Below are 60948 nucleotides of genomic sequence, written 5' to 3' on the forward strand. Positions count from 1 at the left end.
TTTTTGGTCAACTTATCGATACCCTTCTCGAATTTATCGGCAACCTTGCCGAAGAAACTGAAAACACCTTTTTGCTCCTTAACCGGGGGAGTGGGCGGTTCTTGTTCCAGTTTCTGTTCCGGTTTCTGTTCTTGTTGCGCCTGCGGCTGCGGCAATGTCAGCTTTTCCTCTTTGTCCTTTTCAAAGTCTTCTATTCTGTACAACTTGGGATCCACCTCCTCGTGGACAGGCAGATCGGCAACCTCGTCCGGCGTTTTCACGATATCTCGTTGCACAGCCTGGCGGATGTCGAACACGTGGACGTCAGGCTTGGTGGTTACCGTGAGAGGTACAATTCGCGAAGCGGCAACAGCCACCTCTTCCTCCTTAACCTTCGGTATCACGTCTTTCTCTTTCACTTCCTCGATGATGTGTTTCTCGTCGATGTCTTCTTTTATCTCATCGAGCGGTATACGCTCGTCCTCGGGAAGCGTCGGTGCTGTGGTCGTGGCGCCTGATTCCAACGTCGAAATCCTTTCTTGCGATTCCTCCAATTTTTCGGGGATCTGTTCCTTCTGGTCAACCTCAGGCTTCAAGTCGGTATCGGTAGTTTTCTTCTCGGACGAGTCTAATTTGTCCGGGCTCAAACTGGACGGTTCCTTCGTGACATCCTCGCTGTCCTTCTTCCCGGAATCGTCCTTCTCCTCGGGCTTCTGCTGTATCGTTTCCGCCGCGGTAGCTATTATATCCTTCACCTCCTCCTCCAACTGCTCTCTCCGATCAGGCGACAGATCGATAGGCTCCGCTCCCTCCTCCTCAATCTTCAACGTTACCTTCTCCTCCTCCTCTTCTTTCTCCCGCTTCTCCACCACCACGCTCTCGTCCCTCTCCTTCTCCTCGACCTCCTCCTCCTCCCCCTTCTCCTTCACCTGTTCCATATCCTTCAACATCTTCGCCTTCTCCGATTCAGCCTCGTCCAAGATATGTTTCTGCTCGCCCTCCCCGCTCTGGGTAGAGTCCTCGATGTAATCCTCCTCCTTCTCGACGATCAGATATTCGTCGATCATCTCCCTCTTCAGTGCTTCCTCCATGTCGGGCTCGATTATGTCGTCATCCGTGATATCCTCCTCCTTCTTGTCGGTAAGCTCGGCGGTGATTTCATCGTCACCCTCGGAACGATCGTCTTTCCTCGTCTCCTCGATGCGTTCCGCCTTCTGGAGGACGGCCTCGATCTCCTCGACGACCTCCCGTTCCTCTTTCAGGTCGGCCAACACCTTGCTCTCGATCGAGTCCAACGAGATGTCCTCCGATTGTTCCATCAAACTCTTCTCGGCCAGTCTGCCACCCGCCTCGGCCTCGATCCCCGACGGCGTGGACACCGTGGACGAGTCGGCGGTCCCCTTCTCCCCCTTCGCCCTGCGGGCAACGACACCGTCCTTGTCGGATTTGACGGAAGTCGTTGGCGTGCTTCGAGTCGATTTCGCTGGGCTGCCGAACAGCCGCACCTTGCTCGGGCTGACAGGCTTCCTTCGGCCTATCGGCTTTCTGTCCATCGGTTTCGGTTTCGCCGTCACTTTCACCGCTGCGGTTACACCAGTCTCCTTTATCGCCGACTTCTTCTGCTCGACCACCTTCCTGTTGTTCGCGTCCTTCGTGCTCTTGGCCGGGGGCGCGACCTCGATCTTGTGCACGGGCGGCATCTTTTTGACCGCCTTCGATATCTCCGTTTTCGTCGCCACCCCGTTCATGGTCTTCTTGGGGGTGGTCGGTGACGATTTGATCACGGTCTCCTTCTTCTCGACCGGGGATTGTTTCGCCTTCTTCGATTCCGTGATCTTCGATTTCGCGTCTATTTTCCCCGGCTTCGCGCTTTTCGCCTCTTTCTTCCTAGGTTTCGCTTCCTTCGCTGGGGGCGCGATTATCTTCTCACCCTCCTGCCTAGTCGCGGGAGGAGCCTCGATAGGCTTCCTCGGTTCTTCCTCCCGTTTCTCATCCTTCTCCATCCTCCCAATCTCCTTCTTTATGATCTCCTTCTTCGCCTCCTTCTGCTCCTTCCTCTCTTTCACGTCCTTTATCTCCACCTCTATCTTCTTGTTCTCCAACGCCTTTTTAACCTTCGCCTCGGGTTTGCCAACCGGTTGCGGTTGTTTAGTGGGTATGATAGTGGGTGTGCCCTGGGGCGCTACGCGTGCCGGCAAATCGTCCCCGCCTTTAATCACTTTCATCTCCGGCGACTCCTTCTTCTCCTTCTTCGCGTCCCCTATCTTCTTGGCCGGCTCTTTGTCGGTTATGAGGCTGAACTTCTGCTTGGCAGGTTTGTCGCGCAAGGTGGCCAACGAGGCGGACGGGGAGAGACTTTTCGCCGAGCATACGGGATGCTTGAGGAACTCGAGATGCTTCAATCGTTCGAAACCTTCGAAAATCTTGGGCTGGGGTGTACTGCCGGGGAACAGGATTCTCGTGATAGTGTCCTCGGGATTGGCAGGCTGCCAGACGAGCATGGCGCATATCGAGACGAGATTCTGAATCGGGAACGTTAAATTGTTCGAGTCCTTTTTGTGGGAGCCGGAGAACAATTTCGAGTCCGAGGTGTGCCATTTAGCAAGGAATTCCCTAACCTCGCGGCTGTCCTTGCTCGGGCTCAGCACGTACATGTCCAACGTGCCGTGGCCCACTTTGTGGTAGAGATTGATCGGGTCCGGATCCCTGTAGCAAGGATGCGCCCGCAAGTTGATGTGCCGTAGATTAACTACCATCTCTTGGCCAATGTCGGTGAGATTCAGGATCAGAGGATCGATATCTTTGTTCCCATCCGGTGAATTGGATTGTCTTCTCTCCTGTTACGTGAGCCAATGCAACATCAACAGTTTAGAAATAATAATAATAATAGTTATATAATAATTTAATAACGAATAATCGATCTCTATTTCTCAATCTTATACTGTCACTATAACCTGAAACTATCGATTTAGATTACGAAAAGAGAAATCGATTAAGAAATTTTCGTAATCTTTCTGCATCAAAATTTAATATATTTTTCGTCAAGTGTTGTATAGATTATCGAGATAAAGAAAAAAAAAAAAAAGGAATTACTTACGACTAGATTACAGAAAAAGTGTCCGATCTGAGGATAAACGTGCATCTCCTTCTTTTTGCGAAGAACGCTCGACATGCCGCCGACATTGCTATTATTTATTCTAGTAACTAAGACCGCGTCGAGGCGGTCGAGATGCCTGGTAAAGTCCCAAAAGCAGGCTTTCCTTGCGAAACCGCCGTCGACCAGCATGTTAAAACCGTTTATGCCAAAGAGGGCGGCATCACCTTGGCCACCGGGGAAGACGTATAATGTTGGATGGCTGAATCTTATGTTGCCCACAACATCGGACGGTTCCATCAATTGGTCCAACGTTTGGGCAACGAGATATTGTCCAACGTAATTTGTAAAACTGGTGATTGCTGACAGGCCAGCGGTAAGAACGTCATCGGGATTTACTCGGACTCTGCACGCTCTATGGATGATCGCGAAAATTTTATTAAAAAAAAAACCGATTATCCATTTATCTCTGCTTGAAATTCAAAATCCAAAGAATAAGGGGAGACGTAGAGGAGTTGTACAAACCTGGTGCAAGCCTCTTTGGACAATCTGTTCGTCGTCCAATCGCCAACGCTCGCGCAATGAATGTCTACCGTGACGCTGTTCTCGTACGCTCGAAGAACTCTTTGCACTTCGTGTTCGCTGAAGGCGTCCAGGAAATCGGCGAGGCTAAAGGTTCCATCCTGGATTGAACATCGTTAATTTTCATTCAGGAAAAATGGGAAAGCATAAAGTTCTATCTCAATAATGAAATCATCAATTAGAATTAGACACGAATAATTTTCCACTTGTGATTTCCACGATTCGAATTCTTATACATGCATATAATCGAGAGACGTACTTGCAGTATCCAGGAACCATTTCCACCGAACGTGTAGCCAGCGTGTATGATATGCCGGTGTTTCGTGAAACTTGCGAGAAGATTGCGAATACATTGCAATAATGTGTTCGTTTGCGGGTGAATCAAAACCTCGGTGACGAGGTTTTCTGTAGCGTATTGAATCAGTCGTTCGCCTGAAAATTAAATTTTTTGGCCGATTTTCGAAAATTTTTTTTCTATATTTTCCATTAACGAAATAGAAAAATAGATTCCAGAGGGAATTAATTCAAATACCATTTCTAGCTTCTTCTCCCTCGGGAGCTTGTGCCACCAACGCCAGTAATTCTTTTTCTAAATCTACATGACAGCTATCCTTATCCCATGACAGGAAACCTGAAACGGAAAAATTAGAAGGGAACGGTTTATTAATCGATATTTATGGGTTCCCTTCTAAAGCTGATTCAAGCAACTTTCAGGAGAAGGGAGAAATAACGTTGTCAAAGATTCAATCAACGCCTCCTAATCATCGTTAATGTTGATCAATATATTTTTCTCGTTATTATTATTATTACAAATAATATAATGTTTAATCGTATTTTGATCGTATTCATCACAACCTAAAAGGTAAATGATCGAAATACTACGATTACAATGTGACACATAACTACCTAAGAGTCTCCGGCATTGGTTTGGCTTCGTAAAGTGAGGATAGTTCAGGGCTGAATTCACGTAAGGTGAAGGTTAAGAAATCAAGAAAATCATCATCTATTCGTACCCATAAATTTTAATCATACGAATATCAATAGTAATAAAATCGTAATCGTCCAGTTCGATCTATTGCATCGATAATAAAAATTTTCTTTTTCACATGTTCCTATATATATATATATATGTCGGTGCATAAGCGAAATCGGCGATAAGATTCTCCGTTTCACCTTTTTCCGCCCACGAATTCTATATTTCACGTTCAAAGAATAGAACCTGGAGATTGATCTATGAAATGGGATTAAACGAATCAAGCGTTCATTGAATGATCGTTTTTAAAGAAAAAAAGAAAAAAATACTAATATGTCGATACCACGAATAAAACAGAAGTTCCATGACGTCACGAATACCGCACCCCGTCACGTGGTCCGGCGGTAGCCGGCAATCGATCGCACATCCTGCACCCACTCTCTATTGCCATCTCCGTTACTGTTATTTTATCTTTTCTACGTGAAAAGCCTCTTCCAACTACCAGCTGCTTCGAAAGCAGACATACAGACCTATGTACGTATATAAATAATAATAAATAGATAATCATCGAATGTATAAATAATACATAAACGTCTATCCCATATTATATGTATATATATGTATATATGTACAAATCTATGTCAGAAATTGAAATATAACCTAACTTTTAATGACAACATTTTTTCCTAATATCGTAAATCGTTCGTCTGTGCTTTATGTGTATTACATAATATTGCGATATATCTATACCTGCTATTTGTAACAATATACTTTTATAAATTAAACTTATGAATATATTATTTCAAGAATTTAAAATTTTTTCACGTGTATGTGTGCGTGTGCTAATAATTTATACTCGAATATGAAGTGGAAAGAAAAATAATAAATCATTCTCCAAGTGTTTATAACTTTTTTTTTAAATCGAAAGATTACACTTGATTCAGTTGATTCAGTTTTTCAATTAATTCGATTATTTTATCGAATGATAATTCAAAATTGTTTAATCCAATTATAATATGAATAACATATATGATATGAATTCATTATATTTCATTTTATAATAAAATATAACGATCATTAATTATAAAATTAAGAGAATGTTAAAAATGAAAGAATCGATGATTTCATTGCGTGTATAAAATCATAAAAGATGGTAAAACAATTGATAAATGATAAATGATCGATTCATTCGCAATACGAATATAGTGAACACCATAATGTACACCATAATGATTAATTTATATGAATTTGAAAGTTGTTTGAAACGTGTGATAAAAGTGCAGAAATATACGAAACTATATATCGTGTGGAATAATCGTAACGAATTAATTTAATAATTTTTTTTCGATAAATGATTGCCAACAACAAAACTAGAACACATACAAAGTTGAATTATAAACACGAGTATTGACAAACAGTTGTTCGCTCGATTTAAAACGGTGCATTTAACATTTAAAAGAGAGAGACAGAGAGAGAAAAAAGTAAATTTAAACAAACGAAGTAAAACGAGCAGATTGAAAATTCGAGAATTCGTAGAATTAAAAAATTATTCGCGAGAAGATAATACTTTTCATGTTGCAAGGATAGAAAAAAATTTATACCAAGAATAATTAAAATTAATCCTTAAATCCAATTATGCATGTGATAACCATATAACTATAATTCTTTCGAATCGCTTAACTTGTCAAGTTGAACCACAGAACCAGCAAATTCTCTATGTCAAATTGATCGGAAGCCCTGACGATGATACAAGAGAAGCCGTGCGTCGGGGGTCGTGTCTTCTAATGCGTGACGAACTATGCACATTTTTTTTTTTTTTTTTTTTAGTTTAGTATATAAGTGTATACGAGCATACATCAGTCTATTTAATCATTATAATTATTATGAATTGTTTATTATATACTTATTTGTTTATAACATTCACATCCCATATCATCCGCGGAAACATAAACAGATGTGAATAAAATTAAACGAAACTTTAATCTCAATCAATTAATATCAATTTCTAATAAACGCAATTGCAATTAATTAAGTAAATATATGTTTTTTGAATTTTTTTAATATTTGAGTAAGTCCAATCAAAGATTTTCTTCAAGAAAGGGTCACTTGTGATGAAATTGTGCCCTACGTTGATGCTTTGTAGGCATGTTCTACTTAAAAACGGCAGTCGAAAATACAGTTAAATATAGATAGAATCATGGCTTTCTTCGTTCGAGCATTTACCCCTCGTGCGGTATCTTAGAATCTTAGACATTCCTTTCTATCGCCTTTCTCGATTTGCATTCATTTCCTCCCTTATCTTTCGGCAAATTTTTCAATTATTTTTATACACTTTATTCAAACTTTTCTTTTTCTTTCTCCCTTCTTTTCTTCTCGAGATTTTGCGTGAATGTTAAAAAATGAATCCTAATTACGTTTGTTCACTGGTTACTCTTCTCTCGACATAAGCTTTATAATCTTTGATAATTTGTAATCCATGACAAGTCACATTTTTCGCGATTAATTAAACATAATAAATTACATATTCGATACATGGGTATATTTCGATGAAATACAAGTATGAATGAAGAATGGAATTTTTTATGAGCATGTAAACGTGTACAAAAGCTTTTGTTGTTTAACAGGGTCAAACAGTTTCTTCGAAAATTGCTGACATCATTCCTGATTGATCTCACAAAGAGAGAACGAACGAGGTCGATAGGAAGCTGTTGTTCTAACCTGTTTCAATCATAAGTGTCAATTATTGCCGTTTCTTTGATCAAATATATATGCATTTTCTATCGTATTTATGTGGGAAAAAAAATTTTATAACAATATATGCATTTCACAAATTCATTATTACAATTTATAAGAATTTAAAAAAAAAATCGGATATGGATAATAATAAAACTAGTGACCATTATATGAACATATACGAAGTTGATAGAATAGCACACACAGATCGACTTAGCTCGTCCGTGGCTATTTATATTTTTAAGAGAAGGGCGAAGACCTGATCCAAGGATTTGTTAAAGACGAGACAAAGATTTAATTTTCACGTTTCATGATAATTCCATATATTGGAAAATATATGCAATCATCTTTTTCTTCAATTAAAAAAAATATCTCTTACATAAAATAATTTTCAAATTCTAAAACATTAGATACATGTGAACTTTTGTCCATATAAAATATAGATAATTTTTAATTAAAATCATTATAACAATATTAATTAACTGCATATGTGTATATTAAATCGATATAAATTTGTAAATAGGTATAAAGCATAGTTAAAACATGGATATTTTAAATACACGATATAAATAAATAAATGATACAATGATATAGGTAAAGAGAAGAGAATTATGCTCGAAAAATTCTCGAAACGAGACAGAGTTATATCTTCGATGACAATAAGAAACGATAAGAAACGAAGAAAAAAAAGAAAGGGAAAAGATAAAAGAGAAATTATGAAGAAAACACAAGAAGATCGGAAAATCTTTCTTGCGTTATAACTTGATGAGTATCAATGCTAACTGTAAGTATGTTATTTGGTGTAAGGGTCAGGTTCAAGAACAAGGTAACCGAGAAACAGAGTTTCACGATTCGAAGAGCACGTTGCACGAGAGAGCAAATCACTGGCGAATGCCGCGATAAAATTAGACACACTATATTCAGTTGGCGGTACGACGAAATTGTGAAGGGTCGTTCTGTATAATTTACTAAATATCTCTGTTCTTTTCATTTTTACGTCAAATTTTCTCCAAAGAAAATAATGCTCGATAATAGTTTTAGCCAAACTTTCTTTTTTTCTCTTAGAGTCTCTGTCTGAAGAAAATTATTTATCACCGATCATTAACTATGGAAAAAATATTTTATTTCTGTTTAAGAAAAAACACATGTTGAAGAAAGAACAATTAAATATTAAAATATCTATTTTTTTCTAAAAAAAGAAAAAGTATAATTGTTATTTACTTAATGATTAATTAAAATACACACATTAATTAATTGCATTTAATTTCGCACGCGTATACGATATATATATACATATACATAGAGATGCACACATATATACGTACAAGTACACGCGCAAAATTAAATTAGTGCACGCATCGTCTCCCGTAATTGAATAAACCAGTATAGCTCGATAAAGCATATAACGTAAATTTTTTTCTCATTCGATTCGATAGAACTCTTGACGAGTAAGTTCTTCCGGATATTACAAGCATCGAATAACTTCAACTTTCGCGATGCTCCCCACGTCCTCAATCATGATTCATACCGACAAGTATGCCTTCCTATCTTATGTATGTGTGATTACTCGTACAATATCTATATAAATGCATACCCATACATGTATCTGCATACGCATTATCATATTAACCTTTTATAACCATTATTACTGTATATTAATTCACGTAAATATTTGCGCACATCGATTTATCCTAAATGATATAAAATTACCAATTTAATAAATCAATATAACAAAATATACATCTTTGTTATTAATATTTCAATACTACATTTTGATTGATATTCTTTCTCGTACATTTTTTTTTTCTTGATAAAAATCTTACTTAACATCTTTAAGAGTTTATACATACTATGTTTTATCCACTTTCTTATTTGCATTTTATTCATAACACGTATGAGTATACTGAAGGAAAAGATACAATATAATGAACAAGTCAAAATTGAAGGTACCTTAAAATAAGGTACACAAATGAATTCACGTCTCGCCTTCTTTCCGCTCTACCAATCCTTCCTGTGATGTGTCTACACGGGCAACCCATGAGTCACATAAAACTTGCTAACGTTTCCATACCTATCGCATGCAAATGACCCAGATGAACGAACTGAGTATACGTGGAAGATGCAACGATTTCTATTGTACCAATGAATGAATTAATTAGTAAAAAAAATAGTTCAAAGTTACTTAATGTAATCCATTAAATTCAATAGAATCATATGTTAAATGAGATACCCTTTTTTTTTTTTTTTTACATTGTAATTCTTCAAGAATTATGTAAATTTTTAATATTTTTAAATATTCGAAATCTCTCTACTTAGTATTCAGATTTCATATGCACTTTACTATCTAAATAACGTAGGTTTCTTTTTTTTATATTATAGGCTTTTTTCACGTCGAAAACAAAGTAATAAATAATGATTTTTAACTAAAGATCGAGCAACTACGGTATTCGCAACGTTTTTAATCTGTCCCTCTTATCCTAACTCATCTCCTAATTCATCTCTCCTCCTACCTTTTTGATCCCGCATGCACGCTTTGCGCGCTTATATTTGGTTCAATTTATTTCCTTCTATGCATGTTGCAACGTAAATAGAAATGCAACCATTGTTTATTTAATTATGCTATAAAATAATAATATGAAATTCTCATTATATACATATATATATAAAATATATATACATATATATATATAGCAACGATTTTCGTTACATACAGTCTAGATGGATTATTGATCGAAGTTCTGGTGACTGCGGGGATGTGGCCGTAGGCCGGTCTAACATGCGCATACCGCATCAAACTCACAAGTGCAGATTTTTCCTTTTTATTCGTTATTTTTTTTTTTTTTTTTTTTTTTTACACCATTCATCTCTTTCCATTTTATTCTCTATAATAATAAAAATTCTCGTTTAATACAACATAAAAAATTTTTATATCACGTGTTAACATATCACTAACATTTTTCGCTGTTCACTTCTTATTTTGCATAAATTTTTTTTTTTTAGGACAATTGAATTAAATTGTTAAATAAATCCTTTCATTAAAAAAGTAATCAACGACACAATGTATCCTATTCATAATTCTGTTTCTAAAATAAAAAAAAAAAAAATATTTGTAGAATAAATAAATTTCTTCGCATTATAAATTTTTTTGAATAATTTCTTTTCATGTTTTTTATAACAACGCTATTTGCTTTATATTCGCGATTCGATTAATAATTAATTTAAAATTTATTATCATAGGATTAATCATTTTAATATTTATTTATTTTCTCGACAAGAAAATCATTTTTTTTGTTCAAATTGTTTTATTGTCTTATTAAAATATATACTTGATCTTTGAAAGCGAAATTTATTCGAGTAATAAAAAGATTCTAAGTAATTAACTTAGTGGGACGAGTTTGAGCGTCAAGCGAATCACAATGCTTCTTAAAAATTGACAACTAACGATTAATGACGAATCGAGGTACCACTCGATTTCCTTACTAACCAACGTCCGCTCGAACTCCGCCTAGCAACAAGGGGGACCTGTATAAAGTTGTTGGGTAAGCTCGTCCGATAAATCGGAAGGAAAACGCACAGCGAAAGAGAACCGTTAGTGCTTGGAATCATGTGCGGAACTAACACGACGAAATATGTGAAATCATAATAACTTAATTTTAATTGTAAACGTTAAATGCACCAAAATAATAAAATTCATAAAATACATTTTATCAATTTGTTGCTACTATCATTTATTGACGACATTTTAAAAAAAATGTTCAAATGTTATATTATCGTAATACAAATTCTTAGCGTATTAGCGGGGGGAGGGAGAAGTCTAAAGTATAAGAACAATTAATTTTTTGAACATTGTGCGTTAATTAATTTTGAAATTTCTATCAAGAGAACTTCTTAAAATTTTTCAGAAAAAAAAATTCTAATTTTTCTAATCCTTTCTCCAAATTTTTTGTTTTAATAAAAAAATTATTATGATATATTGTCTTCTTTCTTCGAATTGCGAAAAATTAAAATATATTTCGATATTCCATTTCTATTCCTAGAAAGTTGGACTTACCTTTCGCTAGACGATTTAAGATGAGATCTTTATGCTGCGCAGTATGAGGCTCTGGAAGCACAACGAGAAGGTAACAACCGCTTAGTGGTGACGGTGGTGGATGCTGTTGTTGAGAGCCTGGTTGCACCGCACTACCGGTCACCGGTATAACCGGAGATATATTTTGTTCAACGTTTGTTGGTGATATTGTACTCGTCACCCCTCCCCCTCCTCCCTCTCCAGTAGGATCCGTGGTACTCATTGCTAAAACAAAGTGCAAAAAATAATCCAATTATTCATTCGCCGTTGATAACAAACATATTTTATTTCTATAACTATCCATAATTATCCAGTGAAATTTGTAAAGTTGTAAATTTGTAAATGGATCCCTGTTACAAGGCATTTATTATTTGTCACTTAGTTTCTCCTCAAAGGAAAATTTGCCGTTTAAATGTGTCATTCGGATCAAATTTCTTGACGATAGCCGATAGTCTAACCACAATCCACTGATTGCCACTTTTCACTAACACTTTTTTGGATATCATGTCCTATATGGTATAACATCATACTTTCATCAGCATTCTCATATCCCACCTTATTCGTTATTAGAATGGATACACTACTTTCACATTTTATATATCACTATATTTATGCAAATATAATATAATTTGTGACAAAAAAATTTAAACCATATGATGATCATTCGTTTAACACCATACTTGTATTCCATATATATATATATATATATATATATATATATATATATATATATATATATTATATACATATAGTATATATAGTATATACTATCTACACTATATATATATACTGTATTATTGTATATATACTATATGTATATTTACTGAATGTATTCCTATAGATGCAAAGAATTAATTTTAAATAAAAAAATATTATATTAATTCTATTTTTTTTCTATATTCACGAGAACGATTTCATTAAGAAAATAATCAAAAAATAAATGCTACCCATTGGATTTGCACAAATATGATCGCTTATTCTTTATGATCTAAAATCTTACCGGAGCAAGAAAGATTTCGAAGAGAAATTTATGAAAAGCCGTGTCGTCTCACCGCGATTTCATACGGACAGTGTTAGCGTTAAGTATTGCGCAGGATTTGCACGACCCTTTCCCTGAAAAGCGGTAGGGCTATGTCCTATCGTTGAATGCGCAGGATCCGAGCTTCTCTGTACAACCTTAGATCATTGATCCAAATTCGGGCTAGCTGACTACAAAACAGGGCATTAAGCGCCTGTTCTTAAATCGCGAATTTCAAAAGATTTTATTTATTTATTTTTTTTTTTCTAAAAAGATCGTAGAAATACAGAGAAGCAATTGATTTGCAATTGAAGATTAAAAAAAATAATAAATAATGATAACAATTTTTGGTGAGTTTTGTTTCGTCTTTTTGATCGAATGTCGGTGTATATTTTTCGAAAGGAAAAGAAAATTAAAAGAAATGAAACGATTCGTATGGTTTGTCAATCTCTAAATATAACACTTTTCTTAAATATTGAAATAAAAGCATGAAATAGTACCCTAGTATCGCCACTGCAGTCTACCCCTTAGTAACAACCCCTCCCGCGTCCACATAGTCAACCGATAAAATCTATACATAGTTTTGTGAAATTTCAATCCCACCACTTGCTTTTACAACTTTTACAATTTTAACGACTCACACCGATGAGTGAGAGTACTAATACCTGTAAAAAGAGATATTTTGCCTTACCTCGTTAGGTGACACGATTATCCAGTTTTAATTTTTCGATTTCTCGATATGCGGTATATCCAGGGACGTTTTTTTCCTCCCACGAAAAGGGCAATTTTACAAAATATATCCGGTTAAGAAACTGAGAGAACAATCAGATTTGTTAACAATATGTGCCTCTTGAAAATCAACTTTTTCGTTTACGATGCATTTAAAAAAAAAGAAGAAGAAAACAAGGGAGAGAAAGAGAGAGAACGAAACAGAAAAAGAAAGAAATAGGAACAGAAGAGGGAGAAAATGAAGAGCGACAGAAGACCAAGTAGTTTGCAAATACGATGGTCAATAAGAGGGTGCTGCGAGAGAGAACCGTCGTAAGACACAGCGACACTAAACGTAGATCGAAGACGAAATGTTCCTTTTTTATCTAAAGACGGATAAATAAACGAATTCTTTACTACGATTTTACACAAATGTCTCTTCCCCCCTATGTTTCTTCAATCAACGATACTCAAACTCGAATTACAACTCGGCAGCAACTCTCGCGTTGCGGGCTGCCGGCTCTCTGACAGACTGCGATACCCTTTGCCGCTACCATGCAAAGACACCCCCTCTACGAAGATCGTTCCGGTATCCCCACTAGCGATGCGCACTGACGCGATTAGTTCCGTTCGCGCAGTCCTCCAGACTGCCCGTAACATCTAGTCATTCGGTTTATACGCGCGCACACATTGCCACAGCATCGGAAACGTCGCAATGTAGGCCCCATTTAGGTGTATAACGGGGTCCACACTATACTGATATATACAGATTGTATATTACATACTCGAATAGCCAGGGATACGAAATCGTACCACTTTAGTTCTGTATACATATATGTGTACATGCTCATGTATGTGTGTAACTGACTGATATGACCGGCAAAGCCGGCCGGCACGGCACAATGTTAGAAAACGCCGGTATCCAGGGAAAGGATTTGAACCGGAAACGAGGAAAAATTAAAAAGTATCATTGAAAGGTCATCATTGGTCATACTCTGCAGTATGGGTGCGGTTATTTAGGGGAAAATGTTACGGGGTGAAATAATGACTAGCTAAGAAACACGCGATACGTCTGTCTGCACACCGGCCGGCACACCGTGAGAAATTAAGGAACTGTTTCTCGCTCGTAATTTATGCACTTATATGGCGAAACATTGAAATGCTTGTTGAAATAAATAAATTTAAAGCATAGTATTTTTAATATTCAATTATATTGAAAAAGAAAATGTATTATAATAATAATATAATTAAATAAATAATGATATGTAATTTTTAAAAACATGAAATCTCATCTTTTCTAAATGAGATTTTCTAGATGTATATATGTTTTACTATCTAAAATGATACAAATTTTAATTTTCAAATTATCAATAGAAAATCACTTGTTTAATTCTTATAAAAATTCTTATAAATGCTTTATATATAAAACAAAATTGATTTCTTTTAATTCAATAATTTTCTTTTTTTTAAATAAAACCTATTATTTTATTAATAATAAAAATTAAATCTATTATTGAAATATTAAAAATATTTCAATTAAAATAAACATACACGTGCATCTTAAACTATATATTAATTATTATTTATTATGTACGTAGTTACTATATTATTATAAATTGATTTTAATATTAAATTTATTATTTTATAAAAATAGAAATGTAATAAGTATAAGCATATAAACATGCGACAATAACTATATTATGTCACACTCGATGATTGCCACATATATTTGTCGCACTGCAGGGAGAATATGTATCTGTATTTCTTATATTCGTTTATTTTATGATGTTATTTTTCGAACAAAAAACAAAAAATGCATTTTTTTTATTATGAAATTGCAATAAATAAGTAAGCACAAAATTTATAATTCGTTAAATGTTCAGTTATCTAATAGAAACAAAATTAAACAAATATAATCTTTCATTGAATTTTTTTCTAAATTACAATCTTTGATTTCCCTTTTCTATTAACTTGTAGTCTATATTAAGCACCAAAAATAATTTTAAAAAAATTTCAATAAATGATATAAATGTAATTATATTTTTAGAAATTATTTATCATTATCGACTTAATATAAGACTAATAATTTCCTTTTTCAAAGATGCAAATACTATGAATTTACAATTTGTAGTTTTTTATTTTATAAAAATTTTACTTTATTTAATCTAAATATATAAACAAAATTTGTTTCTAATAAATAAGTTAAATTTCTAATATAAAATATTTTCTTAATTTTTTATTTTGAAACAATTTTAAAAATTTAAAAGATTATATTTTGAAGAATAACGTATATTTCAGGAACAGTTATGTTATGTAATGAGAATGTTTTGAAGATACAGATATAGTTGACTGCAGTTATAATTTTTATCATTTTTTACTTATTTTTATTTACCAAATTTTTTGCGATTTATATTTTCTCTAATTGCAATAAATATAATAATTATATAATAATTTTAAATCAAATTAATTAATTACACATAAACAATTATATATATTTATTTAATATTTTTGAAATCTAAATCAGCGGAAATGAAAAAGATATAATAATCTATAATTAAAATGTTTGTTGATCATACGGTCGATATATCGATTCGTTAGTAGTAGTCTTCGATTGCCGCATTGCATCTCACAATCTTCAACCCTGTACCTATGAAATATCGTACCCTATTAATGATTTATTTCCATCCTAACTTTTTCAAATACATGAATACAACAAAAATATTTTTATGTATTCATTTCTATTGTTTCAAATTTTTTTTTTTTTTTAATTTTTCTCATTGAATAATATTTCGATTTATTTTCCTTTTTCTTTCTACTATCGAAAGCATAATTATATAAGTATATACATATAAATATATATAAATATATAAATATATGTATATATACATATATATATAGAAAATTAAATTTATAAAAAAAGAATACATTATATATATATATAATATTTTATACACAATATTAATTAGTATCTAATCAATTATTGAAAGATATTTATATTTAAATGTCTTTAGTTTACATAATATTTTCATACATTTTTATCAAAATAATAATTTTAAATAGAATTCAAATATGATCGGGGTACAAATCGGAAGTTTTACAGTGCTGGCCATAGTGCGCGGCGCTAGTATTGAGCGGCACTTCTTACTAACCGTGTTGAGAGTATCGGAAACCAAAATATATGTAGTATCTCTTCGAGTCGGATACTGTCTCTTCTCGTAATGACGATGCGCTCTACGTTCTGCACTTATTCTATATCCCTATGCAATGACGTAACTAAATGCATTCATACGCAAGATATCGCGACGATACATGTGACGTCTTGATCTTCTCACACGAAATCTATGTATACGATTCAATTTATAATAAGTATTTCAATGTATACATGTATACGATGTATACATTTCTTAATCGAAAATTTCCTATTCTCAATATTTTCATAAAATATACTTATTTTTACAAATATAATTTCGTATTTGGAAGATAAAAAGAAAAAAAGGATTAAAGCATCTGATAATATTTAAAAAGCAAATCAAAAAAGTAAACAAGTATTATAAAAATATTATTTGAATTTCTGAAATTCTTATTAAAAAATAAAATTTAAAAATATAAGTTCTAAGTTAGCATAGTTCATAACATAAATGCATATTTAAAATTTTTATTCAATGCTAGTGCAATTAAAATACTAATTAAAGAGTCCGTGACTAAAAACTTGGCGAAGCGTAAAATGCTAGAAATTGTTCAGTAATATGTGCACTTGTGCTTATTAAGTACCTTAGCATTTGCATCGGCATCGTTATTACATCGTTTGAATTATTTTACACTTCATATCTTGCACGGAGAGCAAGTACAACGTCTGTGGCCTCCTTTTAAAGATTTCAAATTTTTCCTCTGTGATAAAGCACGTTTGCATACCTCTTACCATCGTCTACACAATGAACATTAATAGATTCTCTTCTAACTGTCTAGTTCTTATATTCACATAAATATATCGAAGGAAAGTAAGAAGTTTAACATATTTTCTTTTTTCTTTCTTATTTCTAAATACAATTATTATTATACTTTTTTCAAATTATGATTTATAAATATCGTAAATTGAAAATTAATAGATAGAGCAGTTCTATTAAGTAGTTTCATTCTTAGTGTTCGAATTTATATATATTTTAAAAATGGATAATTTAACAATATTTGTTATTTTAAAAATATAAAAAACATTAAGTAGACCCAAAAACACAAATTTAGTCAAGACAGCAAGACTGGGCGTTCACGAGGCGCCACGACGACGGCATTTCATCGATCTGACTAGCCGAATACCGCAGCCACTTACAATATACACAGACTGTATACCAATGCCATAGAAAATCCACATATCTGCAGAGAAAACTGTCAAATACTGCAAATAATATAGTGTATCTTCATACCATAATAATTTCTAATCATGTGTTTGTTTCATTCATCATTTGTCATCATTAATATATCAAATATATCAAATTATATCAAATTAATGATTAATTAATTCATGTATAATAATAATATAAAAATTAATAAATTGTGACATCTTGGAATGAATAATATTCTGTTCTTCATGAATTAATTTTATTAATTATAATTAATTTTATGATGTATAATTTCATGAATTAAAATAAAATAATAAACATAAGAAATAATCATCTATAGCACTAGCAAAAAGTAAATTTTAATAAAATAAAAAATTTGAATAAAAACTTACATAGTTCTAAATGAAATTAAATACATTTTGATTGAAACTTATGATCAGTGATTATAATGTATATAATATGATTTCCAAAAAATTAAAAATAAAATAAAACAAACATAGAAAACTTAAAAACACGAAGATAAATAAAATTAAATAAATCAGAGAACAATTAATTAAAAGAAATATATATATATTTTATATAATAAATAATATATTAAAATATTTATATTATATATATAAAGTAACATTAATACATACATAATACACACATGTGCATACATGCACGCACGCATGCACAAATATATTAATATATTCATAGAATACATTTGGAAGTTTAATAAAGTCAAAACAAACATAAAAATATGTATATATATATAAGTACATAAAATTGATATATAAAATATCAATCAAGTTTTAATATTTACAAATTATTATTTATAAATAATTTAAATTTATGTTAAATGAAACAAGACAAGAATAAATTGCGATAATGATATAACGGAGACAGCAATTTCAATCTATTTCTATCTAATCTAATTTCATCAAACGTCTTGTATTATTTATAATTTAATAAATAAATCTCACTTGATATTTTTATATATCATTATAACATTTGTATTTAGTTTGATTTCTAGAATTAATTTCCAAAATATTATACATTATATTACATTATATATACATTATATATTGAAATTTTATTATATTTTTAATTTATACATTATATATTGAAATTATATTGCAATTTTTTTATATAATAAATATTACATATGATAATAATTCTGTTAAATATACTAACTATATATGTTATATTAAATATTAAATTATATTTTTGTTCAAAAATTATACTGTGTTTTTGTTTTACAAAAATTTTTAATCGAATGATACAATATATACAATATATATTGCAATTTTCATTTTAAATGTTAATATTAATATAAGAATAATAATAGAAATATATATATTAAATATAAAATAAATATATTAAATATAAAAATTATTAGTTTTTTTTTAAACTTTTTTCATCATAATGTTTTATTAATTCTTATAATTTTTAATTCAGTTTGTTTCATTTTTTCTTCTCTTTCTTTTTTTTCTTATCTCTCTTTTTTTTACGAATACAATGCCATCTTGTGTTTACATCTTACTCTTGTAGTCCCATGATGTTTCAGAATATCCGATTGCATTTTTATTATGCGTTATGTGAATGTCAAATATGAAATATTGTTTGTTAACTTAATAATTACAACTCATATTATTTTGAATATTAAGAAATTAAAAACAAAATGATAATATAGATTTCTTAAATGTTGTGTTTTTATAAAGTCGTATATTAACTTCATAAGAATGAAAACTAATAATCAAGATACATTTTGTAAAAAAATGCGAAAAGCTACAAAAGAAATTCATTCAATTAGTGATTCATTAGTGAATGCAAAATTAGCATTTGGTAAGATATAATTTTTTTAATTAATTACATTATATTTAATTTTTATTTATTTGTAATTATATATAGGTTAATAAATTTTATAGATTTTTTAATACATTATAATTCTTGAATTTTTTATTTCTCTATTATATAGTATTTATATTTTATTTGTATTGATTAATAAATATTTATTCTAAAATTATTATGTAAATAAAATAGTAATTAATTATATAAAAAATAAAATAGAATATTAAATTAACTAAAAATTGAATTTTAAAAGGATTTCTTGATAATTCTGTATGGGCAGATGGTCTTTTGGTTTTTTATGAAGTTTTTCGATATTTGGAACTTGCTATGATAAGATGGAAAGATACAGAAATAGGTTTATTTTTGCATGAAGAACTTCGTCGAACTGAAGCATTTGAAGTTGATCTCGAATTTTATTTAGGAAAAGAATGGAAAAAAAATCTTAATCTTCGGTAAATATTTTTTTATGATATTTTTACATTTATATATAGATATATGTTATGCATGTTATGTTAATAATATAAATATCAATATTTTTATTATATTTATCAAAAATTATTGATATGTAATAATTATTAATATATTTTATATTAACAATAATTATTAATATATAATAAATACATTTATAAATCCCTTAAAAATCAGGATTCTATTGATTTCTACAATATTTACAAATTTTTATTTAAAAATATTTCATAATAAATAGAATATTAAAATGACTCGTTAACATTTTTAGACTATTTGATATAATCAATAAAATCCTAATTCAAGGTTTCATTAATATTTAATATTCTTATAAATTCCAGAGATAGTGTTACTAAATATTTGATTCATTTAAAAGAAATTGAAGATACAGAACCTATTTTACTAATAGCATATATTTATCATTTGTACATGGGCCTTTTAAGTGGTGGAATTATTTTACGTAAAAAAAGGGAATTTATGCAAAAAATTTGGCCATTTAAAGAATATCAAATGAATGGTAATAATATTACAAATTTTAAAAACAGTAATATTTTTCAACTTAAACAACATATGCGTGATACTATGAATAAAATCGCGGAAACATTAGACGAAGATACAAAAAATAAACTTATTGAAGAAAGTAAAACAGTATTTATATTAAATAATGAAATTATAAGAAGCATACAAGGTACAGGTACTATTATTCTTAAGAAAACAGTATGTTTTGTTATTCCCATTATGCTACTTTTTTTAGCATTTTTTGTATCTTTTAGAAAAATATGATATTCATTTAACAAAAAAAATTTTTTTTATTTATCCTACTATTTAAATCTGGAAGCAATTTTTACATAAAATAATATCTTTGCATAAATTTTTTGTAAATAATTATTGAAGTAATTGCTTATAATTATAATTATATTATAATAATGTTATAAATATTTATTGATAACTATGTTAGAAAAAAAAATTAATCAATAGAATATCCAAAATTTGTTTTCATATTATTATGTTTATTTCAAGTTTTTTTTATTCAACAAAGTTTATTTGTAATAAATAGTTTTAATATATTTTTGTTTAAATTTTTTAAATTTCTTATTGCTTTCATATTTTTGGATAATAATGTACATATAAATAGTTTTGAATAGTTTTAAATAATTTTTAAATATGAAATGACAAATTGTTAAATATTCAATTATTTTATGTATGTATGTATATATATATATATATATATATATATATATATGGATATTTAATGGAGAAATTTGAAATAAATTGTTTGTAAAATAAAAAAGAAAAATGTTTTTTATTAAATATTTCTATTCTTTATTTCATATTGTTAAAATAGAAAATTATAATATATAGATATTTCAATATTATAGAAGATAAATACTTGTAAAGTAAAAGTATTTACACATATATTTCAATAATTATACATGTGAGCATATTTATATCGTATTTTTATATATGAAATAATATGAATTTTACTTCATTGTTGTACATGATGAATGTACATAATATAAAAAAAACTTTTACGAATAAATCTGTAATCATAATTTAATAACATATATTTTATATTTTATTAAATCTAATTCAGGAGAAAAAGAGAAATTTTTCTTAGAAATTATAATTAAAATATAGTTTACAAGAAACAGATCATAAATTTTTTTTATCATATTTAATTTTAAATATTTGTTTAATCTTGTATGATCATTTGTTTAATCTTGTAAAAATATTATAACAATATAATACAATTATCAACATACTTACCAAATATAATTTCTTATTTTTTAAAATCATTTTAAAATTTAATTTTATAAACAATCAAGTATTGCTTGTTTGTCAAATTTAAAATTCGCCCAAATCAATGAAAAACATTCTATGGGATATTTTTGAGCTTCTATTGGAAAGAAATGAGATGCACTATGACTCATTACCATAAATGGAGATGGAATACTTTTTAAATCTGTTTGCAATTTATTTGCTGCTTTTCCAAATAATAAAGATTTAATATTTCCTTCTGTAAATTCTACATTTCGAGAATCTTGAGATGTTTGATCTGAAAATGATAAAATACAATTTTCATTATATAATAAAATTTCTTTAATAATATTTGTTAATAATATATTATAATATATTATAAATAATAATATAAATAAATTTTAATAATATAATATTAAATATTGAACCTTTTATTTCTGTAGCAAATGTTTGAGCCTTATAATTAAATTCATTGCACTTTATAGATTGAATAGCTGGATCCATTAAAAGTGAACATGATTGTTGATTTTGTGGACTATCTGTTAATTGTTTAGCTAGTACAGTTGATGTTTCTTCTTCATTTTGATCCCCGAATAAGTTACGTTTAATTGCTGTTTTAGATAAAATATTTTTATTATCATGTATACCACGTCGATTTCTTGCAGGTGAAGTATTAGATTGTCGGAAATTTTTAACATCCTTAAAACTTGGAATATCATTCTAAAAATAATTTATATACTTTTCAAAATTATTTTCAAAATAATCAAAAAAAATATACAGTTAAGTAATAGATAATTTAATTACTTGAACAGAATGAGGAGGTAAATGTCGTTTATTTTTTGAACTAGTTTCAACATCACCCAAAGATCTATGCCTATGTCTTCGTATTGTATTTGTATTTGTATTTTTGTCACGTAAATGTTTTTCTTGTATCCAACGTCTCATTCTCCTATTTCAAAATTATTACAAAAAATAAAAATGTATGTAAAATTTAAACACTTTAATATATATAATAAATAATAAATAATATATATCATAATATAAAAACATAATTATTCTTTATTGAAACATTAAAAACTGTAGAAACTATTAATAAAATATTATCTATAATTCTACTAATGAATAATATTAAATATTTAAAAATATCAATTTTAAAAAATCATGATATCAAAATTATGCCTTTAAAAATGAATATTATTGATACATAAGATATTAATAAGACAAGTCATAATTATAGATATGTTAGTTATAATAAAAAATAAATATCTTATGCTTATTCATTAGTGGGATTATAGATAATATAATATTTTATGTATTTTCAATGTACATTTTTAATGTAAATTCTAAATGAAATATTAATTATTAATTAAATTTTTATTTGTTAAGATTAAGTTATATTTTAGTTTAAGAATTATTTTAATTTCATTTCTAGAACTTTGCATCCAAATAAATCATTATTAAATTATATTTAAATATTCATAACTTTAAATAAAATAATTTCCTAACATTGAATTTATATTGTTAGAATATATTCATTAAATGCTATTGAAAGACAAAAAAAAATACTAATAATTTGTAGTGCTTCAAGAAAATGTTAATCATAAAGATATATTTTTTATTAAGCTTGTAAAATTACCTTACAAAAGGGATTACCATGAAAAATGCATTTGGACCAACTCCTGTTTTTACTTTTGGAGTCATATCTTTTTTATTATTAGGTAAATCAGCTAAAGAAAACCATTCTACATTTTTTATTTCTTTTCGTGTTTTTGGTTGAAATTTTGTATCTTTTTGAACACCACATATTATGTATAATCTTACTAATTGTTCATTTATTGTTGACTCGATGTATTCATTTTCATCTATCAAATTTGAAATGTCAAAACCAGTTTCTTCTAAAACTTCTCGAACAGCACAATGAGATGGATCTTCATCCTCATTAACTTTTCCTTTTGGAAAACTCCAACTACTTTTTGCCCAATAACTTTGAACAAGTAATACTTTAGTCAGATCTTCGTTCAATACAATTGCTCCAAAAGTTGGAACATTTTGTTTATAGTCACGCCATTGTTCAAGAATATTATCTATGTTAGCTACATGAGGTTTCAAAAAAGGTATATGAAAAAAAATATGCGTAGCAAATTCTCTCATACTACATGGTCTTAATTTTGGATTTTCATCTGTACAATAAAAATCTAAATAAAACCAATGAGCTAATTCGATTTGAAAACATATTCGAACTAAATCTTTCCTTTCTTCTTCAGGAACATTAATAATAAATCGACTGAAAATATCAAAATCATATAATGTTAATAAAATAAAATATTGCTCGATATTTTATATATTATATTATATTATATTATAAATATAAATATAATTAAATAATATAGATAATAAAATAATAATAATAAAATAATTTTTTAAAAATTAACCTGCTTAAATCATCGAGAATGTCGGATGGTATAGAATGATCAACCATTTTAAAAATTAATGAAACAATTACAATATTTTCTTTTATGACGAAACTTTATAAATACAAAAAATGTACATAATCATTATAAAATCATAGATTAAACATCATTTTTAAACTATCAAAATTGATTACGTTTATGCCATTCAATTTCTTTTATCAATTGAAATCGTGAAATCGTGCCATCTAATTGTTGTCATCAGTACTAATATTAAATATGTTATATGAAGATGTCAAACAACAATCAAGATGCAATTATCTATAATATGGTATAAAATAAATATTTCTTTTCATGAATTTAATAAATAATTTCGATTATATAATAAAATTATAATTATTATAAAATTTTTAATTATGTAATATCAATTTATAATAAATATGTAATTTTAATTTTGAAAGTTTGGTGATGGATTAATATAAAATTTAGAAGACTTGATACAGAAAAAAAAAACAAATCTTAAACATAAAATTTTCAAAAAAATTTCATCCAATTATTTTCCGAGAATTAAAAAACTTTCAGCACTATATATTTAATATTACGTATATAAATATATAAATATTGTCTATCTAGATATCACTATATCATTGATTATTACATTGACAATGATATTATTATAGACACTTTAATAACATTTGTATACATAGTATGAAGTAGTTAATTACATCAAAATAGATCAATATATATATATTCAATATATAATACTGAAAATTTTTTATTAATTTTCAGAAGTAATAATTGAATTAAAGTTATATTTTTTGAAATTATTTAATTTGTTCTCTTCTATTATTTTTCTAAATTTTAAATTTTATTAATTTTTAAAATTTAAATTTTAAATTTTAATAGATCACTCGCATTTTGAAATTTATCTATGTTTATAACATTTTATATTGAAGAGATATTTTGAATATTATTTATAAAATTACAATTTAATTTTCGAATTTATTTCGATGTAAAATGATACTTTCAAAAATAACATTGTTTTTAAAAAAATTTTTTAAAAGAAAAAAAAATTATAGATAGAAATAAATATATTTATAATTGAAAATATATTTAAAAATGCTCAATGAATAATATTGTTATTATATATAAATGTTTTATATAAATTATCTTATAGTAAATATAAATCAATTAAAATCTCGAAATTCTTCGAAATCAATTAAAATCTCGAAATTTTTTGAAATTAAAAACTTAAAATATTTTTATAATTCGATTATATTATTTATCCTTATATCTTTATAAACAACTTATATATAGTATATATAACTTACATATAACTTACAAACAAAAATGAGATCCTTTATTTTAATAGTTTATTGTTTTAATAGACTATTAATAGACATATTCATTTATTTTTATGTAATTAATTATAATCCGATTAAATTTATGTTTAAATTTTATTAATTTCAATTGATGTAATTGCATCGTTTATTAGTTTATTTAAAAATTAAATATTTTATAATAATATATAATTTTTATTTATTAATTATATTAATCAATAAAAAAATCTCAAATTTTAGTAAATCCTATAATTATAATTCCTGAAAAAAATTTCGTATTACAATTTATTTGCCGAGATACATAAAAAACATATAATATTTATAATATACAAATATTTATAGATTAAATTAATTTTATAGATGTTTTCATATGACATTAACTTATACACATATACATATAGTAGATAAAAATATGTCATATCATTTAAAACAAATGAAAATTATAAAGATATATTTTGTAGATTTATATTGAATATTTCATTGTAATCTATCATTATTACAATAATGATGACTATTACAATGAGGTACAAACAATTAAAAATTGTAAAAATTATAGTCTTTTAAGATTTTTATGATAAATGCACAATATAATTCTTCAATTTTCATTAAGTTTAGATAAAAAAGTTACAAAAAATGATTTTTATTTTCAATTTCTATCAATTCCAACTTTTTCAAAAAAATTTTTTATATATCATATGATAAATTAATTTTTCTAATCTAAATTAATTTTCAAAAAAATTTAAATCATTTCAATGCAATTTAAAAAAAAAATATTTTGTTTTAAATAGTTCTGTACTTTAGTTTATAAACATTAATTAATTAATTCTAAAATCTGTTGCAATATACATTCTATGCTTTTAGTATTATTTGTCACTTTCAAATCCCATGTGTTTACATCATCCAAATCACATTCAGTTTCTGCATCATCAATACCTATAAAATATTTAAATTATTTTTTAAATTAATAATAATGTAAATATAATAAATAATAAAAGTTATAAATTAATTATGAAATTCACATTAAATTAATAAATTTCAATAAATTATATTATTGTTTATTAAATTTAGTATTAATTCTCTTTTTATATACCTGTTACAAATGTCCAACCACGCTCAATTCTAATTGAATCATCTGATTCAATACGAATTGTTTTACATATATCTTTAAAATTTTCTGTAAACCACTGTATGTCAGTTTTTCTTCGTATATCGCTTACTATCCATATTGATTTATCGTATGCTAAAATAAATGAACATATATTACAAAATTTTAATATAAAATATTAATATAAAATTTTTAATATTATAATATAAAATTTTCAACCATTATATATATCTAGAGCCGCACGACAAAAATAACCTTGGTCTGTATTTCTAATATTTTCTCCCCACTTTGCCATTTCAAGACGATAGTTTTCTTTATATTTTCCATCTCCCATTAGTTGATCAATATTTAAACCATGAGATTTGGCCCAATGAGATTTAATTGGTGCAGATATTTTTATAATTACACTGTTATCAGACCCAATTCTATTAAAAAGAATATCAATAATAATATTAAATTAGTATATTATTAATATACTATAATATATATTATAACCATTTATTATAACGTTTTATTATTTTTATTAAAAAATTATAACCTTTCATATAAAATGTTTGTAATATAATCTTTTCCACATTTTCTTTTACCGCTAAATAATAAAATTATTTTTGGTTTTGAAGAATTTTTAAAGTTTATTGCACTATTATCGATATGTTGACTACTCGCCATTTTGTATTATCACTACAATTATTTAAAAATTATTTAAATATTATTTAAAATAACAAAACACCGTATAATTATTCATTTAAGTTTTTTAAATTATTATAATTTTCTTAAATTATTAATATTTATTGTGTATAGAGTAAAATTTCGATAATTTGTTATTTTTACTTCAATAATATCAAATAGTATAAGATAAATAGCACTTTATTTTTTAGTATTATATTGTAATATAGAATGAAACACGATTTTGGGCACAACTCATATAAGACTCACTAGATTTAGAAATAGAAGGATTCAGTATAACATTAATTTTTTTTACATTTTTACGTACTTACATCATTTTATTTTTAATTATGTTGTATTTTTATCTTTTTAACTCTATCATGATTATAATTTATATATTTTATATGTATTTCTAATTATAATTCAAAACTAATATATTTTAAAAAAATATTATTTACTTATTCAAAAATATATATTATAATAATATACATATAAAAAATATATATTTCAACAATTTTTTAAGTGTAAAACTATTAACTGTCAGTTTTATTTTATGTATCAAACACTATTAGAAAATACTAATAAAAATCGATTAATATTTTTGATATTTTAATTTAGAAATATATTTATATGAAACAATAAAAAATACGAATTAGGAATTTTAATGATTTAAATCAAATCAATCGTTAAATCAAAATATATAGTAAATAAATAATCATTTTCATACTTATTTTTTATGTTCTAGTTTTTTATAATAACATAATTAATAATAAAATAAAAATTAGTAAACTAACATCTTTAATAAAAAAAGCAAATTATTATATAAAATTAATTATAAAAGGTTATATAAAACAAAATTAAGGCTTTCCATTCACGAAATATTATGTCAGAGACATAAGAAATATAATCATTTTATTCATGAAATCTTACATTAAAATTGATTCACTAATATTTATCTCTTTACTTTTCTACATACAACATTCATACAGAAAAATATTTTATTTTAACAGTTATATCTCTAATGCAATTTTCGTGAATAGTCAGTTTAATTTTAATGATATTCATTTTTTAAATTTTTATTACAATAAAATCATTGATATTAAAAAAAGAATTATTTTTTAGCTTCACGAAGAGCTTTACGTTTCTCTGCCCTTTTTAATTGTTCTTTGGGTTTTAGATTATGTTTTTTGGCAAAACGTTGATTTCTTAAGAATTTGAGATCCATCTAAAAAAATATTAAAATAATAAGATATAAACATAATAAAGATATATTCATTTGTATAAGTAATGTTAATATAAAAAAAAAAATAAAAAACAAATAAAAAAATTAAAAATTAAAAGTTAAAATAAAAAAATTGATAGCAATATTATAATTATAAATTCTATTCATTTATATATTACAGATAATAAAATTGTTAAAAAATTATTTAAACAATTTAAACTTACACCAAGTGTAGATTCATGCCTATAACGTTTTGGTTTTTTGATACCATTACGGTGAGCTTTACGATCTACAAATAATTAATTAAAAATAATTAATTAATTGCTTTGTATTTTATAATTTAAGAATAATATAAGATAAGATTAATTTTTAATTATATATATACATTTTTTTCACATAATAGAAATCATAACCTAATAAATTAAATTAAATAACCTTCTTGTTCCTATATATTTAAATATAATAAATTTTTTATTCATACTCACTTTGATTATGATTAGTATGATTCTTAGACTTTGCCATTCTTCCGTATAATTCACTTAAAAAGAGAAAAAAAAACTTAATTTAGATGATAAAAAAATAAATAATATTTAAGGTTATAAATTCTTCAAAAAAGAATTGAGAAAAAAAGATTACAAAAAATTAATATTAAAAAAAGTTATTCAATATTAAAAATAATTTAATAATATCAATACATTAATTAATTTAAAGATTATTTGGATAAAATATATTTAAAATAAAATTTTCTACTTACGTGACTTAGTCTTAAGTTTTCGGAAGCGGAAGTTTCAGATGAAAAGAAATAGATTGGTAACGAACGATAGTAGCGCCTTATGTTGCTGGATATTTCTTTTTATTTTTTTTCAAATTCAACTTTTCAATGTGCAATTTTTTTATTTTTTTAAAGTTTTCTTTTTAAAAGATTATTTAACGATATATGTTTTGATTTAATTTTAGTATGAATAGATAGAGAAGACTTAATATCAAATATATTTTTTATTTCTTTCTTTGAGATTTTGTTCTTGACGTTTTCACTATTTTATTATGATTCTCAATATTATTAATTGAATCTAAAATAATTAATTATAATACTAGTAATAATTGAAAGTGAAACTAAGTTAAAAGCAAACATAAATAAAAAAAATAAATAAAAGGAGAGAGATTACATTATTTAGGATAAAAAATAAAAAAATAATGAATCAATATCTTAAGCGTATTTATTAGCAATTCATAAACATTATTTTCTTGCTAATTTGTTATATGCTGTTTAATCACTTTATATGCTGTAAAATCTTTATTTCGCCAAAACATCATAGTAAATCAATTAAGTACCAATGTTATAAGCTATTTACAATGTGCGTCATATAAAATAATGCCATTATAAAAAAAAAACGAGAAACATTTTTTTGATTGGATAATGAAGAGAATCAATATGGCGGTTAACCTATAAAATAAAGCATTTTTAAATACGCATTTTGATTTCATACTTTTCTAAATTAAAATTAAGATTTTTCTATTCATCAAATTCTATCAATTTGCAAAAAAATATCTTTAAAGTTTTATGTCTTTAGAAATAAAATTTAATATTGATAAATTTACATACCGTTGTGAATTAATTAAGAGCAAATTCAACCATAGATTAGATATAGAATCGACATTCAATATATATTTGTGTTATATAATCTTGAAACTATGTAGTTTTATATATAATTCTTGTCACATATAATTCAAAAAATAAAAAAGAATTGCTCTCGATTCTTAATCCTGTTTTTTTTTATTTACTAATTTTTTATAAATTTTTAATTTTTGGCAAGATATGTACAATATAAAAACTCTAATTATAAGCTTAAAATTATTATTGAATCATATTGGAATGGAGAATCAATAAAATATAGATTTCCGATATTTTAAATTTTTATAGATTTAAAATTTTTTTTTTCAATATGTATATATATTATATTTACTATAATTTAAGTATTATGATGCATAATACTTAAAAAAATAATAACTTATTTTTTATTATATTTCCATTTTTTTATATATTTGAATTAAAAAACTCATGACGAATATTCGATAAAATAATCGATGATAAATTATGATAAATAATAAATTTTTTCGAACAATAAAAAGAATTGACTTTAAGACTATAAGAATTGACTTATATTAATTAGACATTGTATAACAATTTGCAACTCTAAGTTTGCAATAATGTATTTTCATAAATTTTCTTTTTTTAATTTTTCATTGCTTATTTTCATAAGATTAAAAAATCAAACAAAATTTAATATTTTATAATATTTTTTATTTTATTCAATATAAATAAAAAAATTCAATTATATTTAAATATATTTATTATTTATTGATCTAATCTTAATAAATACCGTTTGGTTTCTTCAATCAAGATATTATTTTTTTATTTCATATTTTATAAATAATCTTGGTTTCCAATATTCGAATCCAATATTCGAAATATCAATATATTACAATAAATAATCTGTTTCTTTTAATGTAGTTCTGCAATGTATATAATAAGTAAAGTAGTGAGTAAAGTAAATTTTTGTTTATATAAAAAGTAAAAATACGTACATTTCTCTGAAGTGCAATTTTTCTGCTGTTAATGCAAGCTTTCTAATATTTCGAATGGTGGATGCTGCAGCAATTTGCAATTCTGGATCTTCTGATCCCACCAAACGTAGTATATGCTGAAAGTTTTCAATATAAATATGCATAAATTTTTATAAAATATAAAAATTATACAATGATGAATAAGTTAAATTATTAAATATTATAATAAATATAATATAATTTTTTTATGAATTTATTAAAAAATTCTTGATCAAATATTAATTTTTGTTATTTTATTATGCCATTTATCTTCCCAAATATTATATATATTTTTATTTTAATATTATATATTTTATTATTTTAATATTTTTATCATAATAAATAAATAAAATGTAAATAATTAACTTAGTTGCTACATTCAAAATATATCAATATAAATTATAATATAAACATAAATATTTCTTATAGAGAAATTTCATTGTACCTTTATAATACCAGCAGAATGCATAGTAATACAATTCATAGGTTCCCTGCTTAAATGATATGTAGCTATACAAACTCCTCTAAGAACATCTTTATTCTTGCTTGTCATATAAGAAATTAATGGAGCAACTGCTTGTAATTGACCAAATTTAAAATTATTCTCTCCCCATTCACAGCAATGAGCAATGGCTAAGGTTAAATTTGCACGCAAATTTTCATCTCGCTAAAAAAGAAAGTAAAATAACGAATAAAAATAAGAATTCGTAATAATTAATGAAATTTGCAAAATCGAAGATTTTTCAATTTCATCTATGAAGCAAAGTGTTTCGAATGAAAATTTTTAAGAAATACCGTGTTCACTAGGGCGGCCAGTTTATCCACTACACCATGATCGCTAAGAATGCCTAAATTTTCTGGATCTACAGCGATTTCAGCAATAGTAGCGCATACTGCACTCAACACTTCGTTGTTTGAGTTGTCGAGAAGGCTGACCGTGAGTTCTAATCCACCCACGAATGCTCGTACCATTTCAGGAGAATCTTTCGCATATTTAATGCAAGGCACCAATGCCAGACAGGAATTTATTTTGATCCTGTCGCTGGGATGTTTGAGCAACGACCAAACTAATCGGACACCATCGTTGACATGCTCCGGATCATTGATGATATCCATACACATTTCATTTTGAGCGCATTCTTTTATTACCAATGGTATGTTTTCTAATAAAGGCTCATATGTAGAACTTAACAACTTGATCTACATATGATTTATGTTTTATTAATATTTTATGTCATATTTTTTAACCGAGAGATCAATTTGTCATTTTGAATTTAATCGTATAGAAATATATTATCGAAAGAAAGTTTCATTTAAAAACTTAAAAATTTAAAACTAAACATAAAAATAAAACGTAGAGAAAAAAGATCAAATCACAATAAAGATATTTATATTTATATATATAGATATATAGATAGAGTAACAAATATTTACATTTAAAAAATTGAAATTAAAAAATTATATAAAAAAATCTGAAGAATACAAGATTAAGAAAATAAAAATAATAAATATCCAATAACTAATAAAAAACAAAATTCGTTATTTCTAATTCAATTTCATATTATCTTATATTATAAATCTTTTTCTAATAAATAAAATATTTTCATGGTAAATAATAAATAAACAATTACCAGATTTGGCAATCCTTCATTGATCCTCAAACGGTCTCTATTAACAGGATCTTTGCAACATTCTGCCAATGCTCCTACAACATTCGCTTGCACTTCTTCATCTTCAATTTCTTCCAGAAATTGTACCAAAGAAGCTATTAAATTATTTTGATTGAACCTTATGACGTTCTCTGGACTCAAAGCACATTTCCATATTCCACCTGTGATAGCAGCTAGCAATCGTTTATTAGCACGAACTTCCTCTTTTTCTAAAAGCTTGCACAATATATCTAGACCAGACGATTGGCGAACCATGTCTCTGGCGACTTTGTTGAGGCCACATTTAAATATTGCTAGAGCACAGTTTTCTTGCAACTTAATATTATCGCTTTTTAAATGTCGAACCACATCATAGATAATATCTGTTTTCTCAAATGATTTGCGAAACATATCCTGAAGAAAACATGAAGATTTTTTTTGATTGATATAATTTTATAATATTTTATAATAATTTTTATTTACTTTTTAAATATTATCTTTTAAATAAAATTTTATTTATTATTCTTTTTATCACAATATCTGGTAATCAATCTGATAATAATAATAATAATAGTATATATATATATATATATATATATATATATATATATATATATATATACATAAATAAATATCATTTACCCTATTCGCGCATTGGTGAATAGTTCCAATCATTGGTATTATAAGAGAAATATGTTGTGATTTTAAGAAACGTTCCATGTGACTCACTACACCATGATTGTGAAGCAATTCTCTTATTTTTGGACTACTGCTTAGTGAATCTAAAACTTTAGCACAAGCTATCGCAACCTTTATCAATTCTTTATTAGCTTCATTTAAATTATTATATGGTGTCTGAAGGACAGAATCTGGTATATCCATTACATCCAACTATAAATATATTATATTATTTTTATGAATATTTTCATCATCAATTTTTCTAATAAATCCAGAAAAAGAAGAAATAATGAAATCTAATTAAGTATTTAACAATAAATTAATTTAAAATGCTTACAATGAGAGGTATTCCATTTCTAATTCGTATCTGTTTTCTTGCTTTCCTTATTCGTGCGACAATAGCCATAGTTTCTGCAGCTAAAACCTTTGCAATAGAATAATTTTATAAGTTTAATTTTTTTTATATTTTTGAAATTCTTATGTAAATAAACAATCGATAATAAAATTCGTAATAAATGGAAAACTAACTTGAATATCTCGAGCTGGATATTTTAACATTTGAATCAACGGTGTTACAATACCAAGATCAATTAGATGCCGTCGCATATCGATCGATGCTATGATTTGAAGTAAGACTGACAACGAGCCGTTCTGACATTTTAAATCTTTTGTTTCGAGTAGATTCACTAAAATTTCTAGACCTCCCATATCTCGAATTGCTTTTTGTATTGTCTATTATTATACATAATTAAAATTGAATTTTATTTTTTATACACATCAATTTATTAAAATTAAAACTTACTGCGAATATTGTTATCTAGATATAGAAATTAATTTAAAAAATTCTAAAGTGTGTAAAATTTTAAGTGATTTAATAATTATATAATAATGTTAATAAAATTTGAACTATTTAAAAATTAACTTTAATATTTGTATTAATAATAATATTGTTAATATTACTAATTACGATAAGGAAATTAACATTAATAACTAATATTATAACTGTATAGAAAAAGAAATGAATTACTCTATTGGATAGATCGTGATCTTTTAAAAGACAAACAGCCACCATAGTTGCAGTTTGATTTCCTGCTTTCATATATCTGATAAGTTTCTGTATATGCCAAAATTCTGATGGCACTTCCGGACCTTCCTCTTCAAAAAATTTTACTTCTTCATCAATTTCAGATTCAGGTTCGTCATCTGAACTCTCATCTTCTTTTTTTTCAGATATATAATGAACCCTCGGTCCGAAAGGTTGTCCTGTGACTGCTGATATTAGTGGTTTCGGTGCTTCTTCTGGTTCAAGTACTTCCAAAATATCCGGTTCGATTCTTTATTTAAAAAATATTAAAACGAAGAATTATAATTATATTATTATGATTATATTTATAATCGCAGAATAATAATAGGTCACGGAACATAATTGATACTATATGCAAATATTAATCGGTTATAGAATATTATTTAATAATAAAATTATTAAATTTATAATTAAATTATTTATGCAAAGAGAAAATGTCGTGATATTATTTTAAATATGTATATTTATAAAAGTTATTTTAAATATAATGAAAGATACTAATAAATAAATAAAAGAAGAAATATTAAAAAAATAATATAAAAGTAAAAAATTAACTCTTATCTTTTGATATATTAAAAAATGTAATATTTCAATAAATTTATCAAGATTTATGTACAATTTTTCATTTAGTTAATATTATAAAAAAATATTATATTATAATATTTAACTTACGTTGGTGGTGGGTCGATGGATATCTTTTTTGCATCTTTTTTTCGTTTTGGTGGCATATTTCTCTATTTCTGATTATAAAGAAAAACTAACACTTCGATCAGTTTTTTTTTGCATATATGAAATAAAATAGTTTCCTTGTTTTATATTAAAGAATTTGTATTAAAGAATTTGTTAACCTCCACTTTGCGCACGCATATATTGATCAAACAGTTGTTCAGAATATGTGATCTATAAAAACATTCTTTCTATAAATCATATTTTTTTATTATTTTATTTTATATTATCTTTTTTTAATTTTATTTTTTATTAAATTTTTATTTATAAATCTATTCTTCTATTTATAATCTTTACATATTTTGAAAAAAAATCATTAAATTTTAAATTGCATAATTCTTTAACTTTTATTTTATAATTTATAATAACAAATACTATCTTTTAATATCTTTTATAATTATGTTTGATTCAAATTAACACTTTTATAATTATAATTAGAAAAATCTTAAAAATGAATCTCTTCCCAAAATAATGTTTACTGACCTGAATAAGTGATTTATTAATTAAATATATTGTTTTCATGTTTTCTTTACATATATGTATCTACACAATAAGGGCAAATAAAGTCGAAAAAAATCGAAAAGTTTAGAAATACTAATTTCGATAATTCGTACATATAAATAGATATTATATTAAAATATAAATTCATATGACAGATAACTATGAAATTACTTGATATAAAATATTCTGAATGTAGTGACATTTTGTCGAACGATATTTATTTTTTATTTATATTATATTTCTGTTTCGATTCATCGCATTCAATGTATACAATATTTCGTATTAATTATGTCAATTGAGATTTACAAATGACAGGAAAGGCGTAAAAACATTAATTATCCTACATTCTAAATTTTAGGTTAAAACTCTACAAAATTTTTGCCCATTCGTTTATTAATGTCAAAAAAAATATTTTCGTAGGAAATATTCTCGAATATGATAATGTACAATGGTGGTTGATGTATCAAAGATAAAATTTACTTATGAGATATCTCTTTATGCTGTTAAATTGATGAAAAAATGTATAATACGTATGGCTGAAATTTATAAGCATTTTACTCATCATTAAGGTATGATAAATTTAAATGTGTATGTTTCTATAATTTGAAAAATTTGATATTTTATTCGAGTGTTACAGAATGAAGAACGTCGAGGAAAAAGGTGGAAGTAAAGAAAATCTAAGAGCGGTTTGTAAAATTGCTAAGAAAATCAAATGTTCCATATACACATATATGCTACTCCGTTTTCAGTGGTGTTACTTTTAATATCTTTATCAGTATGGCTATGTATATGTCGGTGGGGATTTCGATATAATTTAAAAGATCGAGAAGTAATTATTTAAACTATTAATTACTATAGAATACAATTGTAAAATTATTAAAGCATTTTTATCATATTATAATCATATTTTGTTTTTATGTGTTTATTATTATCAATTATATAAATGAATAAGTTATAATAATACTTATAAACAACTTGTACCTGCAGATTTTGTCCTGTTTAATTTTGTACTTTATTGTCATCACTTTGTTGAATATGTTCTTTTTGGGCCACATGCAATTTTATTGCGATCATCCACATGGAATCAAAAATTAAAAGCTTGTTATTGTAACACGTAAGATTTAATATATTTAATAATGTATATGTACTATTCACTATATTTGATTTGTTTAAAAAAAAAAATAACAAAATTGATTAATATTTCAATATAAGTAAGTGAATGTTGCATTAAAGTATTTATTAAATTTATTATATATTGAATTTTGTAAAAATAAAATATTTGTAATATAACAAATATATCATCTGTAATTATTATATTACATTATATTTTCTTTAAATCGATATTAATATATATATATATATATAATACATTAATCGAAATATTAATATATATATCAGTACTCAATAATTATTTAAATAAATATATATTTTTTAAAATTATATTATTTTTTGTTTTAATTAAAAATAAAATATAAAAACATATTGTTAAAAATTAACTTAATAATATAATAGAATTGTACATAAAAATACAATATTCAAATATATTGTTTATGAAAATAGTATATTTCGATTTATCGAAATTTACTAGGTTAAGTTTCTATGTAAGTTACTAGGTTAAATTTTTATAGTAACTTACTAGGTTAAATTACTACAATAAGTAACTTTATTCTAACAATTACTTAAATTTAATCTTAATTACTGAATATATTTAAAAAAAATACAAGGTAATTAAATATTTTATTTAACTAATATTTCATTATTTTTAAATAACAAACTTATAATAACATTGATTTGTAATTTAATGCATTATTGAAAAGTACATAACCTTCAAAATGTTAAACAAAAATATATATTATTGTAATATATATATATATTACAATAAATAAAATATATATATTGTATATTATCAAAAATATATTTTAATTATATGTTAATTAAAATACGAATTACAGTAATTTAAAGCTATATTGCTTATATAATCTAATTATTAATAAATATTTACATATATATTTTGTTACTAAATATATATATTATAGATTATTTATTTTATTCTTTATTCTAAATTCATATTTTAATTATATTGTAAGAAAGTTACAATGCATAGTTAATAGAAAATATGTTAATGAAAGAATAAAAGGATATATATGAATAAAAAAATTAATAAATTAGTTTATTATATATATTTTTTATATAATATATATTATATATATATCTTTTTTCAGATGGGTATGCGTAGACATGCTCAATTTTTTGCTCGAACAGTTATGGTTCAAGATAATAATATAGAGAAAGCTTCTCGTTTATTGAACAATATATTGTCAAAAGAAGGTATTTTTCAACAGTATAGATATACAAGATACTATGAAAAACCTACTCAAACAAGAAGAAGAATTAATTATGAAAAGTGTAAAGCACTCTATAATGAAGACATGAATAGAAAAATTCGTTTCATTTTAAGAAAAAATAGAGAAGATCCATTTCCTGGTTGTTCATAAAATATTGGTTAATTTTCATATTATTTATTAAGTCAATATATAGATGATATGATTATAATATTTTTATTTTATATTATCCATATGCATAAGTAATTAGAACATATTCAATAAATTATAAAATTTAATCAAATTAATCTATTGAATAAAATACAAATTAATAAAAATGCATATACAATATTTAGTTTATTCATTTAATACATATAAATATATAATACATAAAGTATACAATTTTCTAATAAAAATATTAAACTGTATTATTATATTTTTAAAATTATATTATTATTTTTTTAAACTGAATATATGATATATCATAATAAAATTCTTTTTTAGTCTTTTATATAACTATTTCTTATTTATGTGTATATATATATATATATATATATATATATATACATACAAATAACATATATAAAAAATATACTTTTAATAAAATTTTCCGATGAAATATTTTTTTCTGTTACTCTTTTATTAAAAATATTTCTGAATTAACAAAATTTAAAAGAAAAAACAAATTTTTATATTATGATATACATATTATGATAAAAATTAAAAATTTATATTAACGAAATTTTTACATTAATCTAGTTTCTATTATTTTATAAGAATACTGAAATATATATATATATATATATATATATATATATATATATATATATATATATATATAATACATATTATAATATATAACACAAATAGATTTAACACAAATTATTTACATAATTCGAATATAAATAAAACAGAGATCGATTAAATAAAATAAGTATTACGTTACATATATAAAAATAATAAAAAAATTTATAAATAATATTATTATTATTATATTTGTAATTATTTTTATAATTAATAGTTAGTATTAAAATAAAAGAGATTTTGTTTATAATACTATTATAGTATATAATATTGACGAAAAATATTTTAAAATAACTTTATATAAAATGTAAAACTTTATTAGCAATTTAATGTTTTCAATTTCTAAATTATATTTTTAAATTTTTTATATTAAAAAATTTATATAAGCAACTTAAAATCACACTTTGTATGGTGGCGCCATTGTATGAATTATGTGAATCATCTATATTAGATCTCCGTTGATAAATAAGACTCATGACGTTTTTAAATCGATTTAAAAGTGATTTAAAATTATATTTATATTTATATATATCAATAATTTTAATAATTTTTATTTTAATATTTAATGAATGGTACAATATTTTAAATCAATTATTAATATTTATAATTGAAGTGAAATGATATATTTATATATCATTATTATAATTAAATATGTCATTAAAATAATTCATAATAATTATAATAATTATATATATAATAATAATCATTTTTTAAACATTTTTTAAGCACTTTAAATATTTTTAAAATATTTTTGAAATCATTATTAAAATGATTGTAAAATCTATTTTTAAGAAAGATTAAAAATATCGTATTTATAATTTATATAAATATATAATATAATATAATAATTTTTATAATAATTTAATAATTAAATAAAATTTTTAACTTCATTTAATTTTATGATGATTATGGTGATTAATAAATGTAGATTTATTAAAATCTATATTTTTGAAAATATAACATATAATTTTCGATGTAAAAATATTTATTAAAATCTAAAAAATTGAGTTATTTAATATTTTCGTTAAAGTAAAATGTATTTATATTTGTATTATGATCTGTTATATAGTATGATTACAATTTAATTTTTAGAGATTTTTTTATTTTTTTTAATTTTTAGATATTCTGATTACTCTGCGCATTTTTAAAGATTATAAAGTAAATACAAGCTTCTATTTTTTTATTTTTGCTAATTTTTTTTGATTCAATATTTAGATAACATTTTCTTTTTATTTTAAAGAAATTATATTTTTATATAATATTTCTATTCGATTCATAGAAATAATCTATTATAATAATAGTGAATAGGTACATTTAAAAAAAGTGATTGACAAATTTTAGAATAAATAATATATGAAATAATTCAATTAAAAATTAAATAAATTATCATTTACTATCTTTGATTATAATTATCATAATATAATTATAATAATTAATATTATTATATTATTAATTACAATTATTTTCTTACTGAAGAACATCATTTTTCATTAATTCTTGCCAAACTATCGAATTTATTTATCAAGATAGCTGATAAAATATTTTTAATGTCTTCGTCAAAAAGTTTTGATATCTGAGAAAAAATAATTTAGTAGGAACTTCTTTATTAAGTACAATATAGATTATAAAGATCAAACGGAAATTGAATCTTTTATGTTTTAAACGGAAAAATTTATTTTTTAGAAAACTTTTTAAAATTAAATTTAAGAAATTATTATTAAAAAAAAATAATAACATATTATGTTTAAAGTTGAAATTATAATTTGACGATTGATTTGCACTTCATAATAATATTATATATGTAAGTTAGAAGAAAATACTTATTACTTCTGTGACTTTTGTTTTACAAATTTATTTTACAAGTTTTACCAAAATATTTTATTTCTAAATTTTCTAAATTATTGTCAGATTAAGTAGTTTTTTATGCAAACAAATTTTAGAGTAAATAAAAAATTAACAAAAAATTATTAAAATAATTATTAAAATAATATAATGTTAAATATTTAAAAAAATTTAATTCTGAGAAGAAGCTATTCTATAATATATTAGGAAAAATATTTATTAATTTTTTTATAGTATTTGTAATATCTTTTTTTGCAATATTTAATAAATGCAAATATATATAAGTTCCAAAAATGATGATAGAGAAAAATTAGAAAAAATAAATTATTTTGTTTTTAACAAGACAGTTCTAATTATAAATTAATTATAATTATAATTAAGAATTATAATTTAATAAAGATCAAATATTTCTTTTGAATTTCTATTAATTACAATTTTTTTTATTGCGAAATAATAAAATTTTTAATGAAATTAACTATCAATATTAAAAAAAAATTAATTATTTCGTTTACACTAAAATCATTAAATAAAGTTTTATTTCATAATATGAGATATTTATATTTTAGTAGATAAATGTATATTCTAATATCTTTATATCTTATTATTTATTATTTTATCCTATTTGAAAAACAAAATTAAAAATTTCATTTGAGGAAAATTAAATTCACAATCTCATTTCCTTTGTAAAGAATTTATTGTCACCATTTTTCTTGCAATAATTTTTTTTTTAATGTACTTTTGTTTGAAATAAACTGTACATTAATTAATTCTAAAAATAAAATTATGGATTATTAAATAATGCGATATTTTTAAAAGAATAACAATTTTGCACGAATCTCAGAAAAATAATTTATTTAAAGCAATAATAAAACAATGTAACAATATTATGTAATAATTTATGTAAGCTGTGATATATATAATACTAATTAAAATATCCTTTATTACAATATAGAAAATATCTTATTCTATCATATTCTATAGAAAAAGTATAAAATTGTAGTCTGTATACTTGTATTTTTTTGGTAAATATCAGAACAATATATTTTATTTCGTTTAAATAGACAATTTTTGAATAATGAATTGTTTAATATACATACATAATATAATATGTACATACAAGATAATACAAATATATTCATATTCAGTATATCATTCAAGATATCTTTGAAACATTTATTCTAGAAGTCAATTCAAAACATTTGGTGTACAAAAATATTGGTTAAGATTTATTTATTAAATTATATGCAATTTAAATTTGCGTTAGAATCTATTTTGTCTATTACACATAAAAAATTATGAAATATTATTTGATGTCTATTCTTTTATCAAAAATTTATTACAAAAGCATAATGATGCCAATTCACAAGTAGTGAACATGGATGAATCGTAAATTTCGAGATGAATAAAGGAAATAGATAGCATTGTGCAAACGATTCGATATAGAGGGAAGAAACGAAACAGATAATCTCCTGGGAGAGAGAGAAGTATAGTTCCAGGCAAACTATCCTGCCAGCAGTCCGAAGATAGTTTTGGATTCAGATTCTCTGAAATTAGACTAAACCGCGTTTCGAACGGTAAAACGTCCTCTGTTCTCCATGGAGTCATTTCTCCATGTTGATTTTGAAACGTGAATTTTCCAGGTGCTGGATTTTCTGTACGATGATAAATTTTCTATTAAACAAATATATTTAATTTTTTTTTTTTTAATTATTGTTTGTTACTAAATTTGAATTTGTATAAAACTTTCAATGTAATATATTTTCAAATTTTGTATCTATATTTTATTTAATACAATTAATTATTTAATATAATCAATGTGAGACATAGATTTCCCTTGTAAAAATTTCATTCATCGCTCGTTCATTGATTTGCGTAATTGAGCAATGATACGATAACGATAACGAAGATAATATAACATGTCATATCACATATTAAAACAAAAAACTTATTGAAATATATTAAAGCGATAGATTTGAACACGATATATGTAGATAAAAACATCTAAAAGAAAAAAAACATACATTAATATTTAAAATAACTAATTAAGAAACATATTACAAAAATAGTAAGAAGAATATATGACTTGATAAAGATAAGATTTTTTAAATCATAAAAATGAGAATGATATAATAAATGATGATAAATGAATAGTGACAATAATAGTCATAATAGTAATAAGACATATTAAATACATTAAGTAATATATATATATATATATATATATATATATATATATATATATATATATTATTAATATAATAATATCCTTTAATTTCATTACACAAGAAGTAATGAAGATAAAGTAATAGTATTAAAAAATAGAAAATCGAAAGAATGAGAAACAAGATTTACACGAGAAGGTGATTTAGAAATGAAGTGGTAGTTCAAAGGATCTCATAACTTTTAGAGAGACAATTCATTGTGAAACGATTACTCTTCACTATTTGCTCATGAATACCATTCGTTAAATGTACATGGGGAAAGGGAGAGAAATCTTCGTATATATTGGAAGGGAATGACTGAAAATTGCTTTGAAGCGTACGATTAATGCAAAGTTTACCTTTTGTCAATTCGACGAAGAAATTTGTCCATGATTGAAACAAGATCGCATATTCTGAAAGTTGTGACGAAATTTGTACGTCGTGTTAAATCGATCTTATAAGAAAAAATTTTATTCTTTAATTTATAGTTATTTATTTTATATGGAGAGAATTGATATTGAATAATATATCATTATTAGATATTTTCAATTGATTTGCAATAAGAATAAAAGATTGATTCAACAAATAATATCTATTCTTTTTTCATAATATTATATATAGAAGATTGATTTCTATGAGCTTATATAATGTAATAATTTATTAAAATGTTTTAATAATTGATCGAGGAAAAATTTATAATTGGCCATTAAATTAGAATCAAAATTTTGTTGAGATATTAATTCAAAAAAATATTATTTTGCATTGAAAATTAAATAAATATTAATAGATTCAATATTTTAAAAAAAATTTTATGATTTTTTAAGATAATCAGATAATCTTTTTTAAAAATAATTTTCTATGAAATCACATCTTCACATTGCTAAATACAATAATTAGATCAAATTTACAACATTTTTTAATATAAATTTGAAGCAATAAATAAATAAATATAATTTTGAAATAAAAATTTTAAATATTTGTATTTTTAAATCTAAAAATTAATTAAAATTTTTTATTAGAAAATTTAAAGAATTTTGTATAATTTGTCATACTAATAAAAAGAATTGAAAAATGACAATTACTACTGCTCTAAAAGAACGCAGAACATGGAAGGAAACAATTTCATCAAATAGGAGTTCGATTAAACGATAAAGGAAGAAATTGGAAAAAACCAATCTGTAAAGTGTTAGAACTCAACTTGCTGAAACGTATTCTGTTCAAAGATCAAAGAGTATGCCGGCAAATATCCGTTTGATTCCGCTAGCTAGAACAACTAAAAACTTTTAGAATTAAACCCATTAATACAGATTCAATGATCAAACATGTGGTGGATACATGATGCATAAAATTAAAGTATCTATTTCTAATTAATCTAAATATATAATAATTTTTCGAAATTAATGTTTTTTTAGTGTTTTAAAATTATATAAACATGTAAGTAACTGCTTTTTCCTTTTTTTAATCTTTAATTTGATCTTTTTGAATACAATATTAATTATTAACATTTTTAAATATCTCATTAATAAAAATTTATATTCTAATTGTTCAAAACATTGGAAACATTGGTAATTGTAATTGTAGAATTCGTTAAAATTTATTATAATATATAAATATTTGATAAAAAATATTTATATAATATAAATAATTGTTTTTTTATTTATTGATTTTTAATTTTTAGCTTTTTTGTATAAATAAGATTATTTTTTTAATTTCATGTTAATTTCATTCACTACATTATAATATATAATATAATTAATTGTAATTTTTTAATATTAAAATAAAAAAAATATCAATTATGATTAAACTATTTTCTAAAAATTTAATATTCAAAAATCTAGGATATATATAATATACAAAAAAATATAAAATATCTAAAGCAAAATATATATTATAATATTTGAATAGATTTTTATTCTATTTTCATTTTTCTTACATAATTACATTCATAAAAATTCTATTTTGTAAAAATATCTGTAATCTATTTAAAATAATGTATTAATTTACAAGCAATTAATATATGCAATTATAAAGTGCATGGCAAAAATTATCAAATAGAAAATCTACATGGTATTCGAATAAAAAAATATTAATTTCTTTTGTAATACATGTCATACTTGATCTAATATAATATTTGAACATTCTAATATTTATTTTCATATACAATCAATTACAATATAGTTTTCAGATTATATATATTCTATATATAACTTAAATCTATTTTATATGAAATATTAGAAATCATATTTTTATATATATATATATATATATATATAATATGAAGTAATTTTTTTAAATGAAATCACTTCTATTAAATTGAAATTACTGTTATTTTTGTTTCTTAAATATAACTTTATATAAAACAGAGGAAAAACAAAATTTGAAATTATAAAATATTTAATATTTAATGTTCTATTATCCAATAAAAAATATTTTTAAACGAAAAACGAAAAACATTTTTAAACTATATTTTAAATTATATTAAATTAAAAAATAAATAAAAATTGATTGATTTTATTCAATTCATTAAATTTTATTAAATTCAAAAAAAATTTTGAAAAATAAATCGCTTTATGCATTAACTTATATATAATATATGTACAATGAATAATAATATACATACAAATTTTTATTAAAATCAAATTTTTTAAATTAGATGAATTTTCTTATAAGATAACATATGAAGATTTTTATAACTGACATTATAACTTTTCTAACAAATTTTTAAACATAAAAAAAATTTTATAAATATTTCAAATTGCACTCAAATATTTCGAATTTAACTTCATAATAAATTTTAATAAAAACTTGTAGAATTGAATTATTGAATAAAACTACATTTATTTATTTATTAATACGCATTAGCACAATACGATATTATATATAAATATTTATATTTATATTTAATTATCACGAATATTAATATTTGTATAATATATTAATATTTTTTTTAATTTTGTTAATTATCACGAACATTATAAGAATTATGATTTCATAAAGACTTAAAATCTCTTTAATTAGGAATCATCCTATTTCATTCGGAATTAGTCTGAAAAAAGAAACGAGGACAAAGAGTTGCTGACCTTTCTTCTACTTTTTCACGTAGTTCCATTTTTCCAAATGTCTCGACCAATGAAGCGACGATTTACCGGTAGTGAAATAATAAAAGCGGCTTGTTTAATGGCGCGATGTTTCGCTACGTGTCAAGCATGGTACATAATAAAACGGGACCGATATAATCAAGCTAAGTGCTTCAGTTGAATATTTTACTTAATTGCACATCGTTATAATAATCTCGTGAAATGAAATAATTATTATTTTTACATCGAATTTCGTTTTGAACAATTTTGCCAAAATTTTTCATTAATGCAATCTTTAATAACGTTTGCGATATTTTTAAATTTTGAATAATTCTGTTGTTATAAAACTATAATTAAAGATTAATAATATAGTAAATAAATATTAAAGTTTCATTCTGTCAGGGGATGATTTTATCCTTGATCTGTGAAATATTTTTTTTCTTGGCTTCTTATCAACTTGAATCATGTTGTTCTTTGCCAAAAATGTATATATATATCTAATAATTCTTTTATAATCTTTCTTTTTTTATAGTTTTATGGAAATTATTAAAACAAAATATTAATATATGTATTATAAATAATAATATATGATTTAAAAAAAAAATCTTTTTAAAATTAATAAATTAATAAATTAAAAAAATAACAATTTTTTTTATTGTAACGAAATTTTGTGATTATGTAGAATATGTTGAATCATATACTACATATATAATTTTTTTTAAAATAAAAAATCAGCACACAAAGTTTTAATGATTTTTTTCATTTTTTTAAATATAGTCCTGATTTTTAGATAAAAAATGTTTAATTTTTAGTGATCTATCGATTGATTACAAAAAAAATTAAAAAATGAAATTATGTTTAAAATGTTTATGTTTTTTAACATAAATTATGTTACGTTTAAAAACAAAATTATGTTTAAAATATTGAAAAAATATTAAAAGTTCAAAGTTTACTTTTACTCTTTCAAAAAAAATTTTTATCGATAATTTAAAAATAATTTAATTCGATATATAATCTACTTTTTCTCATTAAATTCTCATATAGATAAAAATAAGATTAATTATTGGAAAATCATTATTGAGCTCAGCATTTATTATTTGAAATATTAAAATGTACAAAAAAAGATAACATGAGTATAATAAAAAAATATTATACACATTAGAGATAATATCAAAAACAATAAAATATATAATAAAAATATAACAATAAAATAGATCTATAAAAGATTATATAATATAAAAAAAGTGAAAATGAAAATAAAGATCCTGTAAAAAGTTGTATACAAAATTTGAGTTAAACAGAGAAGAAAATTATAAAGAAAACAGTTATTTAACACTATTATTTCACCCTTAATCGAGATCTCATTGTCAGATTCGCGACATCCAGGCACCCAATATCTTTTTAACTTTTTGCTAGATTGTTTCCCTGCAGTTATTATTGCGGAACGATGCAGACATTCATATAGCATTCATATCCATTCAAGGTTGTTACAGTAATTTAAAGAAAAATTTCGAATAGAAGATTAAGACAAAATATCTCAACTGAAATTTATAAGGACGAAAATCAAAATATCAGAAACGATTCTAATATTTCAATTTAGTTTTATGATAAAAAAAAAAAGATACAAAATCGAATAATCGAGTTTGAGCGAGAAAGAAAAATAAGTCAAAGCAAATACTTTTTCAAATACAAGATAATTGATTAAAAAGATATAAAGAAATTACTTCAACCAGTAATTTCAATTAATAAATTTTTAATTTCTTAATTGTCAACAATTAGATATATTAATTTTTTATTCTCGAAAAACTGTTAAAAACAATATTTTTGAAAATCAAAATCAAAGTCTCATTTTCAATAATATTTTGAAAAATAAAAAGATATAGAAAATTTTACCAAAATTACTATCCAACCATTATCTGCTAATAGCTGTCCCTGAACACGAGTACGAGAAAAAGGGTGACAATTGTACGATTAAATGTGCAGTTCGATGTGAAATGGCTCGCTCTAATCTTTTATTTTCTTCCTTTTATTGGTGTTTGTCTCACTTTGACAGACATTCGTTCCAGGTTTTTAGTTTGGCGTCCAGAAATACTCATGATGGGACACGACGACGATGTAAGGCGAGAAAATAAATCCAAAGACAGAGAACGAATGAAGTTTCTCATTTATCGAGACGTGGCCCAGTTTCGCAGGATCACTTCATCCGATGGAAACGGTTCGAGAAATACTTTACTTAAGGGAAATGTAAACGTTCGATAATGGATTCATAGCACATCTTTGGGTAATTGCATCTGATTTTCTGTATAGCTTTAAGCTTCTCCAATTAGGTGTAGATCCGTATGAAAACGTAATTTCGAGAGGATACTCGTAACGAGGTGTATTCGCTTGCAGAAATAGCTGTGAATTGAATTACGATGAAGATTGCTTGGTTTAAAATGCTTGAGTAAATTTTAAATGTGGTAAGAAATACAGAATTTCATTAACAATATATATATATATATTTATATTTACGTATTATATTGTTATTATTTAATGTTTGTTTTTAATATTTATTATAGTACATATTGTATTGATTTATTTGAAATGATACACAGTGTTAATATTCGTGAAATATCTTTGGAAAGTAATACGTTAAAAAGTTAAAACAAACGTGAAAATTAAAAATATCGATTCAGATTTATTTAATAAATATTATTAATTAAATTAATAAGTAATTTGAGTCTATTCTATATTTATATAATACTTTATATAAAGATAATAAAAGTGCTTCTATCATACTTTTTTATAATAAATTTCTCATTATATATCGAGTTTATGAAATTAAAGTAAGACTTTAGATAAATATAAATTTTAAATATTTAATTTAAATAAAATTGTATTCTTTGTTTTATTCATATTTCATTCTTGTTTTATTTGTTTATAAAATTTTTTTAATAATTTATTCTAGCGTAAAAAAAGTTAGATAAAAATTTAATGATATCAGTTAAGAAATAATATAACAAAATTTATGGTTTTAATTATTTCTGTATCATGTTAATACTAATTGGGAATATAAAAAAAAAGATTGTTTTTACTATCATATTTAACTAGAAATTATATTTTAACTAGAGATTTAATAACACATTTTATTAATTTGAATTAAATTAATTTTTTGTAAAAAAAAATATCTAAAAAAATTATATAATTATCCATATAAAAAAAATATTTATTCATATTTTACGTTTTAACAATCGGTCATACATTATAATTATATATATAAATAAAAAACATATTATTGATCTTTTATAATAATATAATATAATCATTATTTCATTAATAAACATGTTCATAAATAAGAAAAGGTTGAAAAAATAAATGTATTCATATGAATAAGAATCATTATTTCATTAATAAACATGTTCATAAATAAAAAAAAATTAAATGTATTTATATGAATAAGAAATAAAAAATAATTATTTGTTTTTAATCAGCGATTTGATTATTTATATTAGCAAAAAGTAATATTTTATCAGAATTAAATAGATATATCTAATTATAATACATATTATGATTTATTATTACTTTATTTGTTTTTATACGTTTTATTACATAACTATCATTGAAAATTATGTACTATATGCAATAATAATTCATAATTAAAGTAATAATCGAGAAAATAAATCGAGTTTGTGAACCATAAATTCGAAAATCGTCAAAAGATCATTAGAATCTGTCATTGATTTTTCATTGATATATCTATAGAAGAACATCATTCTGAAGAGAACATTATCTATTTGATTATAATTCAGAAAGGTGAAGATAGATAGTTGATAAATTTAATAATAAAATAATTATGCACAAGAAAAGATTCCTCGATCAATTTCAACGATTTTGAAATATGTTGTCAAATTTGAACATTGTTGAATAATTTTTTTCTATAAAAAAATTTTCTTCTAAAATTATTGCTCTTAATTTATATAATCTAACTTAAATCTTACTCATGATGATAATAATTCACAGAATTTTTATATTCATAAAAATTTCCATGATGTTAGAGATAAAAAAAAAATACAGATAATAATAATGTTTATTAAACTTACAGAAAAAACAATTCTCACTTGCAAATTATCTTTTTCTAAAAAATTTAACATTATTATCGTAATTCTTTTGGATTTCTATATCGTTTATGCATTTATTTTCATTTTATCCCTTTATGTTTTTCATTTATTTTGAATATATTCTTCAAATAACATTTGAAAAGGATATTCAGTTTATCCAAATTGTTGGATAATGATTTCATTCATTCTCATTTATGATAAAGTCAAATCTTTGTTCTAAATTTTTTTCCTATCTCTGTTATTTTTGATCCAAATGCAATTATTTTATAAAAAAAAATTCATGCAATATTTTAATTTCTAATTTTTCAAGATTGATTTCAATATTTAACTGAAGCAATGAATAAATTATGTGCATATATATATATAACTTCTATAATTTCTTGTCTTGTCTATTATCAATATATATCTCTTATTTGTAATTTTGTTTGAGATTGCAGAAATTATAATTTATTCTTACTAAAGTTTTTAGAGAATATTTTAATAAATAAAAAAAAACAATTATGAATGAAAAATAATTAAATCATATAGATTTTTTATCATAAATGTGATAATATATCAAATTCTCATTTATATTTCTCGTTTAATTTTATTCCATATTTCTGCACTTGAAATATATTCTTCAAGATTAAATATAATTGATCCATAATTATTTTATTTTGTTTAATAATTTTCCTATAATAAAATATTTTTTATAATTTATCTTATCTATTTCTGTCTTTATGATATCTATATAAAATATATTTTCAAATATGTTATTATTTTCAAATATCTTTTATTTTATTTCGAATAATCCAAGAATAATCCAAGAGATTGTTTTTAAAATTATTTCTAAGAATTTTCGAATCAATGTGTTTATAATATAAATATAAAAATGAATTAAGAATTGTGAATCAATAATTTAACAAATATTTTCTGGATTTATGAAAGAATTTATAATAGTAATTATAATTATAATATAATAATAAAAAACTAATTATAATAATAAAAATTATAATAATAAAAAAACTCATTAATTAAATTAAATGATAAAATTAAAAAAATTAAAAAATTTTTCTTATAGATTATCAATTAATTCTTCTATTTTATCTGTATATATATATTTTTTTTTGTATTAGAAATACTTATGTCATTTAAATAGCTATAAATTACATAGCTATAAATTATATTTGTAAAGATTTAATCTTTGCCAAAATATTATATATATATATATATTTTGATAATAAATAAATAAAAAAAAACAATATGAAATGATATTATAAATTTAATATTAATATCTTAATATAATCAATATATATCAAAATATAATAATTAATTATGTAAAATCGAAACCGTAATCGATATATTTAAACCTTTTTTAATTCATAATTATTATAATGTATTATAATTTCGATTCTTTACGAATTCTTTCGAAATCCGAAATTGATATGATAATTATTTTCAACTTCTATTCCATTATATAAGATCACTTCAAAATCATATAAAAAATATAAAAAATATAATATAATATAAAAAATATAAAAAATAAAAATATCAAAAAATATAATATAATATATAATAAAATATAATATAATTAATATAATATAACAATATAAAAAAAACTCTTATGCTTGTACTTGTATATCATTTGTAATACTGTATATTATTATATATTATATATTATATATAGATAATCTTGATTTTTATCAAAGAAATTATTATAATTTAAAATAATATAGTTTATAAAAATATTATAATTTAATTGATAAAAATTTTTTTGTAGTAATTATGCAAAAAAGAAGACGTCACATCGATTTCAATGATCTTAAAAAAATATCATAATTTTAAACAACTTTTTCTTATTTATATTACCGCAGGTTGATATTAATTTTTGAAATATTTGCAAGTAACTTCCTGGCATAAGTTGTTCCTATATAAATTAAACCTTTCTCATGACAATAATAATGTTGGTATCCAATTCGTTTTATGTAAACAAATTTTTTATTTCCGAATTTGACGGAAAACACGAGCTAGAGATATATTATAAATATAAAATCTCCCATTATGAACATATATTTACATATTATTACACCGGATAGAAAAGTTCCTGTTTCATTATAAATATGTTATCCTAAAATATTTTGATCATGTAATTTTTTAACATAATAGGGAAAATATTTTCATTTATAAATCCAATTTAAATAAAAATGAATAATTATTAATAAAATTTCAATTCATTAGTATATCTGAAAATAATAATAATGCAAATATATATATATTTCTATATATAATCTCTATAAAATGATAATCTTGATAAACATAATTCAAAATCAGTAAAATTTTTGAGGAATCTTCTTTTTTGTACATAATTATCAAATTTTTTGAAACTGATTTTTCTTAGATTATCAGAAATGTCTAAAAAATTGTGACTGTTACGTAAAACATTTTATATTTATAATATTATTGTTTTCGTTGTTTCAATTCGAAGAATCACATATATAGGTTTTAAACGCATAATAAATATTTACATAATAACATAACACATAATATATAATGCCAAAATGAAAAATTAATATTATATGATGCAATTAAAAATATTGGAAAAAAATTATCTATGGAATATTCTAATAAATAGTAAAAATCAATTTTACCCATTTATTTCTTAAATCTAATATAATAGATAATTTTTTATTCGTCAAATTCATATGTATACAAAAATTACACACAAAAATAAATAAGAAATCTTTCCATTCTCCAATCAATTAAATCTCATTGATATTTTTTATCTTACTTATTATTTTGGTACTATTTTTTTCATATTTATTTTTTACATAAACAGGTTATGGTTGACCTTCTTTCATATCACAAAAAAAAAAGATTATTTTATACAAATACATGAAATTTGAATATATTATTGGATACATATATCAAGAAATATATATATTGAAAATCAGTATCATAAATATTGAAAATGATAATTGTACTATCGCTTTATTATGAACTATACTATTTGAATTCTGCAGTACTAATAAAAAAATCAAATCTAATAGTAAACAATTGAATCTTATCTAAATTCACGAGAATTTTTTGTTTTTTAATAGATTTGCGTCAATAAAATGATTTTTTTCACAACAAAAACATATAATCGATGATTTCGATATTATCAAAGCGATAATGCTAAATCATGACGTAAATATATTGAAAACATATTTAAATATATACAATAAATGTTGTGTTTCATCACTGATAATTTCACTGATTGGATTTGAACGATGTTTGGTCATGACCAAGTCACGCGATGATAATATTATCAGTATTAGTTGTAGGTAAAACGTCATTTGACGTCATATAACGAACGTGTGATGTTCGATAGTTATCGTGAATAATTACGAAATAGGGATAGAAATAGGATATATAGTGACAATCGAGATCAATCGATATCGAATTGAAATTAATAATTATTTGCAATAATATTATTACGATTAGATAGACATTAATTAATTATTATATTTGTAAAAAAATAATCTCTTCGATTAGATGGAATAAAAAAAAAATTAATTTGGAACGAGAATATTTCAAAATTTATTAAATAAAAATTGAAGAAATATTTATTTCATTGGAAAATCGAAGGGATATTTCAAATTGAAATTTTAAATAAAATAACTTTTTAAACAAGTTTCAATAATTGATTATTTTGCACTTTTGTATGAAGTTTTCTTTTACATTTTAATTTCATTTAAAATAATGAATTCTAAAAAGATTTGCAATGAATCTTAATAATCGAGTTTAACTCAATTTAAGATTTTATTTAGATTTTTGGTGCTTAGAATTCTAAAAATTAATGTATTTACGTTACAAAATTTACTATAATTTTACATTACATGATTTATTTTCAAAATTGTTCTGAATTCAAATTCCTTGAATTGGGAATGCTTGAAATTTCTTCTGCCCATTATTTTAATAATAAAAAAATTTTGATGAAAACTTTAAAAATGATATAAAAATGGAATAAATTTGAATAAAAAATTGTTGGTTGAAATGAACTTTTATAGAATAATTTAATTGTTGGATATGAAATAAGCATTATATATTTTTGTCTCTGTAATATTTTTGAATGAATACCATTTTGAAAAAAATATTTTACATTTATATTTTATATTATTTCGGTTATTTTTTTTAGCAATTACTTTTTCGTTAAAAGACTTTTTAATGATATATGTAAAAAAATTATTTATCTTTTTGCAAATGATTTTCGTGTTGTGATAAATTTTATAATAGAAATTATAAGGTATTTTATTTTATCATTTGCATGTAAATATGTCATAAAAATTATATTGATAAAAATCGTATCGAGAAAATCATATATATATATTTTCATAAATATAATTGAAATATTAAGATTTTAATCTTAATCAAAATGTAATGCATATATTGCTAAGAAAATAAGTTTTATTAAGTCGTTAAATTCTTATTATAATATTGAATATATAAAATCTTAATAATCTTAATATTTTTCTAGTGATTCGTTTATATTTATTATTTAATTTTAGTTTATTCATTAATAAAAATTAAAGAAACAATTTATTGAAAATTCATTAAAAATCCTTTAAAAATATCAAGATCGAAAATAACACAATAATAAGTGTACAAAATTAAAAATAATTTATTTAAAAATCAATAATAAAATTCGTAGGTAAGATAAGTTCCATAGATTATTACGTGAACACAGCGAACAATGCTTTACGAGCTGTGAGTGTGGCCGTCGCGTAAAGAAAGTCGATCATAAAGCTCTAGCTAATTTCAACTTGTGAACTTTTTTAAAGAGCTACTCGCATATATCGTCCGAGATAAAGATATTGTCTTGAAAGTTTTTTGATATTCGACCTAGTTTCCGTTAAATCATTTCGAGCGTCACAAACAATGAGAGAATTCCCTCTCACGAGCTCAGAAATCGAAATTCAATTTTAAAAGTATTTAAAAGTATTATTATTATTAAATCAATCTCAAATTCACTTTTAAATATATTTTTTTAAAACTATTGTATTTATATTATCATTAAATTATATTTTAAACAAGAGAATAGAATATATAGATATAATTTTTCTTAACGAAATATTAAATACATTGTGAATTTTATCTTATCTTAATACTATTAGAGATATTGAATCAACTACGTATATTACTCTTTTTATTATTTTTTTTTATCGAATATAATTTAGACTTTTTATCTATATATCTATATCTACATATTATATAATCAATATACATAAAATAGAAAAGTAATTAAAAAGATATAGTAATGCACTTTACATGTTTTTTGATGAAAATTAATAGATATAATAATTATTCATACGATGTGCATTTTCCCGATAAATGCAATAATTGATGGTTTATTTTATATTCAGTTTATTTTTCTACATATATATAAATCTTATTATATAATAGAAAACTCACGTTTTTTATTTAATTAATGCTATTCCATTTTATTAATAAGAAGAAATTTCAATATTAATTTTATTTTATCGACAAAAATCTTAATTTTTTTTTTGTACTAAAATATATCGTAATAATAAAATATCACATATTATATATACAATAAATAATATTAAATTCGCATAAAAATTTTAATCATTTTCCACATATCTCATGTGTCAATTGAACATACTTACTGTTCGTTGTTGAAATACATGAAATACATGATATAACCAACAAGCGTAGAATACAAAATCGATTGAAGATATTTTCGTGTTGAAGCGCAATATAAAATCATTTTTATGAAAATTAATTTATTTTGGGGCCATCAAATATTTCAGATATCGTTTGATGAGATCATTTCGATTTTAAATCTTGCGCGAAAATTTTGTACGCAATGGATATTAATTTCGAAACATTTTTAAATTATCGTTTCACTTTTTTCGATTCTCCTTTTTCCTATAACGATTTTATTATAGCTTTGACATTTGTAGAATTTAATTAGCTGTTTTAGTAATTTGTAATAGCTTTGTATTAATCAAAGTGTACATATCCAATTAATATGTCGTAGTAATTTCATAGAGAACCAATTTCCTCAATTAGAGATTTCGAATAATTGTTGAGAAAAATAATATATTGATGTAATAACAAGGTTGTTGAGAAATGTTGCTGACTAATAAAAACTTGATCTCGAAGTGATAATTTGATTAATTGTATCAATGAACAACAAGATTTTTTTTTTTAATCTAATTTAGAAAAAGTTATAAAAAATTCTATGACACGATAAATCTGATAAATTTTCTATTATTATTATTATTATTATTTTGATTTTAATTTTTTAAATATTAATTATTAAATTATTTATTAAATTATTAGATTCATCTGAGGATGATTTTTAAAAAGTATGAATATAACATTATAAGGATTAGTTCCCGATATTTCGAATTGGAAAAATCAGACAAGATAAGGATGGATTCACGAAAATTATCTTATTATGTAAATCTTGCCGGGATCCTGAACGAAATGTTCACTTATAAATAAATCGTATGATTTATAATATCATATATAGTTTATAATATCAATTTTTTTAGATAATTTTTTAGGTAAACATCATAAATACATGATAACGCGAATGATTATTTTTCAGTTGTTTTTTTTTTTTAGGGATATCAGGGATATTCGTATTCATCATCAAATTCAAAAGCTATAGAAAGTTTATTTAGAATAAAAAAATTGTGTGCATTATTATCATCATTTAGTAAGATTTAAGTTAGATTATATAGATTAAGAGCAATAGTTTTAGGAGAAAGTTTTTCTACAAAAAAAAAATGTTCAAATTTGACAACACATTTCAAAATCGTTGAAATTGGTCGAAGAATCTTTTTGTGAGTATAATTATTTTATTATTAAATTTGTAAACTATCTATCACCTTTTTGAATTACAATCAAATATTCAGAATGATGTTCTTCTATAGATATTCATATGAAAAATTAATGACAGATTCTAATGATTTTTTGACGATTTTTTGACATTTATTTTCTAAATATTTTTTTTAACATGAAAAAATATCATTTTGTGTACTTGATATAATATTCAGTTATAAAAAAAATGTAATATAAAAAAAATGTACATATTATAATAGCAGTTATGCCCTTTAAATAATAATTATATATTCATAAATCTCGCTTTTAAGATAGGGAATATCGATAATGAAGAAATGAATTTCATGCGTAATTTCAATTTTAAGATTCTAAAAATGTCAATTTCTGAATAATGTATCTGAATTTATAAAAAAAAAGATTAATGAGTTAAAAAATTTTGAAAAAAAAAAAAATTCTTTTTGAATATCACACAAAAAATTCTGCATGAAAAAATTCTTTATATCATTACAATTGAACAAATATTTGAATGACTAGTTTTAGATATATTATTTTGTATATATGATATATCATTTATATCATTTGTGATATATACATATATATCATGTCTCATATTAATTCATATATTCTATCTTTTAAACTGTTTATTATTTAAAAGTGTTTCAGATTTTATTTCAAGGAAGAAATCTTAAATCTGATAATCATCAAATGTGTTAAACGCGTTTTTATGTATTTTTAATCTATTTCAAGATAAATTCAGAATATTAAGAAAATAAAATTGGAATTTAAACGTCTATAACAGAAACAACAGATACATTATTGAATTAGATTAATTCAATTTTTAATATTTGAATACAATTTATCAAATAAGAAAATATAGAAAATAGTTATCATTTTAATATCTTCTGAAACATTGAAAAAATTTGTAACTAAAAGAAATTTAAATAAAAAAACAAAATGTTTAAAGAAAATTAAACAGATGAAAAATACTATATATGCAAGATTATTTTCCAGTAAAAATTTTTCAGATTTTCCATTACAAAGAAATAATAATAATAATTATATAATTCCCGACGAAAAAAATAAGAATATTGAATGCATGAAATGTAAGAAACAATGCATCAAAATGAAAATGCTTCCATTTAGATGAATATAGTGCTCATCATGTTCCGCTTGAAATAGAGCAAAAATTTTATTTGAAATATTTTTTAAAATTATATATAATTATTATAATTATAAATTATAATAATTATATATATTATATATTATATATAATTATATATAATTATACATAATTTAGGAAATAATTGCATGGAAATATTGAAATGAAACACTTTATATATAATGAGGAATAAAAATTTTTAAATATTATCTATCTTAGAAGGAAATTCATTTAATTTTGAATACAATGAAAATTTGTATGTATCTACAGCAAAATGTTACTATGCAATATACAAGTTAATACGTATATAAAGATAGATATGTGTATAATACATATATAAAAAAAATTTTTCGATGGAAAATTTCTATAAAGATATGAAATTAATCTCAAAAAAAAAAAAAAAAAAAAAATATTCAGCATCTTTCCAAGTATAAGTTTTTTTGAATATAATTTCATCTGGAAATTTTTTTCTATCATAGAGTGATAAAATATTATAAATTTAAATTAAATTGAATAAAAATTTTTTATCAATATAGAATTATATTTAAAAAAATAAAAAATAATTAATAAAATTTTTAAAAATTTCAATTTTCTTTAAGTGAATAGTTCGTTAAAAAAATTGCACTATAATATAACCTAATATATTATATACATTTATTAATTTATTTTTTAAAAATTTTGATTTTTTAAATTTTTTAATTCTTCAAGCAAATATTTTATTTTTTAATAGAAATTTGTAAATATATATATAGATTATAATGAGCTATATAATATTATATAATAAGATAAAAATCAATTTTAAAGACTTTAGGAAATAAACTTTAAAAAAATTGGTATATAAAAATGCCAGTCAAATTTTATTTATTGAATTATAAGTAATTGAAATAATTATGTTAGATGAAGCAAGACATAAATAGAATAATATCACTCTGTTTCCGTTCACATTGCTGACGCATTCTTGTTGATTTCATCTGAAATGTAAATATATATAAATGACGCTGCATTACTATTTTTTTTTTTTTTTTGTTTGTTCATTTGTCAAGTGACGTTAAATTATCAATTGCGTATTAAATCGTATCATATAAGAATCATATGATTTTTTACGTAAATGATTACGTAATTCATTTATATTTTATTTGAAATATTTTTTATTTGAAATAAAAAATATCCTATTGCGAGATTTGTAAAATCAATATTTTGAAAATTTCATTAATAATAAATATATTTTGAAAGTAATTATTGAAAGTAACATAAGCATAAAAATTGTTAAAAAATTAATATTTTTGAAGAACTGAAATAAATATTTATATTTTCTACGCATATGCATAAATTATAAGGAATCGTTTCGTAGAAATTTTTATTCTTTTAATATCACTTGTAACGAAAAAATATTTACAAATATAATGAATATGTATTAAATTAATTATTTAAAGTATTAATTCATTAATTTTCTCGATTCATTCTATTGATCGAAATAAGCACGAAAATATCAGTTTATTTACAAATAATTTCTATCTTCATAAATATTTAAATTATTTTTTTTAATAATTATTTTTAATTATTTTTATAATAATAAATAAATCCATCAACATTTTTTGTATATTAACTTTCGTATTTGTTCTGATATTTACCTTTCTTGATGTCTCTCGAATATATTAATAATAAACGAATATAATAATCTTGTTTATTTTATTTCTTTTACTTTTAAAATTTTATAATATTATCTTCAATTATTCGAACATTGATTAAATAGGAAAAAATGATTTTTTAACAATGATCACAAAATTAATTGTTTGTTGAACATGTCTCTTTAATATAAAAATTTATATATTATATATATATATTCTTGAATTTTCTTTATGATTAAATAATGTTTAAATCATAAATTACATGCACATACATTTTCATCTATTATTCTCTCATTTTTAATCATTGAGCATAGAATTTTAATGAAACGTAATGATCGTATTTAATATTCGATTAAATGTAATGTAGTATCTCATTACTATATATTACACTACTATGTTATTCTTGTCATTTTATATCGTACAATATGTCACATATATTGTACAAATTTTGTTTAAACATATTACTTACTAAATAGGTTTCAAACAAAATGTTGAAATATAGAATAAATTTAATTTTTATTAATAATTTTTATCAATTTTTTGGAAAATAAAATGATTCTGGAAAAACAAATGATTTATTTCTTTGCATAAGCATCATTTTCATCTTTCTTTTTTATTCATTTTTTGAATTCAGAATCTTCTTTATTTCATTATCATAAGTTTTTAAACTTTATAAGATTTTACATGTATTTTCATTGGGCTAATGATGAAATTAATTTCATCGATTTAAATCTATTCGATCTAAATTAATCGATTTAAAATAGTATTTTTATCTCTTAAACTATACGTATTTTTTTAAGTGAAGCAATTTAGCAATCATTAGGAAGCATGATTTAAATTATTTTCTATAATCTCTATCTTTCAGCATATTTCTCTATGAAATTCTGACGTTTCTTACTATAATAATAAGACTTTTCCTTTTCTTTTTTTTTTTTTTTTTTTAGGAATAGTAAATAATTCATGTCAGTTGTATAATAAAATTTTACGAGTTTGTTTTCGCTTTGATTCAACTCTCACTTTGATTGCGGTACTCGTTTTAGTACGAAAACTTCGTCATTCATCGTTATTTGCTTTATTTAATTCTTTATGGTAGAAAACATATACATTGCGATATATTCACTAATATTCTGGGTGAAAATTTTGTATATTTTTAAAGCTTATTCGAAATATATATATTTTTTATTTAGCTTTTAGTGAATTTATTCTAATATGAGACAAATATATCAAGACAGAAAAGTATTTTAAATTTTTTGCTATAAAAGAAGAGGCTATGAAAACTGATGAAGAATAAATTTTAAAAAAAATTAATAAAAGGTATATTCGAATTTCAAAGAAAAAGAATTGAAATATAAAAGTCTCAAAAATTATTGTTTCTTCATATCTCTAAAAATTACAGAAATATCAAAGATGATTAAAATTATTATTCCACTTATATAAAAAAATTATTATTCCACTTATA

The 60948-nt window shown here is 23.4% G+C and overlaps 7 protein-coding genes and 1 long non-coding RNA gene across 10 annotated transcripts in view; 3 read left to right on the forward strand and 5 right to left on the reverse strand.

The window, feature by feature from the left end:
* LOC725131 (microtubule-associated protein futsch) overlaps positions 1–13701 on the reverse strand; it is a 31782-nt gene extending 18081 nt beyond the window's left edge. The window contains exons 1-7 of the mRNA XM_026441696.1: positions 13140–13701; positions 11413–11655; positions 4188–4286; positions 3915–4087; positions 3599–3756; positions 3077–3488; positions 1–2816 (exon numbers count right to left, since the gene is read on the reverse strand). The exon at positions 1–2816 is cut by the window's left edge and continues 2920 nt beyond it. Coding sequence (XP_026297481.1) covers positions 1–2816; positions 3077–3488; positions 3599–3756; positions 3915–4087; positions 4188–4286; positions 11413–11653 — 3899 coding nt within the window. The 5' untranslated portion in view covers positions 11654–11655; positions 13140–13701. The remainder of the gene's footprint in view (positions 2817–3076; positions 3489–3598; positions 3757–3914; positions 4088–4187; positions 4287–11412; positions 11656–13139) is intronic.
* Positions 13702–19000: 5299 nt separating this feature from the next.
* Ho (heme oxygenase) lies at positions 19001–20591 on the forward strand. 2 transcript variants are annotated; one of them, NM_001011641.1, is made up of 3 exons: positions 19001–19317; positions 19577–19775; positions 20130–20583. In NM_001011641.1, the coding sequence occupies exons 1-3, from the start codon at positions 19215–19217 to the stop codon at positions 20569–20571; spliced, it is 744 nt and encodes a 247-aa protein (NP_001011641.1). In that variant the 5' UTR covers positions 19001–19214; the 3' UTR covers positions 20572–20583. The 2 variants fall into 2 exon arrangements, with proteins under 2 accessions (NP_001011641.1, XP_006560893.1); XM_006560830.3 differs by having other exon boundaries at positions 19008–19317; positions 19604–19775; positions 20130–20591.
* Positions 20592–21555: 964 nt separating this feature from the next.
* On the reverse strand, positions 21556–24187 carry LOC412521 (m7GpppN-mRNA hydrolase). Its single transcript, XM_016913259.2, has 5 exons — positions 23979–24187; positions 23183–23830; positions 22351–22495; positions 21975–22266; positions 21556–21844 (listed from the first exon to the last, which is right to left on the reverse strand). Exons 1-5 carry the CDS (start codon positions 24023–24025, stop codon positions 21600–21602), a joined length of 1377 nt encoding a protein of 458 aa, XP_016768748.1. The 5' UTR covers positions 24026–24187; the 3' UTR covers positions 21556–21599.
* A 1858-nt stretch (positions 24188–26045) lies between these two features.
* On the reverse strand, positions 26046–27092 carry LOC725018 (phosphomevalonate kinase). The gene is made up of 4 exons (XM_001120920.5): positions 26938–27092; positions 26619–26824; positions 26385–26534; positions 26046–26227 (listed from the first exon to the last, which is right to left on the reverse strand). Exons 1-4 carry the CDS (start codon positions 27066–27068, stop codon positions 26106–26108), a joined length of 609 nt encoding a protein of 202 aa, XP_001120920.1. The 5' UTR covers positions 27069–27092; the 3' UTR covers positions 26046–26105.
* A 1033-nt stretch (positions 27093–28125) lies between these two features.
* LOC724631 (60S ribosomal protein L29) lies at positions 28126–29934 on the reverse strand. The gene is made up of 5 exons (XM_006560849.3): positions 29891–29934; positions 29042–29731; positions 28773–28825; positions 28512–28576; positions 28126–28290 (listed from the first exon to the last, which is right to left on the reverse strand). Exons 3-5 carry the CDS (start codon positions 28807–28809, stop codon positions 28177–28179), a joined length of 216 nt encoding a protein of 71 aa, XP_006560912.1. The 5' UTR covers positions 28810–28825; positions 29042–29731; positions 29891–29934; the 3' UTR covers positions 28126–28176.
* A 721-nt stretch (positions 29935–30655) lies between these two features.
* Positions 30656–36641, reverse strand: LOC412162 (armadillo repeat-containing protein gudu). Of its 2 annotated transcripts, none has more exons than XM_026441746.1 (11): positions 36511–36641; positions 34975–35202; positions 34246–34552; positions 33747–33950; positions 33556–33642; positions 33183–33431; positions 32523–32954; positions 31687–32091; positions 31337–31558; positions 30874–30989; positions 30656–30801 (listed from the first exon to the last, which is right to left on the reverse strand). In XM_026441746.1, exons 2-11 carry the CDS (start codon positions 35028–35030, stop codon positions 30768–30770), a joined length of 2112 nt encoding a protein of 703 aa, XP_026297531.1. In that variant the 5' UTR covers positions 35031–35202; positions 36511–36641; the 3' UTR covers positions 30656–30767. The 2 variants fall into 2 exon arrangements, with proteins under 2 accessions (XP_026297531.1, XP_026297532.1); XM_026441747.1 differs by lacking the exon at positions 36511–36641 and adding an exon at positions 35512–35638.
* On the forward strand, positions 35702–36625 carry LOC107964775. Its single transcript, XR_001703792.2, has 3 exons — positions 35702–36098; positions 36167–36358; positions 36517–36625. It is a non-coding gene; the product is annotated as an uncharacterized LOC107964775 (long non-coding RNA).
* A 497-nt stretch (positions 36642–37138) lies between the features above and the next one.
* Positions 37139–38192, forward strand: LOC113218892 (28S ribosomal protein S21, mitochondrial). The gene is made up of 2 exons (XM_026441648.1): positions 37139–37253; positions 37752–38192. The coding sequence occupies exon 2, from the start codon at positions 37752–37754 to the stop codon at positions 38022–38024; it is 273 nt and encodes a 90-aa protein (XP_026297433.1). The 5' UTR covers positions 37139–37253; the 3' UTR covers positions 38025–38192.
* The last annotated feature ends 22756 nt before the right edge of the window (positions 38193–60948 follow it).

Source organism: Apis mellifera, linkage group LG7 (assembly GCF_003254395.2).
Source record: "Apis mellifera strain DH4 linkage group LG7, Amel_HAv3.1, whole genome shotgun sequence".
Classification (NCBI taxonomy): Eukaryota; Metazoa; Arthropoda; class Insecta; order Hymenoptera; family Apidae; genus Apis; species Apis mellifera.

What these genes read in the sequence shown, in the direction of transcription:
- LOC412162 (XM_026441746.1), bottom strand. Translation starts at nt 35,030, where the DNA reads ATGCCACCAAAACGAAAAAAAGATGCAAAAAAGATATCCATCGACCCA. An exon ending in TCCATCGACCCACCACCAAC is followed by an intron (nt 34,553 to 34,974) that starts GTAAGTTAAATA and finishes TTTTAAATAAAG; the next exon opens with AATCGAACCGGATATTTTGG. An exon ending in TGGCCGCCCTAGTGAACACG is followed by an intron (nt 31,559 to 31,686) that starts GTATTTCTTAAA and finishes TTTCTTTTTTAG; the next exon opens with CGAGATGAAAATTTGCGTGC.
- LOC412521 (XM_016913259.2), bottom strand. Translation starts at nt 24,025, where the DNA reads ATGGTTGATCATTCTATACCATCCGACATTCTCGATGATTTAAGCAG. An exon ending in ATTCTCGATGATTTAAGCAG is followed by an intron (nt 23,831 to 23,978) that starts GTTAATTTTTAA and finishes TGATATTTTCAG; the next exon opens with TCGATTTATTATTAATGTTC. An exon ending in ATTTGCTACAGAAATAAAAG is followed by an intron (nt 21,845 to 21,974) that starts GTTCAATATTTA and finishes TATCATTTTCAG; the next exon opens with ATCAAACATCTCAAGATTCT.
- Ho (NM_001011641.1), top strand. Translation starts at nt 19,215, where the DNA reads ATGAAAACTAATAATCAAGATACATTTTGTAAAAAAATGCGAAAAGCT. An exon ending in GAATGCAAAATTAGCATTTG is followed by an intron (nt 19,318 to 19,576) that starts GTAAGATATAAT and finishes GAATTTTAAAAG; the next exon opens with GATTTCTTGATAATTCTGTA. An exon ending in AAAAAAAATCTTAATCTTCG is followed by an intron (nt 19,776 to 20,129) that starts GTAAATATTTTT and finishes TATAAATTCCAG; the next exon opens with AGATAGTGTTACTAAATATT.
- LOC725018 (XM_001120920.5), bottom strand. Translation starts at nt 27,068, where the DNA reads ATGGCGAGTAGTCAACATATCGATAATAGTGCAATAAACTTTAAAAAT. An exon ending in ACAAACATTTTATATGAAAG is followed by an intron (nt 26,825 to 26,937) that starts GTTATAATTTTT and finishes TCTTTTTAATAG; the next exon opens with AATTGGGTCTGATAACAGTG. An exon ending in GGCTCTAGATATATATAATG is followed by an intron (nt 26,535 to 26,618) that starts GTTGAAAATTTT and finishes CATTTATTTTAG; the next exon opens with CATACGATAAATCAATATGG.
- LOC724631 (XM_006560849.3), bottom strand. Translation starts at nt 28,809, where the DNA reads ATGGCAAAGTCTAAGAATCATACTAATCATAATCAAA. An exon ending in TCATACTAATCATAATCAAA is followed by an intron (nt 28,577 to 28,772) that starts GTGAGTATGAAT and finishes AATTATTTGTAG; the next exon opens with ATCGTAAAGCTCACCGTAAT. An exon ending in GGCATGAATCTACACTTGGT is followed by an intron (nt 28,291 to 28,511) that starts GTAAGTTTAAAT and finishes ATATTTTTTTAG; the next exon opens with ATGGATCTCAAATTCTTAAG.
- LOC113218892 (XM_026441648.1), top strand. Translation starts at nt 37,752, where the DNA reads ATGGGTATGCGTAGACATGCTCAATTTTTTGCTCGAACAGTTATGGTT.